A 56,859-nucleotide genomic window follows, 5' to 3' on the forward strand; every position below is an offset into this window, starting at 1 on the left:
TGTCAACACGAACTATTAGTAACTTTGGATAGATTAGGTCTAGCGCACAATTTATAAGCAACTTTGATCGTAATTTTGATCTATCTCTGGCCTCTGTGCGGAGCTGTAGAGGAACAGAAGATGAATTTAATTTACATTCGAGCTTAATACAATGCTAGGCAAATCCGTTAAACAAGTGCCTCTACATGACGCCATCTGTGCAACGACGACGACGACGGTAGTCAATTGTTAATCAGGGAATTATTCAATATCGCAGTTGCGACTTAACTTCCGTCGTTGTCGAACCGTTTTTCTTTTGGTAGTGTGGATCAATCCTCGGTTATATCGGATCGGTTAAGATTTATGGACTTTTTGAAAAGTTGAGTGCGTAGCGTGATGTGGTAGAAATTAGTAGAAAAAACTCAATTATCTCTATAGCAAGGAGTAACGTACTAACGCAAGTTCGGTGAAAGTTGATTACCATAGTTATCAAGCTAAGACGATATTTCCTTGGAAGTGTTACGAAGCAGAGAATCAATCATCATAATTACTATCTGCTACTAATCTTAGCTACCTCCAAACCTGATTTGATTTACTACAATTGCTTATGTAACGGTTTTTGAAACATTTTTCCACTTTATTCTTTTGGCGCCCAATGTGGGTGAAAAAGCTTCTACGTAATTTGAGAGGAAGATGAAGGTGATGCGTTTTTCCAGTTTCAGCAGGGTTCTATAGTATTTCAGGAATAGTGCGTATCTAAAACGCATACATGTTAACAAATAGACGGTCTTCTTTGAGGCGACACAAAATTTGGGCATATGCCGAGCTGACTACTGTCCCTTGATGATTTCAGTTAACCCGTGGGGGAGTTCCATCCCCACGTACTCGAGGAGGGCGATCAGACCCGTGTCTGCAAAGGACTCATCTGAAGTGGCTCCGCCACGAAGCCTCACCGGAGGTAATCTGGTACCATGGGAACCGGGATGGCCTTCTGAGAGCATATGCTCCAGGAGAATTCCTGGAGGATGTGTTCTCGGCCCGGTTATTTGCGGTTGGCTTCCTAGTGGGAGTTTTATGGTGGTTGTGGTTATGCCTAAATCGCGGGCAGAGCTCCTCGGAGCGGAGTTGCGCTGTACAACTCGGGTGCCGTACCCCTTAGTTGCGGCAGAGGTGTTAGATAGGCCTCGCATCCACTGGTATGAATGCTGAGCCTGCACCAAGTATAAACCAGGACCGTTGTGCTTGCATGGCGGGGCTCTGATTGTAGTCCCAAAATCAATCCGGGGGTGGGATTATGCCTACCTGGCAGGTCCTCACGTTAAACTCCCCCAGGATTTTCATGTCCCTTGATGCGTCCTTCTTCCACAAAAATTAAGAAATATCTGGTTTCACTTAAAAAAATCTCCTCAAGTGTTGGCTGCAAGTTGGATCTATTGATATCGTTGGAAAAAAAGTATATTTTCGATGTAGCTCAGCCTCAACCTAGCACCTCTTCGAATCAATCTTCATTATAATTCAGATAAATAGTATTTTAACCATTTCTGACATTCAATTCTTCACTCTTGTTTCCTATCATTTTTGGAGAGAATCCTGTCAGGCGCCATACAAATTGCTATTAACTAGTCTATCCGCTCCAAGAGACCTTGCCTAATTACCATTTACATATATAAAGCCGTTGCGTCTCGCAATTACTTTCAATCAGATTTTAGCGTAGTCCAACCTTCGCACTAATCGAATAGATTCTAAACAAATAAATCGAGCTATTGTTGACGAATTGAAACGCATCTGTAGGGAATGAAATATGTCCAACTCGTCAGATACAATGTGATTCAATGGTGCATGCTTCGTATTTCCGATTCAATTAAAACGCTGTATGTGCGCGCGTACTCATCTCATTCCATTGCGAATAGCGTAACCACAACCTTTTGCATATGTACCATGGATGCGTTCGCGTGTTTCACCAATTCATCTGATACAATGTTTATAGATAGTCCCTGCCTTAGCCGTAGCACCAACTGAGGCGACAAGAAACTGAATAGCCCCAATCAATAAATAAAACTTTTCGAATTGATCATCATCAAATTGCATATATGTATGTAGGCCAACACCCGAATTTGGGGCTAACTGAAAAACAGTGGTGTACAGTGGATCGGTAAAAGTAACTCCAAAATAGAAACATTTGCGACCGGAACATGAGAAACAATTGTTTACCGCCCAAATGGCGGCTAAGTACATTGAATGCTGCCGGGATTCTGGGCACGCTGCGCGTTCAATTGACGCTCATTGTGGTGATTTTAATTAGTTCATCCCGAGTTGAGTGTATGTTCGAAGAGCCACGGCAGCCATCATATTTGGAGGCCAAGGTCGGATCGTATGTCGTGTTCAACTGTCCCGTTGACTTTCCACAGGATATTGTCATACCTTATGTTCTACACTGGAGCAAGGATGTGAGTATTTATTGATAAGGAAGTTCATACAATCAATCAAATTATGGCTATTATACATTTTTTTAAATAAAAGAAAAGGAGAATTACATACACAATTCTGCGTCAATACCTTCCCGATCATCCCCCCAATTATCTTGATCTATTGGTCGTGTCCTCCAGCTAGAAAATCGTGGTAGCTATTCGCAATTTGTATTACCTGAATCCTTCGTCTTGGTTTCATTTTTCGTCCTTTCCTGTTAGTAATCATTTTAGTATGCTTCCCTGGTACCCCAGATAGTAGTGGGTCCTGAATGAGCTGGTACGATTCAATTGCCCTACACTTTACAAAAGAATATAGAAGAAGCTTAAAGGCTCGACTTAGTTACATCGAGTTATTATACATCGTTCTAGGTAGAACTTAAGGTGGGGCCCCCATATATGGAGAAGGGGGGTGTAACATTTTTATTACCGAATATAGTCATGTGGGGTGTCAAATGAAAGGTCTCGATTAGTACTCGCCAAATCTTAGTCAGACTCCAGAGGGAAACGGATTCTGGAAATGGCGGCGAGAACCGGGCTCGTAGTTTTAAACACCTGATCCACGCCAACGTTTCGGCGCCCAGGTTGTGAAGGAAGCATTCCTGACATCACTTTTGCGTCGGAATCTCTGGCATCATCGGTGGACGGGTGGCGAGTCCTAGAAGACTTCTCGGCAAGTGATCATCAGTACATTGCGTTCGAGTTGTTTGAAGCTACTTGCCGGCAAGGACCAACACGACGTTCCCCCTGTGTGTGGAATGTCGTGAGGGTGAACATCGGAAAGTTCGTCGAAGCTCTTGGAGCAGGTAGGGCCGCGCTGGGGGGCACTCCGGGGGGTGGTGGTGTCGCAGTTGATACCGTCGTAAATTGAGTGATGAATCTGATAACGGCGGCGTGTGAGGCTTCCATGCCCCGGAGATGCCTCAGGCGCGACAGGCCTTCTATGTACTGGTGGACGGCAGAAAATGCCGACCTACGGAAGGAGTGTCATAAGCTCCGCCGTTTAGCACAACGTTTGTACGCCAACGAGTAGGCATGTGTCATAAAGGCACAATATAGATCAGCAAAAAGGAGACTCCGCAGCGCTATAAATAAAAGCAAAGCTCGCGGCTGGCAAAATCTTGTTAATGAGGTGAATGATGACCCGTGGGGGCTTGGCTATAAGCTTGCCACTCGGAAAATCGGGGCTCTGCGGAAGCCCTGCATATTGAGCACCGACCAGATGGACTGCATTGTGCGGGTATTGCTTCCCATATACCCTGTACGGGTTGATGTAAATAGCGTGGAAAGCGTCGTGGATTGCCCCCTTTTTACAATGGGAGAACCCGAAGAAGCGGTTCTCACTATGAAAAACAGGAAGGCGCTAGGTCCTGATGGCATGCCGGCGCCAGAATTGCTGCTTGAAGTATTCAACGCGTGCTTGAAGAATGGCATTTTTCCTTGTCGCTGGAAAGTGGCCAGACTCGCGTTGATCAGTAAGGGTAAAGGAGACCCGGAGCTCCCGTCTGCATACCGACCGCTGTGTATGCTTGACACGGCCGGAAAAGTGCTCGAGAAGCTCATCAGGGGTAGACTCGCTGAAGCGATCCGTGCTGCCGGGGACTTATCCGCAAGGCAGTTCGGGTTTAGAACAGGGAAATCTACAGTGGATGCTGTTATGGAGGTCGTAGATGCGTTTAATCGAGCCGGGGCACACAGCCGCCGATCTCGACGGATAGTGCTCCTCATAACGCTTGATGTCAGAAATGCCTTCAATTCCGTAAGATGGACAGATATGCTAGTCACACTAGAGAACTCATTTCACGTGCCAAGCTATCTCTTGCGGATATTGAGGGATTATCTGAAAGACCGCTCCCTGCTCTATGAGACGCTAGAGGGCCAGAGGAGGATGGATGGCAATTTTGGGAAGGTGGATTGCACTACATAGCATAGCCACCGCTCCCCCCTGAAATCACGTCGGGAGTAGCGCAGGGCTCCATCTTAGGGCCGGACCTCTGGAACGCTTCCTACGATAGTCTGCTGAGACTCGATATGCCCGAAGAGTCGCGCCTGGTCGGTTATGCAGACGACGTTGCGGCACTTGTTGTCGGACGCACTGTTGAACAGGCGCAAAGCAGACTTGGCATATTGATGCGACGGGTAAGCGGATTGATGACTGCTCACGGTTTCAACCTTGCGCTGGAAAAAACCGAAGTGGTCATCCTGACCAGAAGGAGAATCCCCACCCTGCGTCCTATATCGATCGGCGAGTTGACTATAGAGTCAAAACCAGCGATTAAATACCTTGGTTTAATGCTCGACTCGAAGATGAGCTTCTTCGAGCAAATCAAAGCAGCTGCGGACAGGGCTGCAGCAGGAGTCGCGGCCTTGAGTCGGCTAATGGCGAATGTCGGGGGCCTATATCAACTAGGAGACGTCTCCTCATGGGAGCAACGCAGTCCGACCTTCTCTATGGTGCGGAGGTATGGGCTGATGCCCTTGACAAGGAGATGTATCGTAAACGCCTCGCCCAAGTGCAGAGGCGGGGAACTTTGCGAGTGGCGTCTGCTTATCGCACCGTCTCCGAACCGGCTGTGATGGTGATTGCGGGAGTGATCCCCGTTGCCCTCCTTGCCAAGGAGCGCAAAGCTATCTATCGCCGTAAGGGCGAAAACTTAAGAGAAGTGGTTGCCCATGAAGAACGTCAACGCACCCTTAGCGAGTGGCAACTTTCTTGGCAAAGTGAGCCAAGGGGCAAGTGGACTGCGCGGCTCATCGACAAATTAGGCCCATGGTTGAACAGAGGTGAGATTGATTACTTCCTTACCTAACTTCTAAGTGGGCATGGAGGTTTTCAGTCTTACCTGCACAGGGTTGGGAAGGCGCGATCTCCTGATTGTGTGTTCTGCAATAGAATGGCAGATGACGCTGAACACACTTTTTTCTCTTGCGAGAGGTGGGACGGCCTCCGCCAGCAGCTTTATGCAGACACGTACACGTACAAACGTCCTTTACTCAAATATAGTTCCTTAAGAAACAAACAAAACCTTTCATACCTGAAGCGCCGAACTTCCGGTTTCCGACTCGTTTATTAATAAATATATGATATATGGTTACCATTGTTAGGGTATATCGCGTCAACCACACGCACCATCGCTCGTGGTTCACTAAAATGCGCTTCAGCTCCCCAGGATTTTTCGAGACGCGTACACTTCTTCTCTACTCTTTTGCGCCAAGTGCTCTTGTGACCACTGGTTGGCAATTTTGGGAAGGTGGATTGCACTACATAGCATAGCCACCGCTCCCCCCTGAATGTGTAACTTATCCACTGCCGCTACGTTTTCAGTTTTTAGACAAGGCAGCGAAAGTGGATCGAGCGCTGACAACGCGTCGGGCAAAATTCACGTCGTTGTCATCAAGAACCATTTAGCCATATTGATAAATATGGACATGACAATTTAAAAGATGTTTAATCTAACAGGGACTTTGGCAGCTAACTTTATCTAAGGTTAAAACTATGGAAATTAACCTACAAAATGTTGACTGTTGTTGTTTAGAGATGAATGGGTACCTGGAGGAAGGCTAACGAAAACCTTCATCTGATATTGTTGGTAGTTCTAAAATAAGGTCGAGGAGAGACGGGAGGGTAAGGATAACGATGGGTAAGGGATTAGAGAGGGAAGGAATTTGATTACATACTCGGCCAGAATGCTCTGGGTTGGACGTGTTTGGGAGGTTTCGTAATAACGTCGTTGATATAGTGATGGAGGATCTGCCTTTCCTTAAGCCACTGCTGTTCCTTGAGGCGTGGCTTCTGCATCTGATAAGGAGAGGAGAGGATGGAGCCGAAAATTATGACAGGTCGGATTAACTGCTTGTAACAGAAAATCTAGACTTTTGTTGGAATGGGCAGCGTGGAGGAGCAGAGTATGGGGTATTTGAAGGTGTCGTTTGCACGATTTAGGATGTTGGGTAGGATTGAGTTCATAGTAACGCCAATGTCTCCCGGTTTCAGGACATGGATTTCAGCTAGGTTGGTGCTCCTATATGTTAAAAAGATAGATTATTGTAGTTGAAAGCAGTAGTTGAAAAAGTCCTGTTCAGTTTTTGCTTTTGCATTATTTAAAGGACATAGCGACAACCTCGAGTTTTATGAAATTAATCGGTAAAATTGAAGCAGTAAATCTATTTAAGAGAAGAGGGTATTGGAACAATCTGCCCTATTGCTTGGGAGTAGGACCATGAGTATCGAAGAGAGTTAATTGAAGCATTGACTTCAGCTTCAATGGCTTTCGGGAAACGGTTAGCAAGGACGTTTGCTTTTTCGTAACGGGATGTCTTGTGAAAGGGTAGTGGATATCATGTGGTACAGAAATAAGAATACAGAAGGTCAGGGAGATTATTGGTACGAATTCTTGATATACTATCTGAATTGCTTTAGTATATTGACGAAACGTAAGGTCGATGATATCGTTAGGAACTTTCTGATTCTGTAGGATTGGAGTTGGGACAGTCTGGCTTTGACAAACTCGTTTATAAGTTGGCAGTTGGCATTCCTGAGATCCGGAGCTGCTAGTGGTGGTGAGCAAATGCCTCAATCGGGGAGTTGGATTTTTTTTTTTTTTTTGGAGTAGGGTAGTTGAATGCGTTTACGCACAGAGTGTTGGACTCCCGGCACAGCACGCTGGCGGACTACCAACTAAACACCTCCCTGTCATCAGAGAACTAGCCTGGAACCGTTTGAAACATTACTTCGGGCTAGCCCTCCCGGCTTTGGGAGCCTTCAAGTCAGGGAATTCCTTTCACCAACGGGAGGGGAGGGGAGGAAGGGACTTGTTAGTTCAGGGAATCCGTTATCGTCCGATCCCTCTGCCGGTCGAGTTCAATCTTCTTCGTAATAAGAAGAGCCCGAATCAATGTCAATGTTGTCTGGAGAGAACTCCCCTGTGTCTGCATAAAGCTGCTGGCGGAGACCGTCCCACCTCTCGCAAGAGAAAAAGGTGTGTTCAGCGTCATCCGCCACTCCATTGCAGAACACACAATCAGGAGATCGCGCCTTCCCAACCCTGTGCAGGTAAGACTGAAAACCTCCATGCCCACTTAGAAGTTGGGTAAGGAAGTAATCAATCTCACCGTGCTTTCTGTTCAACCATGGGTCTAATTTGTCGATGAGCCGCGCAGTCCACTTGCCCCTTGGTTCATTTTGCCAAGAAAGTTGCCACTCGTTAAGGGTGCGTTGACGTTCTTCACGGGCAACCACTTCTCTTAAGTTTTCGCCCTTACGGCGATAGATCGCTTTGCGCTCCTTGGCAAGGAGGGCAACGGGGATCACTCCCGCAATCACCATCACAGCCGGTTCGGAGACGGTGCGATAAGCAGACGCCACTCGGAAAGCTCCCCGCCTCTGCACTTGAGCGAGGCGTTTACGATGCACCTCCTTGTCAAGGGCATCAGTTGGATATTACGGATGGTGGTAACGTAGCCGCTGAAGGGGTGGTGTTTGGAAGCGGAATTACGTTGATGTTATTAATTAGTAGGAAATGAGCGAGCGATGAATGACTGTAACTAACAATGTAGGTAGGTGGTCCCCCAGCAATGCAATTTGCGACCGTTGCTATTGATGTAAGAGTCCAACCAGGAAGTGTGGTTGACGTTTAAACTACAACTCAAAATTATGTATGGGGTATGGTCCACAGAAAAAGATTTGAGAGTGGATAGGCCATTCGGATCAAGGAGTTGGTTGAGACACTAGCGGGTAATGGCGTATACGAAGCCAGAGGCGGTTTCGATTGAGGCGATGGTAACCTGTAGAGATCTTGGCTGAAGGAGGGCGGAGGAATTTGACAAAGGCTAGTTTTGTGGTGCCTCTTGCAAGCAATAAAGGAGTTGAGTAAGGATATTGTCTGCCTATTCTCAAAAAGTTGAAATTTGGAAAAGTTCATTGGTATCGGTAGTGGAGCATAGTTTCACACAGGAGCACTATTTGTGGATTGTGTTTGTTTGGAAGCTCATGCTGGTGAGCCGAACTGATTATAGAGCTGATGAGCGACTCAATGGTTCTAACATCCATGGCTGCATGCCAAAATGTAGATCATCGTATTGAACATTATCATGAACTGCGGGATTGTGTAACGAAATCTGAAGATCCGGGATGGCTTGTTTATATGGTGCTTGTGGAGTCGGGGAGCTTGGGTGGCCGTTGTGTAGTACACCGATGAAGGGTTGAATTCGTTGACATCTCGAGCAGTTTAGTGGATGGGATTCGGTTGGTCCAGGAAGAAGGAGGTGCGCTTTTGGGGGTTCTCCCTCGCGACTAGTTTGGCAAAGTTAAGGCACTTTTGGCGGGGGGGGGGGGGTCGTCGATTGCCCCATATTCTCATTTCTGAATACAGTTCAAGCTTATAACACATTTTCTTCCGGAACGTAATGCAAATTCTCGCCATCATGTATAATAGTGTTCTGTAAGTATCATTCAGTGATGACTCCGACACTCAGAATAAAAGTAGATCCACACTACAAAGTATCTCAGTCTATGAGTTACATATTGTGTTTGCAAAATACAACAAATGTCCACTGATGCATTCAACTTTGTATTGTTAGCAACTATGTGGATACAGGCATAGCTTGCAACCCCCCTGTATTGTCACATAAATAAATCATTACAAAAGGGCAATGCTAGGAGTTTTATTGAATTATCCAAACGAAGTAATCATCAATCATTTCAATTAGTTTAAAAACAGTGTTGGATGCTTTATTTCTGTTATTGCCACGCTACACCGCTTACAGATGTGTAGTTTTTCCATTTGACCGTAGGGTCGGCCGGGTTAACCAAGTTGACTTGATCTAATTAGTTGAATGACTAGGAAATTCGATGAGAAAAATTTTAGTGAATGAAAAGACAAAACACGATAAAAGATACTACTATAACTGCAAGTGTTAATTAGGGAGAAATTACACGATAGTTTGAACTTATTGTAGTCAACAGTACTCGTATATATGTAAGTGAAACTGCGTACATTTGTGTCCTAAAAACACAATTTGTTGGCCGGCTGTGCGGAAAGTATTGAATATCAGATATAACCCTGCTCTAGCATATACAAAACATTTATTCGCGACGTTTAACACATTTGTTTACAATATTCAACGCGAAATCTGATATTACATAAATATAGATGTTAGAATAGTGGTGAACGTGCTGAAATAGGGTAAATGGTACATTTCCATGCGACGTATGATGAAAAAGGAACATTGGAAGGAGATTACATACTTAGAAGTCAACTGATTGTTTATAAACGATTCAGATTATTATTATTATTATTCTGTTAAGGGAAAGTCGCACTGCGTCCTTGAAGAACTATTGTGCCCCTTTTACTGGTTATAGTGTACCTATTGATCATAGTATCTCAAGCAGGCCTGTAACCGTTAGGAACTTTAGTATGTTCCCCACTTCCAGATGTTTCAGCTTTGCGTCTGGTATTAAGTGTTCTCCCAGATGTATCGACTTACTTTGCACAAGTGCCGGACACTGTCCCAGGACGTGCATTGAGGTTTCGTCCTCCTCCTCACAGAACCTGCAGGCAGTGTCCGTAGATATCCCTAGCTTCCCTAGGTGATAGTTCAGCCGACAATGACCAGTGAGAATTCCCACTATGATTCGGAGGTTCTTTTTGGTGAGGTTTAAACAATCCTTTGTACGCATGGGTTCGTATCCCCCAATAAGCACCCTGGACTGCTCCATCCCTGGTAGGCCCGCCCAATATAGTTCCCTCAACCGTTTCTCCTCGTTTTTTAGATTCATAGCCATGCAACCGTTTCCGATTCTACAGAAGGGTTCTGGCCCGTGTAAAGGCATCCCTGCTCCCTTCTTGGCTAGTTCATCCGCTGCCTCATTGCCTTCCAACCCAGCATGGCCTGGAACCCAAAGTATCCAGACCTTGTTGGACGAGCCAAGTGTATTCAGTCTCTCAAGGCATTCACATACCAGTTTCGAGTTCACCTGGTTGGACCTAAGTGCCTTGATCGCTGCTTGGCTATCGGTGAGAATAGCTATGTTCTGCCCCCTGTAGTTCCTTTGCAGATTAAAGGAGGCACATTTGTCTATGGCGTAAATTTCCGTCTGGAATATGCTAGTGTACCTGCCCATTGGCTCAAAGTACATTCTCCTTGGACCAATGACACCGGCACCCGCTCCCTCTGCTGTGAGGGATCCGTCAGTGTACCAAGTAATCAGTTGCTGGTTTAACCCGTATGTCGCAGCCAGGCTCTCCCAGTTTGCCTTGTTACTCCAACGTGTTTCAAACTTCTTATCGAAGTGAAACCTCGTTGGCATGTTGTCCCTCGGTATCAGTAATTCGGGATACCGCCTAGAAAGGATATCAATCTTCTTTCGATTTAGGCAACTCCCCGCCTCACTCATACTACCAGCCATCCTGAATATTGATCTCCTTGCCTGCATCTGTATGTGCAGATGGAGAGGGATTAATCCCAGAAGGACCTCCAGGGATGCCGTTGGGCATGTCCTCATTGCCCCACTGATACACACGCAAACCAGCCTGTGGAGGTTATGTAATTCCCTGGCTTGTGTGCTGAGTTGGGTTCTTTCTGCCCAGATTACCGCTCCATAGGTAATCATTGGCCTTATTATTGCAGTATATATCCAAAGTAGTATCTTCGGGCTGCAACCCCATTTTTTTCCTGCTATGGATCTGGAAGTCATCAGAGCCCTCGTGGCTTTCCGACAAGTGTTTCCGACATATGTCTTCCAGAGTAATTTTTGATCTAGCGTAATTCCTAAATATTTGACCTCTGTTTCTCGTTTCACCTCCATATCATGTAATGTTATGGCTTTCAGGTGATCCAGCTTACGCCTCCTAGTGAATGGTACTATGGCGGTTTTGGTTGGGTTGATCCGCAGTCCCACCTTCCTGCACCAGGCACTAGTAACCCTTAATCCAGTTTGGATTCTATCACATAGGGTATCTTCATATTTGCCCCTACAGATTAGAACAATGTCGTCCGCGTAGCCCTGGACTTGTATTCCAGTATTAGTTAACACGTCCAGGAGTTCATCCACTACCATACTCCACATCAGCGGCAATAGTACTCCACCCTGTGGACAGCCTTGAGTGGTGTTCATGATAATAGAATTTGTACCTGTTTGTACCTCTATTTGTCTGCTTTCAAGCATTTTGCCCATCCAGAGTGCCAGGGTGTTTCCCACTCCTTTGCGGCTCAGGGCATCCTGTATCTCTGTGTACGATGCGTTGTCGAATGCTCCTTCGATATCCAAAAACGCGCACAGCGCAATTTCTTTTGTTTCTATGGCGTCCCGTAGTACCTCTGTCAGCTGATACAGAGCAGTTTCAGTTGACCGTCCTGCCCGGTAAGCGTGTTGACAGTGATGTAGGGGATTACGCTTTAGAACGTTAGTTCTAATATAGTTGTCTATGACTTTCTCCACTGTCGATGTTAGGCAGATTGATCTGAAAGATTTAGGGTGAAAAGGATCCTTTTTATCCGCTTTCGGAATAAAGACCACTTTTGCCCGTCTCCATGCCCTTGGTATGTAACCCAGTGCTATGCTCCCCCTTACCACCCTCAGAAAAGACTCTAAGATAATTTCTAGGCCTCTCTGGATAAGTGCTGGGAAAATGCCATCTACTCCGGGAGATTTCATTGGTTTAAAAGTTCTCACTGCCCATCTTAGCCTAGCTTCTGAGCATACCTCTTTTGCTAGTTTCCAGCTCTCTTTCCTTCCCCTTTTATTCGTTGTTGGGGTGTCAGGCAGATAGTTGTCGCCTGCCGACGAGGGATAGGACCCCGGGAAATGAGTTCTGAGAAGCAGGTGTACCCTGTCCTCCTTATTCTCGGTGAATGTCTCATCTTCCTTTTTCAAGCAGACAGAGGATATTCCCCCGTCTTTGGCTACAGCCTTGTACAGCCTGGTTGCTTCTGTGATCTGTTCAATCCCTTCACAGAATTCCCTAAAGCTGTTCCGTTTCGCTTCCCTGATCGCGTTGCTATACGCAGTCAGTGCATTTTTATACCTCCGTCAGTCCCCGGTTTGTTTTGCCCGGTTAAAGAGTTTTCGTACCTCCGTTCTCATTCTGGGTAGGTTCTTGTTCCACCATGGTACATCCCTTGATGACTTGACTGTCTTGGCCGGGCAGCTGGCCTCATATGCGTCAATGACGATTGTTTTGAGGTTTTCCACCACCGTTTCTAATTTCAGTTCGCTCCTGATGTCACCGGCCCCTTGAAGGTGGGCAATGTTGTTGCTCAGGTGCGTTTTTATTTCGGAGTTACCCTCAATGTCGAATCTGATTATCCTGTGATCAGATATTGAGGGTTCATCCGACACCCTCCAATTCCTGACCATCCCGTTCATTAGGGTATTTCCTAGAGTTATATCTAGTACCTCTTGTCTGGTGCTGGTCACAAATGTTGGAGTGTTCCCTACGTTGTATATTTCTAACTTATTGCTAAGAATAAATTCGAGAAGGTACTCACCTCTACGATTAGTGTCGCTGCTTCCCCAGACTTCGTGGTGGGCGCTGGCATCGCAACCGAGAAGAAGTGGTAACGCCCTCTCCTCGCAATACTTCGTCAGCTTTGCGACTTGTTCCGGTGGAGCCCGGCTCTCGTCTCCTGGGAAGTATCCCGATGCTACAACTGCCTCTCGAGTGCTCCTCCCGGCTTCCAATGAGACTTGGATAGCCACAAGGTCCCCGGTTAAGAACTCTGAAAGACATATGTATTTTAAATTACGTTGGAGAATTATGCAAGCTCTTGGTTTTTCACAAGAGGAGTCCCAAATTACCTGCATGTCTCCTCCTTGCAGACCGCGAATCTGTCCCCGGTACACCCAGGGCTCCTGAGCCAGCACTATTCCAATGTTCTCCTTGGAATTTGCCCTTGCAATCACTGCAGATGCAGCTCTCGCATGGTGGAGGTTTATCTGGGCTATCTTAGTGCTGGCCATTGGCTCCGTTATTGTTTGGAGCTCTTCTTCACTGTCGGAGTGTCACCCTCCTCCTCCGACATGGCGCTTTCCTGTGCGTCGCTGTCCACCCCGAGCCCTAGGAGTCCTAGGTCTAGGTCGTCCAGCTTCTGCTCTTCATTGGGCAGCAGGTCTATTTCGCTGGTTGATCCAGTTCTTTCCGCCTCTATGGCTTCCGCGACTTCTTCAGGGACCTCGGTAAGTTTTTCACCCGATGCCTCCTCCGAGGTCTCTTTCCTTGGCTTTTCCTTATGCACATGCACGGGTATGTTGCTAAATCGGTAGTTGATATGACAACTCCGACGTTTAATTGCCTCCAGGGATCGGTCATCTACCCCGATCGTGAGGAGTTTACCCTCGCTCTCCACCTTGCTTCTGAAGACTCTCCATAGTCGAGTATGGAGATCTTCTTCTGAGCAATTAGGAGTCTCATAAGGTCTTCCATTTCTATTGCCGCGGCCTTTGGCCTTTGGTATATCATCCCCACCACATGTTGACAGTTTCACCCCTTCCCAGCCTGGCAATCTAGGAATTATGGTTCTAACCCATTCTGCGGTGCCTTCCGTCACGCAGTCCACCAGTATAAGGCCTGGTCTTAAGCGTATCCCGGTAAACGCCAATTTCGACGTCCAACCCTTGATCATCTGCTTGACGACAAGTTCCTCAATGATTTCCTGTTCCTCCCGAGTGAGTATTTGCTCGGGAAACCTTTTTGGCAGTATGGCTAGTCGAATGCCCTTGACCGCATTAGCATAGCTAATGCCGGGCTTCCTGGGTCCTGCCTTCACTCCTGACCTGCCGGGTTTTCTCCTGCCTTGGGTTCAGGTCTGGATTTTTTGGGAGCATTCCCTTCATGCGGGCTGATCTCTGCTGCTCCCCGCTTTCTCGGCTCCGGTAGAGATGGCTTAGGTCTGTCCTGAGCCTTCTTAAGGGCCTCATCTGGTTTCAGGTCTTCCTTCAGATAGCGCAGGCACCATTTAACCCTGGCGCCACTTAGACCTGTCTCCTTCCTGACGTCTGTTATATTTATCTCAGACGTGCTTTTGCTGGTCCCCGCTCTTTGAGCAGTGGTGTTCGTTGGCTGTAGTCCACGCAGTATACCAATGCTCACCTTGGATCCACTGCTTGACGTCCCAACTTCTCCCTTCTTGGGTGTAGTCACCTGGCTCTCAGTAATTCGGAGACGTGCCTCCGCCTGATTAACCAGTTTTGGTGCGGTACGGGGCCCCGCTTTTTTGGTTTTTGTTTTCTTTTCTAGTTTTGTACTCATTCGATTCCCACGAGTATGGGGGCTAAGGGGTCCGCTGTGCCATAGCCACCCTTAACACGGTAAGGTCTAACTTACTCACTGAGGCGACCAGGTATCAGTGAGGCTCCGTTCGAATATAGTCAGTTACCCCCGACTGCAAACTATCCAATGGGCACGGTTCGCATGACACCCTGGATTGGGGGAGATGTTTTTCGACTCCCCAGTCTAGATCCGTAGCGTTTTGTTAATAGTAGGGTCACCTCGTACAGGGTGTGGCTATCACCACTCACTAATGGTCTTGGTAGACGAGAGGCTTGGCCCCTGAAAAGGCACACACCGTCCCAGAGGAGAGACAGCTCATCCTTAGGGAGAGATAGGTTGGCCTCAGGGAGCTATGTTCCGCATCAGTCTATCCTGCAGTGCACTGCTTGACCCCCACGTTTCAGATACTTCTCAAATCCCATAGTCAGCCATTGTATCGAACTAGGGGGGTAGGGTAGAACCCTTTCAGTATTTCGGTTGTTTCCAGAATCTGACGAAAAAAAGACTCTAAATTAGCGCTAATTGCATTGAACTAAATAGTGTTAGGAAAGATTCTGTGGATGAAGTAGATGTTTATAGTGAGCGAGAGCGTTTATATCGACGGCACTGGAAGTTCGTTTGCGTTTCTTAGTCCGTGTTGGGAGTACAAATGACTGATTCGACCTATTACATCACCAAACCGGAATAGATCATTCATTCATATTTATCCCATTAATAAGCAGGGTTTTATCCAACGAAAAACTCATCTGATGTCATTCTCGAGTAATATGCGTATCATCACTTTCTCGACTATCAATGTCGCATCCAAGATGCTCAGTGTTCATTGAAATATCACGCAAGGAAGACATCTAATCCGACATGTGCGACCAAGAACGAAAGCTAGAAAAAACGGGGTAGTTTCTTTCTAAACTTTTCCTCATCTCAAATTGCAACCGGAAATGTTGCCAAATTGATAAATGTCGCATAAAACGCTTGCTGCTGAGTGAGTTAGCGTTACGGTCAAGTGGGATGAGTCCGCTGTCCATTTCGGTTCAAAATGCGCAGAACACACTCAGATGTTGAACATGAAAATGGCAAAAGTTAAGTGCATAAATAAATTGATGGTAATAGTCGCTAAGTTGATAGTTGTGATTTTCTTCAATAGAAAAGACTTACGAGCATATGGTTAGCAGAGGGTAGGACAGTTCTATGGCAACAATCCAATTATGCTAGGCACAAGTAAGTTCTTCCAATTAATAACTTAATGTATGCTTTCGGCATATTTAAATGAGGAGTTACATGCTGAGTAAATGGACGAGGTTCAAACTGACTTTGGGGGAGCTCTCTAGCCAGGGGAGGGTAGTGTCTGTGGCTTCCTACAATTCAGATAGTAAAATACGCATTTCATATTACTCACAGGAACGTACCGGTAACCGAGAGAAGATTTAGTGAAACAACTCCCAGGACTGTGATATATTCAGTTGTCCTTGAAGGATTGTAACGACAAATTGAGATTGCAATGGTCAAAAGACCATCCTGAGTAACCGGAGAAGCTCCTCCTCGGACACCACCATGTCGTGGTGGAGGAGTCTGTGGTAGTTTATTAGTTTAGACTAAGGGTGTTCAAAAACATAGGAAGACGAAATCAAAGGATGATAACTCTCTAAGTGGTAAGAAGTCACAAACTTCGAATTCACCCGCGACTTTGAGAAATCGGGTCATGGCCAGGCACGGATTTTTGAGGCCTCAGCAGATTCATGTTCCACCACGGAGAAATCTGTGGAAGACTTCAGTGGAAAACCTACACGCGGTGTCTATGGCTCGGTCAGCCAGAAAGGATAGTACAGCAACTCCCTTAATGAGAGAAACTGGAAACCTGACTACGGCCCGCCTGTCGGTGACACTGTTGCCTAACCCTTCCAAAAAACGGGGAAGCAATACTCGGCAGGAGAAAACTTCAGCGGCAAAGGAGTAGGGACTACAGGCTTACCTGTCAGAATCTTCTCCTCTGCCTCTACCAGGAAAAGCGGAAGAAAGGGAAGCTGGTGATGTAGACGAAACTAATCTAAGCTCGATATGTGGAAACAGATCCATGCAGCCCGGACACCGTGAACCTGGGAGGGACGACACCGAAAGGCACTGCGAAAGAAGGCGAAGTTTCTTGGGAATGAGAACATAGAGAAATTGGATGCAAGAAAGCGGAACTTTCGCCGGAAGGTGAGGACAAGCTGGCAGTCCCGGTGGGATCCACACTGAACGCAGCAGACTTTTCAGTTAGCGGCGATTTTCATATTAGACTGCACTTATGTCTACAAACATAAGAGATAGTCAAATTATGCAGCATGCAAAGTTGCAGGACCATCCCTGTATATTTCTGGTTCAAGAGTCATAGGTTCAATCTGTGCCATTGGATCAGTCAATGAGACTAGGATCTTCTTCAATGAAAGATCCTCGAGACCGAGGGCTTGCGTTCTGATGTCAAAATTGTTAGATGCAACCATGCTGAGACAATTCTGTTCCCAGGACCTTGTTGCAGTCAACTTACAATACCAGGTTAATGGTAAGAGAAGAAATGTTATAGTTGCCTCTGCTTACTTATCCTACGGTTCTTTGTGTCCTCCGCCGACGCAAAAACTAAGGAATCTGGTAGTGTATGCAGAATCAAGTCGCTTTGAACTCTCAATAAGTTGTGATGCGACCGCTTGGCATATTTGTTGGGGCAGTAGCAAATGCAATCCTAGAGGAGAGAATGTGTTTGACTTTATAACTTTAGCTGGTCTAACTACCGCGAACATAGTGTGTCCCTTACATTCTTGGGACCAAGAAAAAGTGAAGTAATTGACCTAACAATCAGCACTTCAAATTTGTTAGAGTTGATTAGAGACAGGCGGGTATTAGATGATGTCTCACTCTCAGATCACCGTTACTTAGAATTGAGTCTGAATATTGCCGGCGAACAGTCTATCATACAAAGACGAGATCCTAGGAAAGCGGACTGGACAAAGTTCAGTGAACTCCTTGGCGATAAAGTGGAGTTTCCTAGGAGAATAAGGACCTCTCTGGCGATAGAAGATCAATCACACTTTTGGAGTGCTTTGAAGAGGCTTGTCCTCAGTCCTTGCAATAAAACGGTTCCATGGTGGAGTCGAGAACTACAAAGACTTAGGAAATCCACCAGACGACTTCTAAATCGTGTTTGCAAAAGCAACAAGGAAGAAGATTGGTTAAACTTCCGGAATTCACAACAAGAGGCTCATAAAACGTTCGAAACGAGACTCTTTTAGAGCATCCTGTGAGGAACTGGAAAGTGGTCGGGAAACTTCCAGGCTGTGTAGAGTCCTTAGTAAGGATGATTCGGCCAGGTTGCACTCTCTTAGAAAACCGGATGGTACTTTCACGATCTCCAGAGTTGAGTCTATATAATAATAATAATCGTTGGCGCAACAATCCATATTGGATCTAGGCCTTGAAGTGTGTTAGAGCACTTCATTCAAGACCGTAACGGTACACTACAGTAGACTGTAGGAGGCAATGTGGTCAGCATTGCGCTCGCCCGAGATTATTACCCTGATTTGACTCAGGTACTCATTCACAGCTGTGTCGACTGGTATCCGACGTCAAATCACGATTCAAATTCCACTGTCACCAGTGAGATTTGAACCGTGACCTTCCGTACGGTAGCCTAGTGCTCTAACCACTCAGCTACCCGGACTATATAGACTCTCTTGAAAGTACACCACCCGGGAGAACAGGTCTCAGAAGTGGGAGAAAGAGAATTGGTGGTTTCTGCAAACCTTTTAACACAAAGGTGTTGCAAGTGGAATTGGGGTACTGCGAAAGCGGTTGTTATCAATGAGAAGGCGAGAGCTGCTATACTATCATTTAAACACTTCAAAGCGCCTGTCATGGATGGCACCTACCCAGCAATGCTAAAGGAGGATGAAGGATGTCTCGCTCTGGGCAACGTGCCTTCCTTTTGACAAAAGGTACCTAAGCCTGGGAAAGATGACTATTCAAACCTAAAGAACTTTAGGCTAATTTGCCTAAAGTTCGTCATTTTCATTGAACTCTCTGGTGAGACTGGTTAGGTGTCACATTCGCGAGAAGGCGCTAAGGTCGCACCCACTAGATGAAAACCTGATGAGTCTGCTCTTCCCTCTTTGGTTTGAAAGATAGAGGAGGCAGCTCTGAAAGGCCAGTACCCAATGGGGGTGTTTGTGGCCATTGAAGGGGCGTTTAACTGTGCACCCTTCCAAAAGCCCTGTGATGCCGGCAGAGGGCATGGTGTTGATGAAACTTTAATTAGGTAGATCTATGCTATACTAAACCAGAGATTGGTGTGTGCTGAGGTGGGTATTGATCGCTACTTATCAACGCTATCGCCACTTCTATGTAGTATGTTGATCGGATCACTACTATGCGAACTGCAGAAAAAACAATGAAAGCTAGCTAGCTAGATCAGCCCCTTCTTCAATCTGATTTCAAAGCAGAGGTGAGGCAACGTCTGAGGAGTTGCCTCTGCCTTGGATGAAGCCCCAAATCGTCTAATGCTTGCAAAATTATGAGCTGACCCAAAAAGGAGGGGTGCGTGCACCAATCCATTTTCTCAATTGGTACGGTCCGCTATCTAATTAATTGCCTTCTGAGCTCATAATTTTGTGGGAGGTTCGGAATTAAGACTCTGGTGGAATAAAGAAATAATAAGCAGGCACACATAATTTTGTCCGGGTTTGCATTTTCTCGTCATCTCGTCTGCTAAGATATCAATCGACATCATTCCCGAGATGTCGAGTGCCGTATCATCTGAGACGGTCCTGGAGGCAAAGCACACCCTCTAACTATTCTTCTGCAGACTGCACTCACCACTGATTGTTTCGATTGAGTTCAACTTCGAGATGTGTTACGTTATCCTGCTAACTCGCGGTAGAGAATCTTCCAGTAAAAAACATCATTGTACAAGATGTTCCACAGTAATGCGTTCAGTATGGAGCCCGTGGAGACAGCGTACTTTTTGGTCCATCATCTGTGTCATACCAGAGCTTTCGTCCTTGTAAATATGCATTTTCGGTAAAACCAGTGACCAATTTGATGGCATCAATAGTTGATCTAGCTTACCGGAAGCTACACTGCCAACCTAAATGGCCTCCTTGGTTCCCAAAAACCGGGAATATTATATTGTAAGTTACCGCTCCAACATTTCCCTACTGTGTCTGGAAGACAGATGGGTTTATAGGAGAATGCTTCACCTGGAGGTTAACCAGCCTTAGACAGCAGTACCAACTTCTGCAACTTTTATGATGCAGGAAAGATCGCCTAGGACATGCACGCTTTGAATAACTCAATGAATATGCCCGGTCTAAATTTCACGGCAAAATTTCAGGCCTTATTTGGCATGTCATTCGGACGAGGAGGGACGGGGAGGGGGGGGGGCTTATTGCGACCTTTTCTACCGCAGATCTCCAACAACTAGCCTCTAGTGACTGCCGGAAGTGCCGCACATTCAGAGATCGCTGGAAGGTGTCAGCCTCCGGAATAGTGCACATGATCTACGGAAGTGAACGGCCTGTCAATTATCCCAACATGATTCTATAAGTGCTCTCCCAGGTCTTTATGTGCCCGCCGTCGAGCGGATCTCTTTGGAAAATTCTCTCTTGCGCCGCTTGATGGTTAGGTTGAGGTTCTTGCGACCATGCTGGTGTTCTATAATTTAAGCAGAGCACCCTTCACGATAGGTGTTCTTTGGCCAGCGATATATCTACCTGGGTAGACGCATCTAATAATAAGTTCTAACATTCACCACTTCTTGTTATAGTTTGGTTATCCTACGCGTGAAAAGATAGTATCTGACATGAACATATATTTACACATTAGTAAGTATGCCCCTGTTTGCCAACTAGGGTCACGCCTGGTAGAAAATCTAAAAACTCCTCACAGATCTGTCTGATTGTTTGTGTTCTGCACATCTGTCCGTCTGTAACGTGCATTTTCCCAGAAACGGTTACTTCTAGTGATGTGAAATTTTGTGGAAAGGTAGAAACATCATTGTATATTGAGTTTGAAGGGGTATGGGGAGGGGTCAACACACATGCCAAAGGGGGGGGGGGGGGGGGGGTGTAGTTTTTTTCTTGCTGAATATAGGCATTCGGGGTATCTAATGAAAGGTCTTGATTAGTATTTTACGATGCTGGCCTTATTTTTGACGTTTGATGCACGAGAGGGGCAGGGACAGTGTGATAATAAGTGATAGTTTCTTTCACGGATCCCTTCTCAGACATTACCCAACCGAAGCAGACTTTCTTCGCCTTGGGCTCAGGCCTTGGTTTGTCACCCATTAGCCTGATTGAGTCGAGAACGGAATGTTGGATTTTTTTCTATATTTAATTCTTAGTTTTATTTATTATAGGAATGATTTAGACAGGGTAGTTAAATATAAACTAAAAACAATAATTTATTCCATTTCAGGGTCAAAAAGTTTTCTCGTGGTATGATGGTGAAATCTCTGCATCAGAGCTCTTTGTAGGTCGACTGAACTTTCTCGACAAACATGAAGGATATGGAAAAGCATCGGTGAATCTAACATCGATACGAGAATCTGATCAAGGATGGTATGAGTGTAAGATAACATTTCCGAATCGAACCCCTAGTTCAAGAAATAATGGAACGTGGTTCTATTTAACTGTTTTAGGTAAGTATGCTCAATTGGCAGTACCCCCGTACACCTTTATGACTTATACACATGAAAAAGATTCATAATCATAACCTTCTTAGGAGGATCACTCATCAAAATACCGCCCGTCAATCAAACAATCATGGAAGGAAAAACTGCATTTTTCCATTGTGTCATGAAAAGTCCGGAGAGCTCACAGATACGTTGGTTCAAAGATGGCAAAGCACTTTCAGAACTTGTTGATTTAACTCATAGGTCGATGCAATCACCGGATGGAAGTCTAAGTATCGACCCCACTATGATGAGTGATTTGGGAGAGTATGAATGCGTTGTACGGAACAATGACGGTGAAACACAATCAGCACGAGCCTTTTTAAATATTCAGTGTAAGTATTATGAGCAGATAATGCAATGTTCTGTTAAGTTAAGTTGTTTGCAAAACAAAAATTTATTAAAATCAGTTCAATGTTTGCCTGTCTGTTGGTTACTCGCACTTTTCTCAGAAACGGTTATACCGATTGACCAGAAATTAGGTGATAAGATGGGAACTGTGAACGCCCAGACATGCAGTGAGTTACATCTTTCTAGGTTGAAATTAAGGGTGAGAAGGTCCTCATACATACAAAAGGGGGTGTACAATTTTTTTCTCACTGAATATAGCTATGTTGGGTATCAAATGAAAGGTCTCGATTTGTACTTTTAGAGTCCAGTCTTAGTTTTGATATTTTTTGGAAAGGTAGGGCGTGCGAGAGGTCGAAATTGGTGATTTTTTTTAACGGACCCATTCCCAGAAACTACCCAACTGAAGAAATAATTTTCCAAGAAGCTTGAAATGCTCTTCTACTGTTCTACGCCATGTAGTTCTAGATCGATATGTTGACCGGCCATCGTGGGATAGTGGGTTCCATTGCATGGCATATCCTGCCTGGAAAAGGCTAGGAAGAGCTGAGGAAAAGGGTGACTAGTTGCTATTAAAAAAGGTGATGCACTCGTAGCTCATTTAAAACAAAAATTTTCACCGAATTCAGTCAAAAAAAGTTCAATTACCGAAATGATAAAAGTCAAAAATGATCCAGCAATTCCCTTTCTGCGATGATGCCTTTTGGTTACTTTCCGAACATGTCAGTTATAATTATTATCGTAAAATCAGGAGAAGATCGGACACAAGTATCATGATACCGTCCGATAAGCCTGCTTCCTATTGTTCCGCCATCTTTCTGAAGTTGCATAGGCTTTCGGCAGAATATAACGCAAAAGGCTATTGTGCAAGATTAGGAAACTCCTCCCTACCTAAAAAGACTTGAGCATGTCAGGTCTTGTAACGTCCTTTTGGGACGGAGTGCCAGAGATAAAAGCATTTCAATGACAACCTATTGTTCACTAATATTCTCGAATGGGTTGTTTAGACTTGGTATCTTTTATGCATCAAGAAAATTTTTCCACTGACAGACGACAACCGAACGAACGAACAATCTGGTTAGATGTTCATTGGCGGTCAGTTAAATTCGACATGCCGATAATAAGGCGATGAATGCTACAGAATTTTACACAGTTTGGACTGTTGTCGCTCTAACACACTTCGAGGCCAAGATTCAGTTGGATTGTCGCGGCGAAGATTATTAGTATTATTATTTGGCTGTTCTTGTTGCGGTCATTAAGACCTTACCTTCGCATCACAGGTCCAAGCAGGATATTGCCAGAGTTCACCTTGTCAAACTACAATGGGAGGTGGTAAGTCCCGTCCGAGACTATGCGTCCTCAACAATCTTTATACTCAAATAGCTTGAGAATAAGATGGAACCCCTCATGGCGCGTCTCTGAGGCGATATTTTGACCTTGCCAGACCCACCCCAACTCATGCTGTCTTTGCTCTAGCTAACGACCTCCTCCCTCCTTCAGACAAACCCTGCTGGTGGCGAGAGCAATTTTGAATGCTAAAGTCTTCAACCTTCCACGCTATTCTTTCATCAGAGGCAAATATTTCGCCTCCAGCGTATTAACCGCAGTTTGCAATAAATTCCATACAATCATAGAAAACGTGGTCGTTGAAAGAAAACCCAACATATTCAAAAACCACCTTTTTAAATCCATACGAGGAGGAAGTTTTATACCGCAGGACCGACCATGCCTCCTGTTGGGAGGAGGAAACCCACAAATGGGAAGCTTTAGGTTTCACAATCTTGTCAACCGATGCTTCGGATGACCTCGCGAATTCTGGATGCTCTGCTTATTTAAATATTAGTTCGCTGCTCACGACTTCCTCAATTTCGGTCTTTCTGGGGGGATTCCTTTTTTTTGGCAAACCATAAAGCTATCAGGTGATGAGAAGGTCGACAGAAGTATCATTATCAAGGATTCTCTCTTAGCCATTAAAGCCCTCGTCAACACTTTGCCGCACGGGCGCATGATGAAATGAGGAAGGCTCGGCTTAAAGTGGTCCTCTGGTATTCTTTAGTATCCTGGGCATAGCGGCAATCTTTATAACGAAAAGGCGAATACAAAAGGCGGCTGGCCTCTTTCCTTCTCCTCCTTCTGCATCTTGAAATACATGATGTACGGCGCGTAAAACCATTCGGGCTGAATGGAACGAAGAATACAAACTAACTTCCCTGGCTAAAGGCACGTTCCATACAGGAACCTTTCATGACATTTCTGGGAAGCCTTAGTTCCGAAAAATATCCCTTAGTACGGAGGATGTAAAGATTCTGACAAGATTGTCCACCAACTTTTCCTATAACAAAGCTTTTTTCGCCAAGAATGGGGCGGTTCCTTCGCGGGGTAGAAGTCTAATTGTGTGACAAGCTTTCAACGAACAGGACTGCTGTCAATTGGAATAACATTTTTAAATTTTTGTTAGGTCTCCTCGTGGCGGGCTGCTGGTCTGTATGGATGGACTTGGCAAGGTTGATAAGAAAAGTTGTAATCAGACTCTAGTTTCAACTTCCAGTTTCCACTTTCCTTTTGCTTTCATTTTTATAGTTTTTTTTTATCTCGGCCTGCACCAACATGTCTTTTCTGTTTCTTTTCTTCCTTTTCGCTTGTTTTGTCTTTTTCGCTTGTTTTTATATATACCAATCACACACCAGATTCAAACATAAATGTACATTGGTCCACCTTCGTTTTCACCCCCGAACAGCAAGGAGAATTTTAGTCTTCCGATCGCTTCTCCCCGGGATGCGGAACTTCTCTAAGGAAACATTGGTGTGATAAACTTTTGAATCGTTAACTTGAAGGGGCCTTGCGGGACAAAACAAACTCACACACATCTTGTCATCCTTACCACCCATTACTAATCCACCAGGCCCGGAATCTTGCAGTCAAAATTTTGTCAGAAACCGATGCCCATGTCAGCAATAGCCCGACTTTAAGCGTTTTTGAGTACAAAAGCACAATACGCAAAAGATGGAGGAGTACTTTCCATAGTCCCACCCACAATATTCAGTTTACATCATAGGAATTCGAGATCAAGTTGACGAAGGGAGGAAAGGATCTGGCTGGAGATGTATTTGGAGCGGTTTTCGTTTTTGTAGGCGTTGGAACAGGGGCGACGGATTCTGCGTTCTTTGATTCGGAGTCTTCGATTTTGGTAGGGGAACTGTCGGACCAGAAGATGAAGCCGAAAGTGGGGAGGGGACGCATAAGCTTTTTGCAGCAAAACAGCTTGACTTTCGGAGGTGTTGGGCTGCTGTATTTCAGGATTGGGTAAAGGGATTTGAAAGCACCAGTTGCACGGTTTAGTGGCTTCGTGATATGTGGGTGGTGGGATAAACGGGAATGCATAGTCATCCCAAGGTAGGGCTGCATTTACGGTTGGGATTGTGGCGTTGTGGATTTCCAGGGATAGGATTGATATGTCATCCTTATTTTCGGCGTCATCCTTGCGTTACCGTAGAATACGATAGTCTCGCATTTCTGTGGGTTTAGGGAGAATTTCCAGCGGGTACCGGTAAAGTTTGTCCAAATAGGAATTCAGGCGGGTTTCACCGGCCAGGATGTTGCTGATGGAGGCGTATAGGATGAGTTCATCCGCGTATTGGAGGATTCGGATTGGGTTTGGGTGTGAGGTTGGTTTTGGTAGGTCTGCGGTGAACAGGGAGAAGAGGGTAGCGGATAGAAATTGAGGATTTCGGAAAGCTTATAAACGAGTAGGTATTGCCATATGGAGCCGAAAGCTTCCTTTATGTCGAGGAGGCAGGCTGTAGTCGTCGCGTTCCGGTTGAGACCCAGGAGAACGTCCGATTTGAGCACGAGGAGTGCATGCTCATCCGAGTGTTTGGTTCGGTTGGCGAATTGAAAATCGGGAAGGGAATGATTGGAGTCACAATGCTCGCCTATGACGGCTTTATGGTCCGCTCGAAGATCTTGGCAGAGGATGATAGGATCGAGATGGGCCTGTATCTATCGGGAAGGGAAACGAGTTGGGAGATTTTTCCGCTTACCTCGTTGACGAAACGTTGTTCACGGAAGTGGAAGGTGTGGTGGCGTGCTTCGAGGAAGTGGTCTGCGAGGACGTTCATCTTTTCTGTGGGGGGATGTTTTGGGGTGGGATCGCGTTTTGTTTGACAGATTTGCCTAAACGTAGGCAGGGTTTTCTGAGTTTCCTTAATGCGGAGGAAGTCGTGTGTGTTGAGGGATTGGTTAGGGATGTGTTAATTGGGATGGCTTCAATTGATTTGAAAATGTTGGGAGGTGGGTGGATTTGCGGGGCTAGGAATTTTTCGGAGATGAGAACGGTCGTTCCATCGCTGGTGCTGCGGCCCTGAACCTATAGTTCAACCTAGTTTCACATAGAAGAACTATCTGGATGATGGAGTTGATGTTCAACGCGATTATTTTAAAGTCCATTAATGGATGCCAATATACCCACCATTGAGTTGCAGCAGCACTTGCTTGTTCTCAATTTGCTCGAAGCGGATGATTATGTGCTGCATTGATCCTCGCTGAATGTCTCGTCAAAGGTGACCAGCAACAAGTCGAGGTTAATTTTCTTGTTTTTTTCCCAGGTCGTGGCAAAGGATTTAGCGCTCAGGGTCCTGGAGACTCCCTGAGCCCCTAATTCATCGACGATCTCTTGAGGGGAGAACGCCGCATCTAAACCTAGAAGAATGAGTCTGGTATTTTTCTGGAAAGGGAGAGTGTCCGTGAAGGATTTGTTATGGTTCTCCACAAAGATCTGCTTGGCGGTAGAGTGATCTTCCGGCGTTTTCGTTAAAATTTGGTGGGACCTCCCTCATTTCTTTATCAGGTGCTTGTAAGGCAGGGCGGAGAAATAGATTGTTTAATTAACTTAAAAATCTTTGGGTTCTCTAAGACCACGAGTGGAAGGATCTTTCGACTTACCTTCTATTTATTTGTTGGCGCCGCGTTGTTGTTTTGCTTGCCTCGGTTGATGAAGGCTGCTTGGCCGCTCTGGTGGAACCCAGCTTCTTCGGGGTTGGTTGCCTCGAAAGTATGCGTGCTCGTGGCTTCTAGCGACACCATCACGTCAGTTTGTTCCTTGATCCGGTCTTCTTGCCGGCGGTTGTTCTCAAGGACTTCCTCGAGTTTTTTCATCAACTTTTTATTTTCCTTTCGGAAGCCTATCACCTCGCGGATCGCGTCTACCGAAATGGAGCTTCTGATCGTGTGGTCAGATCCGGACTGCGAATCGGACTGCCAGTCGCTTGAAAGCGTCGTCTCGGACGTCGTATCTACGCCGTCGTCTAGGCTTTTCGGCTGAAGTTCAGCAGTCGGGCTGTCAGTCGCCTTGCGATGCTTTTTCCGGGTCTTTTTCGTGAACCCGTCGGGTTGTAGCGCGATTATTCTGCTCCAACTTATACAGATCATTTCTTTATAAAAGTATCTTCTTTTAGAAGAAAACTGTTAAAAGGAAAGGTTTCCGATTAAACTATAGAATTTTATTTATGTTGACGAACACGTGTTTCGAACACAACATATGTCCTTCTTCGGTGCTTTCTTTATGATCTCTTCTTTTGTTCTATCATTTTGAAAATAGTCTTGCTTCAAAAATAAATGTTCGCACTAGAAATTGTTTGCACTCACATTAAACTGTCACTGACTTGAAAAAATCTTCCACTGAGTTGACGAAGGGGGTCATTTTTGGGGTTCCAGATATCGTTGACATTCATTGCAGGAACAAATTATAAACCGTTTTCAATAGGCAAATTTGGTAGCCGTGAGGTGACTCCTTTTCCGAGAAATAGTTCATACCTCTGTAACAAGAAATTCCAACAATTGGAGGTTCCTAGCCCAAAAGTCGTCTTTTACGACAAGTAGGAATACCTTAAGTGTATTCTAAAAAGTTAATCAATAAAGCTAAACGACTACACAAGGAACGGCAATGTTTGCAAGACATGGATGTTTGAAAACAATTTTAACAACATTTTGTATGGAGCTTAGAGCGTAGATCTTTGGAGCAACTTTTTGAACAGTCCGTAATGAACTGACAAGTTCCATTTTATCTCCTGGCCCCTAATAGTTATTTTTGAAATTTTTGGTTTCACAAAGCCTAACTTTTTCTTAATTTGAAAAAATTTAACGCGGTAATCATTTTTATTAGATAAAGCAAAAGTAATTTACGCGCCGCCTGAAGTCTACCTGCCGTTTGGACAACCAGCAATTTTAGACTGCCACTTTCGTGCCAATCCTCCGCTAAGAAGTCTTCGGTGGGAGAAGGATGGGTTCCTTTTTGATCCATACAATGTTCCGGTAAGTTATTTAAAAATTTATCTTAAATTTCTAGAAATAAATCGAAATTTTTCGTTATCTTCAGGGGGTCTTCTATAAGCAGAACGGTAGTCTGTTCTTCAGTAAGGTAGATGAGAGTCACTCAGGTCGCTACACCTGCACACCATACAACGAACTAGGGACTGATGGACCGTCACCGTTGATAACCGTCATTGTTCAGCAACCACCCGTTTTTACCATTAAACCCAAACCTGTGTATTTGCACAAATTAGGGGACAATGTGACTATGATCTGTGACGCGGCTGATAGAGATGGAAATCACAGACCCACGCTTGTATGGAGTAGGGTAAGGAATAATTGCTTTTGCCTTGAACCCACATTGGGCGCCATATGAAATTTGTTAGTTTTGAGGAAGAACTGCTAGCTTAGGTTGATATCATTTAGTTTGAATGAGGGAAGACTCCAATATCTTTAAAAATTTACCTAATTTTACAGCGCGATGGTGTCGCTCTGCCACTAGGACGATACTCAATCGACGGTGGTAACATTACCATCGAAAACATTGTCGAGGAAGATAGAGGAATATACCAATGTGCCGCTACCAATGAAGCTGCTACAATTATTGCTGATACGGAGTTGATGATTGCAAACGTTCCACCACGACCGCCATACAACCTGACAGCAAATAGCTCGCAAAATGCCATAACAATCAGATGGCAACCAGGTAACTTGGGTAATTCTTGCAAGCTAAGCCTTTATCTATTCTCAGCAAACATATTAATACAAATAACTAAAATATGTTTGAAGACGCTGTACATATAGATGGCTCCACTCCGTGAATGTTGGCAAGTGTATGTATGATACAAAGACAAACTAAGACGTTCAGAAGTGGTGCTGCTTCATGTAAATATATATATGTAATAAAGATTGCAATCCAGAACGCATTTTACGAATTATTTTTTGGCACCATAGTCTAGTTACTTGCACAGAAGGCACAAAAAATTTAAATATTCACCCCCGATTGGCAGAGATTTGTAGATACATTTTAAACACTTCATCCTTTCAACAGTGGACGTCGTTCAAATTCCATCAAAAGTCGTTATTATAGTCCTGGTGTTGTTCCGGAACAATAACGTGAATCCTTGGAATAGTCAAGATGTTTGACGCGGGAAGAACACATCCATCCTTCGAAACCTTCCGAGTTTTGCGTCTCAATTCTCCATGAATCGATGGGACATAAGGATCAGATTAGATTTTCTGGGGAAACCCTCATACGTCCTCAAGGTCTGCAAGTTTCTAGAACAGATACATTTAACGGAGATCGTTATTTTGAAATACGAACGTACTCCACCAAAAGCATACAAAATGGATAGGATACATTTGTTCAAAAAATCAAAAAATGACTGACGGTTTCGTCCAGGGCAGAGTCAACTCATCAGACGCTGCCTCACCTCTGCCCTGGCACACAACTGGCGTTTTAGTCCAATATAATTCGCAACGTTGTCGAGTTTTTTCCACCTGTTGGCACTTTCGGTCACGCTGCTCCCAGGCCAGAGGTGAGGCAGCGCCTGATGAGTTGCCCCTGCCCTGGACGAAACCGTCAGTAATTTTTTGATTTTTAATGCTTGGGGTGCTATGCTCCAAACTAGGGATCCATGGACTAGAAAACGTGGGAGTAAGTTGCTCCTCATCTAGTCCGGTCCACCATCATGTGGATGTGGACTTAGGATCCCGCATATCCTAAATAGCTACCTAGATACATTTGTTGTTTTGCATCCTAGAGCTAGAAATAGATCAAGTAGCTCAGTTTTCATAAATACAGGCTCGATTCCATTATTCCGCTGAGTAAAACAAACATTCTGGCACACCTAATCACTCTCTTCATTCGATAGCATAGATTCACATAACTGCCACCGTGATCACAATTACTCATGCCCCATCAACCCCACATGAACTACATAATCAAATTAAAATTCCCAATCAAAACTAATAAGTTTCCATACCAATAGCTAACTCTCATATTCAATATGAAATCCACTCCATTTTCTGTTATTAATTTTTGCTTTCGCATTGAAAGGATATATACGTCCACATTTAGAGTATGTCGTCTGGTATCGTATGACGAACGCAACAGAATGGCGCACTATGCGACCCCACATGAAAAACATGATGGAAGCAACAATTACAAACTTGCAGCCAGGCTGTGAATATGAATTCATGGTGCTCAGCCAGGATCAATATGGGGATGGGATGTTCAGCAAATCATTTCGATATTACACGAAGCGTATGTATTTTGATTGATAGCTCGTAAGATAGTAGCGCTTGTGAGTATGTTATCCATAGGCTCCAGGTTATCACGGTTAGCGCGTTGCATGAAGTAACAAATCCCTTTATTAAAATTCCAGCAAAGCAATTCCGCGATCCAGAACTTTTCCAGCATCCTCTTCTGCCGTTCGGCCAGATAGGGCCGCCTCGCAATTTGATAGTTCACCGGAAATCAAATGGATACATTGCTGCATGGGATCCACCCGATTACGGAGCAGATTCGTTGCGGGTCTATATTCTACGATGGTGGTTGCAACCCCTACACCTCCTGCATGGTTCCGTGGAGACTCGGGAGAACTATTACGTGGTGGGACATCTGAAGGAAAACGAACGATACACATTTCAAGTATTCGCCCTGGGAACGAACAATTATGAAGCAGGAAGCAACGAGTATGAGTTCCTGGTGCCGTCGCAACGATTGGTCCGGGCTATTATCACTGGAAGTGTCGTTGTTATCATTTTCATGATCACTGCCGTGAGCGTTTATATTTATGTGAAGAAGAGTTGCTTCCAGAGTGACAAGGAGAACTCAGTCAGTGAAAAAGTCCGTTCTACGTAGTATTAAGTGACTTAAATCAGTAAAAGATGTTTGGACCTTTTTTGAATAAAATTTAAATGTTTAAATTAATATATGTGATTTCATATTGTTTATAGGAACTGTAATGGGCATCCTTTACTCAGGCGACTCTAGCGCGGCTTTATGGTTTATGGTTTTTAGGAATGGAATTCAGACAAAATTCCTGCAAACTTATACGCATGGAAGCGCTACTTAAAAGTTTGACAAAAAATGAGTTTTTGTTCTGTTCAGTGGTTAGGCGACTACTTTGGATGAAATACGTTCTTTTTCTCGGTCATAAGCCTCAGGATCTCAGATCTCAGTCCGTCTTTTGCTCGCTTCCCATAGACTTTAGTATTTAGATCAATCTTAGCTAGTGAGTTCTCTTCAGTGACCACCACACCATACCATCGAAGACGTCTTTCTCACAATTTTTCCCTGATGATATATCGATTTTCGCATTTCGGATGTCATCATACCTTGTTAGGCCACTGATACAGCATACAACAACCGACATACAACATTTTTGCTTCCATTACTGCGGCGCGCCATTCATTGTCGTTGGTAGTCGGTCAACACTCAGACCCGTAGCCGGCGATAGAGCTAACGACACTCCGCTAAATGTAGAATTAGGTGCGTTCGTTCATGCGTTGATTACCAAAACACCAGTTGAGGAAACACCACTTCGTCCAATTGGCGGCGCAAAAATCGGTATTCGGTCTAGGCCTGCCTTAATAAGGAACGTCAGACAGCTCGGTTTTGCGCCAAAGTGCACCAATTCGATATCTCTAAAAGATGTCTGGTATCCTGATCTATTTCATCGTTCCATCTCAGTCAGAGCCTACCTCGTTTTCTTTTTCTACCGTAGATATTGCCCTTATAGACTTTCCGGGTGGGATCATCCTCGATACAGATTGTTGAGCCGGATTTTATCCACAACAAGATAGCGCAACTGATGTCCATATTCCAGTATTTTCATCGCTTGACGCAGAGGAAAATCTGATCTGCTGATTTGTGTAAAGTGAAGCCTCTTTGGAATGGGCCAATGATCTTCAGGGCGTATGGGGTTATCCCACCTAGCAAGATAGCGCAGAAAATCTTAGAGATGGTACTCAACAATGTGATACCTCTATAACTGCTGCACTGTCTGATATCCCCTTTTATGTATGGCATTAATTGGTTGCCCCATGAGAATAAGTTGATAAATTCGTTGGTGTAGTTGCCTCCATATTTAACCAATTCGGCTGTAATTCCATCGGCTCCTGGCGGCTTATGATTTTTAAGCCAGTGGATTTCACGGACTGATTCCTCTATACTTGGTGGTGGCAACATTTGTCCGTCCGTCTTCAGTTGGCGGGGCCTCCAGCTCGCCGATATTTTGGATGTTGAGCAGTTCACCAAAACACTCAACCCATCGCCCCAATGTGTCCATTCTGTCGAAAATCAAATTTCCCTCTTTGTCTTGGCAGGATGAACATCGAGGTGTGTAAGACTTCATCCTGCTGACTTGTTGGTGAAACTTGCATGCTTGGTGCGATTGCTCCCTGTACTTTTATAGTTCACAGACCTCTTGGTTTTCCTAGGCTTCCTTTTTCCATCTGTAAAGTCGCTTCTCCGCACGCCGGAGTTCGTGATAAGTCTCTGCGCGTGCCCGCGTCGTTTGAGAATGCAACATTACCTGGTATGCAATATCCTTCCATTCCGTTCCTAACTTACATTCGTCGTTGAACCAGCCATTCCGACTTCTTTTGCGACTGGGGCCAAACATGTTTGTGGCCGTGTTCATGATAACGTTCTTCAGGTGGTTGTGTGTCTCCAGGATCTCTGTCGACTGCGGCTATTGCGGCACCCATTTCCCTCTTAAAGGTGTTGTGGAGGGCTGTGCTGTGGATGGTTCCAGTGTTCTCTGATTGTCAGAGGGGATTCTTGGTGATGTTGTTAGTCGAGCTTGGAGCACCATGCGAACGAGAAAGTGATCCGAGCCTATATTGGCCCCCCTATACGTTCTGTTATTCATTAAGGCTGTGAGGTGGCGGCGTTCGATTAGCACGTGGATGAAAGTGGTCCCGTCTGGAGAGACCCACGAATGTTTCTGGACCGCTTTCCGCGTAGAGCAGGTACTTCCAACAACCATTTCTTGTGACACTGCTAATTGAATAATCCGCAGTCCGTTATCATTTGTATTTTGATGTAAACTACCGTCCCTACTTGGCTGTTAAAATCCCCAAGTATGATTTTGATATCATACCTGGGGCACATGGTTTACTGGATGGCCACATATTTTATGGTCTAGTGATTCTTCTCCAGGTCCTTGTCCAACGCATCTCCTCCAACACGCTTACATCAGCCTTATATTGGGACAGGATATCGGTTAGCTGCTCCATTTCTGTATAGGGAGTGTACGGTCCATGAGAAAATGCGGAAATCGTGATTCTGTTGTCGTTGCCGGGTTCGTCGTCCCTCTTCCGGAATAAAGACCACTTTTGCCCGCTTCTATGTCCTTCTTCCATTTTCTTTCTTCAGACATAGAGAAGATATTGCCCTATCTTTGATTATAGCTTGCAAGCTTCTTTGGTTTGTTCGATCCTTTCGCAGAATTCCCTGAGGCTGCTTCGTTTTGCTTCATTGCATTTCTGTACCTCTCCCAGTCTCCGGTTTGTTTAGTCTGGTTGAAGAGTTTTCGACCCTTCGTTTTCATTCGGCCTAGGTTCCTGATCCACAAGTTTACATCTCTTGATGACTTAACTGTCTTAGGGTTATATGCGCCAATCACGACTTTGTTAAATTCTTTCATCACTGTTTTCAGCTCTATTTTAGCTCTTGATGTTACCGCCCATTTGTAGATGGGCCAAGTTGTTGCTCAGCTGCTGTGCATAGGAACCCCAATTCATTCTCACGGGACTCCTTATTATTGTTTTTATTTTGAAGTTGCCCTTAATGTCGAATCTGATTATTATGTGATCCAACATTGAGGGCTCATCGGATACCCTCCAATTTCTAACCAGATCGCTCATCAGAGTATTCCCTAGAGTTATGCCTGGCACCTCTTGTCTAGTCATGAATGTTGTATATTTCTAACTTATTGCTAAGAACAAACGCAAAAAAAGCACTTATCACTTCGATTAGTATTGCTGCTTCCCCAGATATCATGATGGGCGTTGGCAACGCAACCGAGGGAAAGTCGTAGCAAATCTCTCACACAGAACTTCACCAGTCTAACGACTAATTTCGGTAGGAACAGGGTGTCGTCTTCTGATAAGTAGTACAATGCCGCGATTGTCTTGCTTGTTTTCCCCTTGGCTTTCAATGAGACTTAGATAGCCACGAGGTGGCCAGGCAGGAGCTCTGAAAGACAAATATATTTTCAATTGTATTTAAGACTGATGAAAGTCTTTAGTTTTACGAAAGATGGATTCTAAACTACTACTGTGCTTCCTCATTGTAGGCCATGAATTTGTCGCGGTACATCCAGTGTTCTTGACCCAGCCCTTGAAATTCTTCCAAGTGCAGCTTTTGCATGATGAGGGTTTACCTAGGCTATCTCGATTTCTGACCATTTGTATTAGTGCTTCGAGTTCTCTTCCAATGTCTGTGTATCTTCGTGCTCTCAGATTGCGCTCCATTGTGTATCTAGAAGGCCTTAGCCTAGATCCTCCAGCTTTTCCTCTTCAGTGGTAGTAGGCCTGTACATCTGTTCAGTTTTACCCTTTCAGCCCCTATGACCTCCGTGATTTCTTTGGTGATCTCGAGAGGTTTTCCAACCGATGTGTCCTTCAAAGTATCCTTCCTGGGTCCCCAATTGTGCATATGTACTACGAAATCTGTTATTAGTAAGGCAGTTAGGGCGCCTAATTGCTCTAGGAATCGGTCTTCCACCTCGCCTGTGAAGAGTTTGCCTTTTCCTTGCTCTTTGCTTCTATCGCTTACGGAGATCTGCGAATTTGGGAAAGTAAATTAACCTGAACTCAGCAGTCTGCCCTTGACAAATGTTTTCGACAGGTTTTCGACAATTTCTTGTTCCTCATGAGGAAGTATTTGCTCCGGAAATAATTTCGACAGTGCAACCAGTCGAATATACTTCACCTTACTAGCATAACTAACGGTGGGCCTCCTGGCTTCAACCTCCACCCCAGACTTACCTGGACTTCCCTTTCTTTTGTCTTTGGATTTAAGTTTTTCGGGAGCATTTCTCCCTTGTGGACTGATTTCCGCTGCTCATCTATTTCTTGGTTGTGTTGTAGGAGTCTTAGGCCCATCTTGAGCCTTCTTGAGAGTCTTTTTTGATTCCATACCTTCCATCTTACTGTTTAGATTCTTTACTATTTACATTTTGTCTCTTTCCTGTCATCTGATATATTAACCTCGTAGGTACTTTTGCTGGCCCCTGCTTTCTGGGTAAGCACTTTTGTAGTTTGCGGTCTTCGCAGTAGGCCAATGTTAAACTTAGCTCTACTGTTTGACTTTCCAAAATCTCCGTTCTTTAGTCTAACTACTTGGATCTCAATACTAAGGAAATGTGCATCCACCTGGTGGATCAGTTTCCGTGTGGTATGGTACCCCGCTTGTTTATTGTTCGTCTTTTCTTTGTTTTTAATTTGCGTACTCATTTAACTCCCACGTTTATGGCGTTAAGAGGTCCTCCGTGAAATAACCTTTCGTAGCACGATAAACTCAAGGTTATTGATTGAGGCTATCAGGTATCAACGAAGCTCACTTCGAATGCAGTCAGTTAAACCCGACTGTGAACTATCCTATGTTTTTTTTGACTACCCAGTTTAGATTCATGGGGTTAAGTCAGAAGTACGGTCACCTTATACTGGTTGTGGCTATTATCATCCAGCAATAGTCTTAGAACACGAGAAGTTTCACTTTTGGGAAACCACATTTCACCCCCAGAGAAAGATAGATTGCCTCCCAGGGAGCTATATTCCACATCAGTCTATCTAGGGGTCCATAAACTGGAGGACTCCTTTTGTTTTTAATTTCTGATCATTCCTCCTGCGGAGCTCACAGATGGCAAAACCTAAAACTTGTTGACAAACTCTACAAAAAAACACCCTGTATGGGAAGGGTTCATTAGTGCAGGAAAAACATATGGTGGTTTGTTCCCCGTCATCGAGTATTAGCTAAAAAAACAACCAACAGGCAATCGTGAAAATTCAGTCTTCTTCGTCTGGAATCCAAGTAGAGAGTGAGGATAAAACATTGAGCACAGCACATAGTTTAGGCCAACGTCCTCCTTATTTCAGCAAAGTTTCATCTCACCCGTCGCTTCATTTCGATCAAGAAGGAACAATATTAATTTTTCTTTTCAAATAATTGAACCAAGAGATTGTCATTTTTGAATAGAGTTAGGGTGTACGTGGAGCCTAACCTAGAATAAAATTGAGAAACTAATGCATTTATATCTGACATTCCAAACGAAGTTGGAAGTCAGCATAGGCTATGTTCCACAGGTTTATCGTAATGAAACCTAACTGGGGTTAACTGGGGGTAGCCGCAGCTTCGAGCGCTCAGGCCATTATTAGGCCCATTGTACTATCCCCGTAAGTTGCCTATTCAATGGCTTCCCGCCTACGGTGTTCGCAGGCTTTAGCGAATCTGAGAACATTCTCAAGAGGCAGACTTAGATTCTTCATTGAAGAAAACCTTGCCAAGGTGTCTTCGTCTGAGATCTGAGGATGCCGGGCAGCTGCATAAAAAGTGCAGAGCCGTCTCCTCCTCCTCCTCACATTGGCTGCACACAGCCGAAACCACTACCCCAATCTTTTCCATGCCGTTAGGGTGAAAGTCCCCAGGTCTTACCTATCGCATTCCTACAGCACCAGAGCAATCTGCAGGATTTCTGATATTGTTCCTGGATATGATACTTCCACGTTAACTTGGAGTCGAAATGTACTCCTAAGTACTTGACTGTTTGTGCCAGCTGGATTTCCGCCCCTGCTAAGGTGGGTAGCGTATAGCTGCCTCACCTGACGTTCCTAGTGAACATAACTAGTCCAGTCTTCCTAGCGTTCACCGTGAGTCCATTGCGGAGGCACCAGCTGTGGATTACATGCAGAGTTGCATTCAAGCGATCACATACTGTGTCCGCAAACTTGCCGGTAATTATTATGGTTAGGTCGTCCGCAAATGCTTGCGCGAAAACTTGTTTGTCCTCCAGGAGCCACAGCAGGGTATCCATCACCAAGAGCCATAACAGTGGAGAGAGAACCCCTTTCTGTGGGCAGCTCCTGAGACATCCCGCTTCAATAGACTTCTGGCCGACCGACATGTGGATTTTTCTCCACTCTAGCATGTGAAGGATCCAACTGATTAACAACGGTTCGATTCCATGCTGTCTTGCCGCATCACAAATTGCCGCGAATGAGGCATAATTGAAGGCACCTTCGATGTCCATGAATGCGCCTAAGGCGTATTTTTTTTCGGACATCGCCTTTTCAATTTTTGCCGTAAGTTCATGCAGTGCTGTCTCCGTGGATTTGCCTTTCTGGTAGGCGTGTCGCCTATGGTGAAGTGGCCACTTAGGAATGTGTGTATCCCTTATGAACCGATCTACTAGTCTTTCTAGTCCTTTTAGCAGAAAGGACGTTTTTTGCGTCTGTGTAGGTGGGTTTTCCTGGTTTGGGAATGAACAACACCTTCACATCCCGCCATTTAATTGGAATATAAGCGTGTGCTAGGCATGCGCGACATATATTCCGAATATGTAGACCCACGGCATAATGAAACCTAACGAACAATGCGCCCCACGTTGGGCGCCATTTATAGAAACCACAGTTTCTCGTCCCAGGAGTTGTTCTTTTACTGTTTATCGTGGCTTGTGCCCGGAAAACTGGAGAAAACTTTATGAGTTGAGTACCTAATATAGTGTAATCATTGGCAGTAGTTGTCTGGACGTAAAAAAATGAATGTTTCTAGGGTGGTCCACTTGTCAGTCACTTTGAGATAGCGGATTCCATTGCATGGTACAGCCAATAATGAAGTTATCAACTTTTTTTTTTAACCAATCCACTGCCATGTCCGCCATCTGTGCAGAGTAAACAGATGACATGGCGGAGGCAGGTTTTAACAAAGATCTCGAGCTATCTAATAACAGTGGCCGTCACTCTCTGGATGCTCCCAAACAGCAACACAGATTTGCTTAACATTGGCGCGGAACAATCTGATGCTGTTAATGAATCGAATAATTACTTAAGTTGCCACTTCGACATTTTAATCAACACGTCATTTTTGTAGTTGGATCATTTGAGTTACTGTGGTAGCAGTCTAAGCCATCGGAAGGATGACCACCTGCGCTTATTATGTTTTCTTTGTTTGGCGATATTGTAGTGTTTGATAGCGGTGTTTGTTCTTCTGGATCAGGTTCTCTTCTGGTGGACCTAAAATTAATACACCTCTGGAGAAAGATGTGAGGTAAAAGCAGATATTGAAGTTCTTCCTTCTCTTTTCATGAAACAAAAAGATATAGAGCATTCTGAATGCTGTACCCAATTAGGTATGCTCATTCGGCACCACTGTTCAAATTCGCCTGAAATATCTCTCCACAGTTTTCGCTTTCTAATCACCATTTCGTACAATTACACTCACTCCCATCGAATAAGAGAATGTTCTTGGCTCTTCTTCGATTTGGACTCTTAGTTGCCCCTCTCTTCTTCGCCACTTTCAAGCACGTGTGAGAAATGTTTATGTTCTCACGACTCATATCTCTCTCTCAACCGAGTCATTGCCATCACTCTTCGGGGACATATTTGAGCATGTGCCAAACAAAGAAATCAGCTGAGACGGAAAATTCTTACCCCGGCCAGCACCATGGGAAACTGGCCAGGTTTTAGTGCTCATGCACTGGGAATGTACCCAACACCTGGCCGGGTACAAGTGCACCGAGTTGCTCCAGTGAACGGCCGATAGTCGACGAGTTGTTGCTATAATGAAGCTTGGCGACCCCGAGCTCGGGTCCGCGGCTCAGCCGTAATTGCACAGCCGTTCTCGCCTGTCTTTTGTTTAGAGCATGGCGGCAGCGAACGTACCGCATTGCTCAATGATTCAGTCCATGTCTGTATGCACGGGGGTAAGTGTGACTCTCGGTACCTAAGTGCAGTTTGGGTGAATTGAGCCACTCATCGCATTGTTCCCGAGACGGAAGCTACTTGTCGCTGGGTATCGGTCAGTCAACTGAATCACTGTAGCTCCGCGCTGAGTTCGGGTGACCCACTCGCGGTTGCACTTCACCGGGCGTAGTACATATAGCGGAAATCTTATGAATTCAAGGTTGAGGCGTGAGGCAGTATCTGACAAATTAGATTATAAGCGTCGTAACGCTGACGATTATTGGATATTTTGAACTTTTGTTTTCAATCGCTTGCAGGTGCACGTAACGTACCCAGTTGGGGGTGGGAAGAGAGACCCACGCTAAAGTTATTCAAATGTTGCACTGTGGGATGTAAGTGCATAGGGTACGGAGTTACGCAATTAGATGGGATGTTTGACGGTTGGTAACGACTTGTACCATTTTCCACGGAAAATACGTGGGAAATGGGGTAGTTATGCTTTCGATTCGGGGGAGTTCTATTAACATTTTCCCACGCCATCTCCTTGTGTAAATTAAAAGTGAATTTACTTCATGCCAGAGCTACCTTTGGAAGTTGATGCACTGCGTCTATAATTATCTATATATGTATATAGCTACCTCTTTGGGATATCCTTCGTGAACAATTCCAATTAAAATACTCAAAGGCTAGATCTCATTATTTAATTCCTTTGGATGGACGTCTGACTTCACATGCCCCTACCGTTCGAAAAGTTGAATATGTTGGTTGAAGTCAGAAAGGGCATGCCAATTGCAACCATTGAATTTAGCAATTTCTTATTATGGAAACATCATCTTGGAGCCGTATAAGAATTTGAAATAACCTTTATTATGTATGCATTCCCGCCAAAAATGCTGTATTGTCCGAAATACCACCAGTTTAAGGAAATACCACTAGCATAAATGTCAAGTATAAGTGGTTTTTGGGTTTCCCAGCACATCTTAGAGTTTTTTACAAATGGCGCCCAATGTGGGATCAGAATTTCAACTCGACCTTATTTAGCATTATATACTAAATATGGTTTTTAATCTCTTAAAATTTTATTGAAGGCCTTTCTCGTTGAACCCCGGTCTTGTTTTAAATATATTTTAAATATAATATGAAGTATATCAAGTATTAATTTCCTATACTATTTTCACCTTTAAATTAGTGTTTTTTTATGTGAATTCCCAGAGACGTTCTTCCTTATTTTTATGTATTTTCAAATCAACCCAGGCAGTCCTCACTTGCGTCTCCGGTTCTTTGGAGGCGCTGGCAGCTGCGTTCGATAAGGTGTATGAGATGCACGGGCGTCCAACTATAGCGGCTGGCGCTGGACGCTCAGCGTTCGGGCGCCAGATCGCAGTCTACTGCTCGAAATGGCCGATCGGGTAGCAGGTCGTCGGGACAACCTACGGACCGAAGCATTCGTTGGTACCATCGTAGATTCAGCGATAAAGCTACCATATGTACGATCCCGTGTAAATTCGTGCCTACCACAAAAAACTAGGTCCGCGGGTGGTCCTGACAACGGCCACCTAGAACGCAGCGCCACGTCGCCTAACAATTTATGACCCTCTCAGCAGGCCCAGTTATTTCGTAGATACTGTTGCAGAGGTTTCGGTTCTTCCCGTTCCCCCTCACCGCCGGCTATTCCCTCAACCCTTGAAACTTGACAAATTTCTCTCGAATCAACAACTGTGAGTCTTGGCTTGCGTAGGACGTTTCCGTGGCGATTCATCCTGGCGGATGTCAGCTTCCCCATTTTAGGCGCAAAACTTCGTGTGTCACTATGGGTTGCTGGTGGACTTGCAGAACAAGTCCCTTATAGATTCCACCACCAGTCTTAATTCGCCGGGTCAAATCGCGTTTAAATAACAATTTTTCCGTACTTTTAGAAGCATTCTTGACTCTCGTGTTCGGGCACTCCTCCAAAAATTCAGCCAGATTACTACCGAATGTAGTCTCTCTCTAAACCAGTGAAGCACAATGTGCAGCACCACATTAACCCCCCTGATTCCCCGATCTTCTCGAAGGTGCGTCCTCTACCACTCCAGAAGCTGGCTATTGCGCGGAAAGATTTTGAGCAATTCGTTCAACAGGATATCTGCAGATCTTCAAACAGTTGGTCTTCCCCATGGCGCCCCTGTGGGGGTGGTTTTTTGTGGTAGACGTGAATTTACACGGGGCTAAACGCACAGACTGTTCCAGACCGATATTCAATTCCGCTCATCCACGACTTTGCGCATCATCTCGCAAACTGCCGCATCTTTTCGACTTTAGATTTAGCCAAGGCATATCACCAAATCCCTGTAGCTCCAAAAGACATTCCAAAGACGACAATATGTACACCCTTTGGACTCTTCGAATTCACACGGATCACTTTCGGGTTGTGCAATGCGGCGCAAACCTTTTGAAGGTTCATTCACTCGGTCCTACGAAACTTCGACTTCTGTTTCGTGTATTTGGATGAGGTTTTGGTCGCTTCTTCCACTGAGTCTGAGCACTTAGCCCACATCGAGTGCATCTTTCAATGTCTCCTTGATGCCGGTTTAGTCGTAAACGTTGAGAAATGCAATTTCCTTCAAATACGGTGAGATTTCTCGGCCACTCCATTTCCCCTGACGGAATACGGTGTAAGCGATTGCAAGCTTCCCGCGTTCGAAAACCGTGAAGGAGTTGAGGAGGTTCTTGGGCATGCTAAACTTCTACACCAGTCCGTTTTGAACGCGCACTTGTCTGGCCTCAAAACAAAAGATACACACAAAAGACAGATTGTGTGGTCTGAAAAGGCTGTCCGTGCGTTCGATAAATCCCGTCAACAACTGGATGATGCTACACTCTTGGCATTTCCTCGACAAGATGCACCCTTAGCCGTTTTTGTTGATGCCTCTGACATCGCAGTAGGTGCTGCTCTTCACCAAAAGATGAATCAAGTCTGCCGTTGAACATCTTCTTCAGACAGTTAAATCCCGTTCAACGGAACTACACCACTTATGATCGAGAACTGCTCGCCGCATACTTGAGCATTAAATACTTCCGTTTCTCCCTAGAAAGCAGGCCGTTCACAGTGTTCAAGTACCATAACCCTCTCACGGACGCTTTGAACCAAAAGCCCGACAAAGCGTCCCCTCGTCATCTTCGACACCTGAGCTTTATAAGCCAGCTTACATCCGACATACAGCACGTGCCCGGCAAGGACAGCATAGTTGCTGACGCTTTGTCACATGTCTACAAGGTAAACATCCCCGCGTCACTCGACTTCTCGGCTATCGCCAAGGCACAGGAGGATGACGCAGTACTTCAGAGCCTCAAATCCAACCCCAAGTCCAAATTTCGGGAGTTGCCTATCTTCGGCTCGAACCTTTCTCTCTGCTACGAAGACTCGGAAAAGGGACCCCGGTCACCTTTCGCAAGGAAGTGTTTCACGCGGTTCACGACTTAGTGCATCCAGACATCAGGACAACAAAGTGGCTAGCCACCGAAAAATACTTTACCGAAATTGACTGTCGCGGTTCAAATTGCACTGGAGGCAGCGTAACTCGTAACTCGACTTCAGATACCAGTCGACTCAGCTGTGAATAAGTACCTAAGTCAAATCGGGGTAATAATCACGGGCGAGCGCAATTCTGATCATATTGGCTCCTACAGAATATTGTAATCCTATAGTGTAGCCTTATGCTCTTGAATGGAATCCTCTAAGAAGCACTTTGAAAAACAAGAAGGCGCCAGGTCCTGATGGCATCCCGGCGGAAGTCTACAATCTGATATTCCACCAACGGCCAGACTTGCCGGACTTCTGGAACGCTTTTTGCGATAGTTTGCTGAGACTCGACATGCCCGCAGAATCGCGCTTGGTCGGTTATGCAGACGACGTTGCATTACTTGTTGCCGGACGCACTGTTTAACAGGCGCAAAGCAGACTTGACATATTGATGCCATGAGTAACCGGGTGTGCGACTGCTCATGGTTTCAGCCTGAAGTATTCATCTTGACCAGAAAGAGAATCCCGACCCTGCGTCCCATATCGATTAAATCGAGTTAAATACCTCCGTTTAATGCTCGACTCGAAGATGAGCTTCTTCGAGCAAATCAAAGCAGCAGCAGATAGGACTGCAGCTGGAGTCTCGGCCTTGAGTCGGCTAACGGCAAATGTTGGGAGCTCTGTATCTATTAGGAGACGTCTTTTCATGGAGGCAACGCAGTCGGTTCTGCTCTATTGCGCGGAGGTTTGGGCTGATGGCCTTGACAAGGAAGTGCATCAAAAGCGCCTTGCTCAAGTGCAGAGGCGGGGAGTTTTGCGAGCGGCGTCTGGTTATCAGCGGTGACGGTGATCACGTGAGTGATGCCTCTTGCCCTCCTTGTCAATGAGCGTAAAGCTATCTTCCGCCATAAAGACGAAAACTTGAGAGGGGTGCGTTGATGTTCTCGACGGGCAACCACGGCCCGTTTTTCGTGGGCACTTCACGAGTGGCAAATCTCTTGACAAAATGAACCAAAGAGCACATGGACTGCACAGCTCCTTGACAACCTTGACGCCAGTAGCTTTATGCAGACACCGGGAAGCTCTCTTCAGACAACATTGTCAAATTATTGCTGAAGAGGACTGTCAGCTGGAGTCGTATTGCGCATTATGGTCGGACTCTTCTTGTTGCGAAGAAGATTGAACTCGACCGGTGGAGGGACCGGATGGCAAGGGGTTCCCTAAACTAACAACTACCTTTCTCCCCTCCCTTCCTATTGGTGAAAGGAATTTTCTGACTTGAAGGCTCCCAAAACCGGGAGAGCAGAAGGGCTAGTCCGAAGTAATGTGTCAAACGATTTCAGGCTAGGTCTATAATGACAGGGAGGCCAAAGCCAAAGCAATGAATGCTTTCCAGTGAAAAGGAGAATCTTGATTTAGATATCAAACGAGTGCGATATTAGAAGAGGAAAAAAAACTGCAGCATCAGAGAATGGCTCAAAAACATAATGAATGGTCAGTACCCAAGCTCGATTGTTACTACACCTTCACCACGTAAAATCTTTGGCTGAGGTATCGCGAGGGAAATTGCCAACCATCACATTGGCTGGCTCAAGATTTCTGCATATACAACGAGGCAATCTACCAGGATCAAAGGGAACGAGTTTGTACAATCCTGAAGTATATATGGCTTTCAGAGCTCTTGCCTATATTCATCAGGGAGAAGGTGAAAGTAGTTGACATATGCAGCTGTCATGTTCTTCCCGCCGCTATCATTGTCGAGCATGACCAAATGTTGACCACTCTGCTTTTGGGCAAGATAGAACATGGGCCGGTAATAATAGCAGGAGATTCTAACGCATGGACAACAAATGTAATAGCGCGTATTCCCATCGAAGCATTCATGAAGCTTAACACAGTACCCGCGAAATTTGGGACCTCAAATATTTTAAGATAAAGGGGCCTGGATTCAATAGTGAACTTGACATACGTGAGTGTCTCTTTAGCCAGAAAAATGGCCTGTTAAGTTGATTAGCACTATATTCACAGTGACCACCAGGTAATTTGCATGAACACCAAGGGTGAAGCAAGCTCCAAAACGAGTCCTCGCAAAGCGCCAGGTGGGTTGACTCTACTAGTAGGACTACGAAGCTTACGGGCCCCATGTTCCACTTCAAGGCCCTGATTCAATTGGATTGGTGCATCAACGATTACTATTATTACTACAAAGTTGCATGTAATTTTCATCGTAGTAATTTCCTTATTATTGAGAATTTTGTTGAAGTAAGTAGCGTTCGTGGGTTCATGTGCAAAATTTCATTCACCTTGTCCAGTGACAATCTGGTCAGAGAATGCATTTCCTAATATGCACCATTTCGTCTTTTTCTCATGTTTCAGCGCCTCTTAGCCTCTCCAATAAACTGTTTCCAATTTCTTAATTTATATTCCGACATCAACGTAAAAATCGTTTTATCAATGGGAAAAATTCGGGGCCGTTTTTACTATGGCCCCAACCCCGTTGAATTTGAAGTTTAAGGTCGAAGTGAACCAAAGTAAAATTAGTGGAGCCTGGATCGGCTGAAGAAGGTGAATTGGTGAACGGCTGGACTCGGGAAGTTCATGAAGAACTGCTGTCAGGGGAAGATGCGCCGAAACTTGCAACAATATTCGGTAAATTTTCATTTTCGACTGCAAAAAGGTATCTGAATTAATTTGCCTAAACGTTTGTGCTGCCATTAAATACCGATGCTAGTGTGCTGTTAGTTTTTTATTAGCATTTATCGATTATTCAAATTTTTTTCCGAGTTATCCTAATCTCGACGGATGCCACATTTTACCTAATCCAAGCACTAAGTTCCAAGCATTTAGGCTCGGACGATGCTACCTACTTAAAAGAAAAAGGGGCGCTGGTGGTGGTGGCCGGTGCTAGGTTAGTGGGAGAGTCCGTCGAAAGCTCCCCGCTACATCGAACACGTACGCAGAATGATATATTCCTGTATGATTTGAACCAGACTGAGAGTCCCAAGAGGGAAGCCGTGATGGATTTAGGTTCAATACCTGTAGCTGACAATATTATGGGACGCCAAATTTCTTTGATCTCCGGTGCCAGTGGCTCATAGTTCACCTTCTTCTTTACGTATTTCTGTTCAACGTTGCTATTACGGGGGTAGCAACTTCAATAATATACGCGGAGTGATCCGTCTTGTCAACTACCAGCACACCAGGCTTGTTGTGTGGTGTTTGGCGATCAGTTAAAACTTGGCGGCCCCAATATATACTGTAAGCAGAACTATCAAGTATTGCCTGCGGCTCATATTGGTAAACCGGACATGTTCCCGTGATCAGACCATGCTTGTATCCAAAGTTTTAATGAATCATGTTACATACAGCATTATTCCTGTTCATGCATTACACCGTTGTCATGACAGTGCAGCCAGATATGAGATGGTCCAACATTATCCACCCGCTCTTTCATTATGATCCAGACCTGGGCCCCTCCCATTCTTCGAACTGTTTATGGCTGGTTGAACCTTTTCTTCGGTAACATCCGTAAAACTCATGCTCGGCATAATGGCATGGCGGGCGCCTCCGGCGGTGATCCACTTAGCATGCTGGGCGGGTAACCCCCAAATTCCACTCCAATATTCTTTCACTTCTGTTAGCGAAAACTGGACTGTTTGGACGCTCTGTTGGGATTCGTTGAGTGATCTGAGAAAGTTCCCCTAGTTCCTGGACACGTCTGGAGTGACTTTCGCCATATATTCTTTCTTTGAAAAGTTACTTTTATTTGGTGAGGGCTTCCTCTTCTGATCCTCCTCTCTAACCCGCAGAGATCATCTTAACAAAGAGGCATTCTCCAATTTAATGGGCTGGAAACGTCAAAGCAGGGTGGGAACTCCAAGGGCTACGCTTTATTGCACATCTGAGGCAGAAGGTTGTCATTCGTCCTGATTTTCCCTCTCGATCGCGTAGGTTAAGAATACGTGAAGTTTCTGTAAAATGACACCTAAGGGACTGAAGTGCTCAAAGGATAATGCCCACATTTGCGAGCTGGCAAACAAGCGCGTGTCAACAGAACATTGTGGTGCAGCTTCACCGTCAATTTCACTAACTTTTTTAAGGTTTTGGGGTAGCTCTTCCTCTAGGTAGTCTTCGGCTGCTAAAGATGATCCTTGATCTAAATTGAGATTTTTTTTTAAACTTCATTTTCCTCTTTCGGCAATCCTATTATCAATGGTCAATTATCGTTGGTTTCTAGATTTTTACAAACAATTAAGGGAACGGATCACACGTTGCAGTAGGATTTCAAATATAATAACTTTTAAAGAGTTCTTCGTATACACGAGAATAATGGAGGGAAGGGGAGTATGCACGGGAAATAATAGAAAGAACTATTTGGACAAAGAAACGCGCATAATAGTACAATACCAGAGACAAGTGGAGGGAACAACATGTGTTAAGCTTTGAATGGGGATTGAACTGCTATTAGACGACCTTGGCTAGTAAACGTACCTAATGAAGCCCATTTTTCCCAACAGGGAAAAAACAAAGTATTATCCAAGAAGTTGTTGGAAAGTTAAAGTATTCCTGGTGGTTCAAAGAGATACTTGTACAAGGGAGAAACAGATACTTCGTAACCAATGTGTGTGAATTGTTTTTTCGAGAAGGTCGAGAAAGGGGGTCGTCCCAGAACGATACAACTTGAAACCACAAAGGAAAAGAGGATACTTTGGGGAAAAAGAAACAGTTTAGGGAGAATTTTATGGATTTCGCTAATGAAGGGAAAGTTGGTTCCCGAAATATAGTATTTGTGATGTTTAACAAATAATTTAACCGATAAAGAAAACTCCGCTCGGTTTGCTTTTTTTTAACCGCTGGATGACAAATAACATCCAAATTTCAAATTTTTAGAAAGTTGGGGAAATTGACTGAAACCCGCTGTCAAAAATGGACAACCATGGACAACGAACATTCTTAGCAATATCATATTTCTTAGTCCAGCCATACACGCTCTGGTCGCTATGCCTGAGCAGTCCATCCGGCCGCCTCTTGAAGTGAAAACTCCAAAGACGTACCAGCATGCAGACGGCATCATCAGTTGAACCCTGACGGTGAAAGGCATCGGTCAGAAAATTCATTTGTTGAACAGAACGCTCACTACCCAGACGCCTGTCCGCGAACCTCAGGGGACTGAATCGTGTTTCAATCGATTATTCAACGGCCGTCTGTACATGAGGGTTCAGGGGCTTTAATGTGAGCACCTCCCTTTTCGGAAACGGATTGATTTGGAGACCATAATCAGAGCCCTACCATGGTACTGGTTTCTACTGAGTGCAGGGGTAAAATTTATACTAGCGGACACGTCTACCGCAACTAAGGGGTAGGCTGCCCAAGTTGTACCGTGCAACTCCACGCGTGAACCGACAAGTAGTTCTGCCTGGGCTGAGGATATAACTACAACCCCCATGAAACTCCCACAAGGGGACCAATCGCAAATAACCGGGCTGAGACGACCGGGGCGACATATGCGGTGGGAAGGCCATCTCGGCCCCCATGGTGCCAGATAACCTCCGGGGAGGCTTCGTAGCAACAGCTATTTAGATGAGTCCCTTGCAGACTCTGGTCTGATCGCCTTCCTCGAGTACATGGAGACGGAGCTCCCCAACGGATTGGCCGCCTGTACAGTCGGAACTGATAGGCTAGTCGAATCCAACACAGGTCGGGGCCACAGGTTGTCCATGGGCTGTTTAGGCGTAACTGACAGGTTTACTAGAACGGCTGCCTTTACGGTTCAGAGACTTTAAATATAAGATTGAAGCAGTTACTTTCGCTCTCCTGAAAAGTGAAATTTCCGCAATCAATATTTTTAGGTTGTATTGTGTTTGTGATAATTGCGTCTGCCATTACTTTATCCGTAAGAGAAACCTCAGGAATATATCTCGGGAACTCTCAATTTTCTGGACGATTTATCTCATTATCAACAGTCAGTATCGAACTTGGCAGAATTTCCTGTTTACCATGCAATAACACTGAGCCAATCCGCCGGGCAAGAACGATTTCGACCATAAGAATTTCTGGGGTTATTTTAACAAATGAATCATCCCGGAATGCTGGCACTACACCATAAACTATAAAACTTTAAACCATAAGTGCTGGGCGCAAACAAAAGATTCATAAATATCAATGTTCACTGAAATGACGACAACAACCCTAAACGATAACTGAGTGCTAACAATGCATAATCAAGCGCCTTTGTTAATTACATATTACATCTGTACTTTGTTCAACTGAACATTGTTTTTGTCACTACTTTCGCGGTTCTTTGTTCAATTAAGATAACTCTAAACGGCTGTGCTCTAAAAGAGTACTAAAAGCGTTAAGATCTAGCGCATGTCGGGGCTGTTAGCGAGCTTGATTCACCACCAGGGTCTTTGGAACTTGGTCAGTTTGTTAGCCTTGGAGTCAATGTTACTTTATCGCTTCACCCAGTGATTGACTCTTCCGAACGATGATCGAGTAGGGAAGCTGTAATATAGATTGCTTTAAGTAATTATAATTGGATGCAGTTTGTGATTGGGAGAAGTTCAAATTGTCGGGAAGCAAATGGAAAGAAGTGATTTTTTCCATTTGGATAACTACATTTGGGAAAATGTTAAGCACACTTGAGTTACTGGAGTGGTTGCAGGACAGTAACGTTCTATCTTACCTAAGGAGCTATCAGTGAATAGAAGGCAACCTGTTCTCAACCATCATACTCCTAGTACCCTGGGTATCTCCCCCTCGGACACCACCTTGTCGTGATGGGGGAGCCTGTAGTAGTTTACTACTACACTAAGGGTGTCCAAAATATGAATATGGAAACGATGGATATAAACTCTCCAAGTGGTAAGAAGTCACAGACTTCGAATCCACCCGCGACCATGAGCAATCAGGTGGCGGCCGAGGCGCGGATTTTGGAGGCCTTACCACATTCATACTCGCCTATTGATCAATCTGTAGAAGACATGCTTTCCGACTCAGTGGAAAGTTTGCATTTAGTGCCTACGGCGAAGTTAGCCAGAAAGGAAAGTACGGAAACTCTCAAATTGGGAGAAACTGGAAATCCGACTATGGCCGGCCCGTCCGCGGTACTACAGCCCAAATTTACCCGCAAGTGGAAGAGGAAGGCCCGGCAGAAGGGAACTTCTGCCACTAAGGAGGGGGGACTACAGGCTGAATCCTGCCTGTCAGAACCTTCTCCTTCATCCTTACTGGGAAGAGCGGAAGAACGGGAAGCTGGTGACGTGGACGCTACTGGTTTAACGCCAGTCTGTGGAAATGGATCCAAGCGGTCCGGATACCGTGAACCTGGAAAGGCCCTAAGCCGACGGCAGATGAGAGCACTGCGAAGGAAGATGAAGCACCTTGGGAATGAGGACATGGACGTGGCTGTACCACTAGGCGCGGTAACGTCCAGAGAAATCGGACGCAAGGAAGCGGAATCTCCGGCGGAAGGTGGGGATGAACTGGAAACCCCGGTAAGATCCACACTGGACGCTCCAGACTCTTCTGTCAGCGGTAATGCGCGCAAGAAGCGTAAGACCAACACATCTGCGGTGGCCAACGCTTTATTGTGCTCCGCACCAGAGCTTATATCCACTCGTCTAGCGGGGATTAGGAGCGTTGTGCCGGGAGGTGATCAAATCAGCGAGAGAGATCTCAATGAAGCTGGTCCCTCCCACAGGAATGCGAACCGAAGGCGGGAAGGAAGAGGACGTATGCGCAAGCTTCAGCCTCTGTTCTGACTGCTGCCGTGGGAGTTTCCTCCAAGGATGGCAAAATGTTAGAGAGACAATTTACCATCCTCCGGGAATGCGTGTGGAAAAAAATGCTGGAGCCTGGAACGAAGCCACGATTTAACAATCAAGGTTTTCGTGATGGGCTTCTCCATTGGGAGTGCACTGACGAGGCTGCCTTAAAGTGGCTCCAGCAGGTTATCCCAACTTTGAGTTCCGGATTGTGAACACTGAGCTACGCAGGACAGAACATGTCGGATGTTGGCTACCGGGCCCTCGAAAGAAGGCAGAGGACATCATCCGCATGCTGGGTGAACAGAACCCGGGCATGGACTTTGCACACTGGAGGGTAAAGTTCATGAATGCCAGGAAGGACCAATCTACAAACGTGGAGGGCTTCAACTTGGTATTCGAATTGGACCAACAGAGTCTGAATGTGCTCAGGGGAAGTCACCATATGGTGCTCCAGTTTTTCCTATATAGACTGAAATTCAGTCATATCAGGAAACTGTAGGGCATCATCTCCATTTTGAGAGCGAAGAACAATGATGATCTTCGACTCACACACATAGAGCAAATTGCAGCATCTTCGGTGCGCTCTCCCACAATGGAGACGTGCGCGGAAGATAGTGCATACAAGGGAGGAACCCCCGTATGGGGGCTCGCACTGGGGAAGGGACTACAGAGTGAATCCTACCTGCTAGTAACTTCTCTTACACCTTCCAAGGAACAGGCGGAAGGAAGGGAAGCCAGAGACGTGAACGGAACTGACTTGATGCCAGTTCGAGTGATCGAATCTATGCAACCTGGACACCGCAAACCAATTAAGGTGCTAAGTGGAAAACAGACGAATGCTCTGCGGGATGAGATGAGATCTTTCGTGGATGAGAACATGGGAATTGCGGTACTTCCAAGTACGGCTTTTCTCAGAGAAATCAATCACGAGGGGATCGAGTCTCTGCCAGTACGGTGTGGGGGAAACCCCGTCATACGCGGACTGCCGCATACGCTTCTAACTGTTTTCCATAAGACAATAGACTAAGTTTATGTCGAAAAACATAAAGATTGGTCAAATCAACCTGCAGCATGCCAAAGCTCCCTCCTACCTGTTCGCAGCGAGAATGACAAAGCTACAGGATTTCCCCTATATCTTTCTGGTGCAAGGACCGTGGGTTCGATTTAACAGAATCTGTGGCATTGGATCAGTAAAGGGGGCTATCTTCTACAACAAAATATCCATAAGACCGAGAGCTTGCGTCCTGATGTCAACACGGTTAGAGGCAACTATGCTGAGACAATATTGTTCCCAGGACTTAGCTACGGTCATACAGTATACAGAATCAAGTGGTCTCGAACTCTTAATAGGTTGCGATGCGAATGCTCAACATATCTGTTGGGGCAGTAGCAAATGCAATCCAAGAGAAGAGAAGCGATTTGCTTTCATCACTTCAGCTGGTCTTATGACTGCAAACGTAGGGTGCGCCCCTACGTTCGTGGGACCGAGAAGATGCGAAGTAATTGACCTAACAATCTGTACCCCAAAATTGTTAGAGTTGATTACACACTGGCGATTGTTAGACGAGGTCTCACTGTCAGATCACCGATCTGCAATCTACAATTCAATCTGACTATTGCGGGCGAACAGTCTGCAATACAAAGACGGAACCCTAGGAAAACGGATTGGGCAAAGTTCAATGAACTTCTTGGCAATAAAGTACAGTTCCCTAGGCGACTAAGGACTCTTTTGGTGCTGGAAGATGAATTGAAAACTCTGAACTGCACACTTTTAGAGTGCTATGAAGAGGCTTGTCCTATTTTCCGAGGCCAAAGCGGTAAAACGGTTCCTTGGTGGAACCGAGAACTGCAAAAACTCAGGAATTCAACCAGGCGACTTCTAAATCGTGCTTGCAAAAGTAACAAGGACGAAGACTGGTTAAATTTCAGGAACTCACAACGTGAATATAAGAGGCTCGTTAGGTGTTCGAAACGAGACTCTTTTAGAGCGTACTGTGAGGAACTGGAAGGCGAAAGAGAGACTTCAAGGCTGTGCAGAGTCCTCAAAAAGGATGAGTCGGCCAAGTTGGATTCTCTTAGAAAACCCGACGGTACTTTCACGAGCTCCAGACTGGACTCAGTACAGACCCTCCTGGAAGTACACCTGCCGGGAGAACGGGTGAGAGAAGTGGTAGGGGGAGAGTTGACGGTTCTTGCAACCTCTTCAATACGCAAGTGTTGCAAGGAGAACTGGAACACTGCGAAAACGGTTGTTACCAATGAAAAGGTGAGAGCTGGCATAGTGCGCTTTGAACATTTCAAAGCACCTGGCATGGATTGCATCTATCCGGCAATGCTAAAGGAGGGTATGGACCATTCAGAGCGACCCCTAAGAAATATTTTTCGAGGATGTCTTGCTCTGGGCTACGTGTCTTTTTCTTGGCAACAGGTTAAGGTAGTTTTCATACCGAAACCTGGGAAAGATGACTATTCTAATCCAAAGAACTTCAGACAGATCAGCTTGACTTCATTCTTGCTGAAAGGTTTGGAGAGACTGGTGGAGCGTCACATTCGTGGAAACGCACTTAGGTCACACCCACTTAGTGAAAACCAACATGCTTACCAACGTGGAAAGTCCTGTGAGTCATTCATTCTTCATTCTTTGGTCACAAAGATAGAGGATGCAACTTTGAATGGTGAGTACACGATGGGGGTGTTCGTGGACATTGAAGGGGCTTTTGACTGTGCGCCTTTTCAAAAACTTTGTGATGCCGCCAGAGCGCATGGTGTTGATGATGCTTTAATTAAGTGGATCCATGCTATGCTAATGCAGAGATTGTTGTGCGCTGAGGTAGGGGTCGATCGCTACCCGACTACGGAAGCAACGAAGGGCTGCCCCCAAGGAGGTGTGCTTTCGTCGCTTCTGTGGAGTATGCTGATCGACTCACTGCTATGCGAACTGCAAAATTTGCCAATACACGCTCAAGCTTATGCTGATGACGTGGCTGTACTTGCTGTTGATCGGGATCCAGGAACGGTGTGTAGGAATATACAACGTGCCGTTGATTTGATAGACAGCTGGTGCCTTAGACATGGCCTGTCAGTTAATCCAAATAAAACTACAATGGTTTTATTCACAAAAAGGAGAAAATTGGATGGACTTTGTCTCCCTGAGATGAGGGATACTACCCTTCAACTCTCCGGAGAAGTGAAATATCTGGGAGTCACTCTAGATAAAAAACTTCTTTGGAACAAACATGTAGAGGTAAAGATGAAACGAGCTCTCACAGCTTATGGGCTGTGCAGACGGACCTTTGCCTCGACATGGGGACTCAGGCTCATGTGGTAATGTGGATATACGTTGCCATCATTAGGCCGATGTTCGTATATGCATCCGTAGTGTGGTGGGTGAAGGTGAGACAAAAAGGTTTTCACCGTAAACTAGCCGCACTGCAAAGAACTGTTTGTCTGGGTATCACTGGTGCCATGAGCACGACATCCGGCGCAGCTCTGAATGCGCTACCCAATTTGCAGCCGCTGGATATATTTATTCAAAGCGCTGCAATGAGAGCAGTTCATAGGCTAATTCTATTAGATCTATGGGAAAACAACGGATGTGGGGGGCATAGAGCATTGGAAGAGTTACTGGGAGGGCTGAATGCAGTTCTTACAATGCCTTCCGATTCTCGTGTCCCCATACATCTGTTTGGTAGAAGATATGTAGTTACCCTGAAGCGTAGAGAGGACTGGGAAGACCCAGAGGAATGCGTGGCGGGATATACGGAAGTCTTCTACACCGATGGCTCAAAAACAGAAGAGTGTTCTGGAGCCGGAGTCTACCTTTCGAATAAAAACGAGAAGTGGGCTTTTCCTCTGGGACAATATGCAACGGTTTTTCAAGCCGAAGTTTATGCGATCCTAAGGGTGGCAAACTGGGTGATTGACGACCGGTTGAAGGGCAGGCGCATCGCAATCTGCAGTGACAGTCAAGCTGCGCTGAGGACATTGAGCAGTCCTTTGATCACCTCGAAAATCGTTCAGGAATGCAGAAACCGTTTGTACTCTATGTCTAGATTGAATACGGTGGAATTACTCTGGGTACCTGGTCACTGTGGCATAGAGGGAAATGAAATCTCGGACGAAAGAGGGGTCAATCTCCCCTATGCCGGGATCGGAGCCAATAATTGGAGTATCAGTAGCATTGGCTAAATCTGTTTTCAAAAACTGGGAAGAAGTTTCCCATAATGACAGGTGGCAGAGCCTAAATGCTGCTCGACACACCAAACTTTTCCTGCCAGCACCGAACATACGTATCGCAAAGTTTATCCTGTCGAAAAGCAGGAGGACCTGCAGGTGTATTGTGGGCATTCTGACAGGCCATAATTCACTAGCTGGGCATATGTTCAGAATAGGAATTACCGAAGATGATACGTGTCCCTCCTGTAATGAGGAAGCGGAATCTACGGAGCATTTCCTATGTGAATGTCCCGCCTATGGACGCATCAGGGATCAGATCTTTGGTGCCGATGCATCACATCCACTAACGGAAATCCTGCGACACGTTAACGAATCCGTAATTTTCCGTTAGACGGGGGAGGCGAGTACAATGGGCCAACACGGCCTGAGTGCTCAGAAGCTGTAGCTTCTCCCCCACCATACGCACACACACACACCCTGGGTATTTCCTATTGAGGAAGCGTTATGTGACTAGTTCAGAAAATGTTTGGCCAGGAGGAGTATACGTTGACCTGGAATGCGTATCTCAGTTGTTGGTACACCTCCTTATTAGCCTCTAACATACTTTTGCTAATGGGGCAGAAACTGCCAATATTGCTCCTCCAGGTTCAGTTGCCTCCCCAGTTGTTACGGGGCTACAATGTTCGGTTTCCAAAAGTTACCCCTTGAGAGGAGCGGCTCCTTATTCCTGCAGTATCCAGGAGCAACTTATCATTTGCGAATATCAGGTATTACTTTGACTACGAATAAAACTCGTACACTCAAATATCTACGTCAACCTCCCCCCCCCCCCTCCAACCAATCTAGCCATTCGAAAACCCTAAGTAACTCACCCTTCTGACGTCCTGGGATGCCTTGACGTACCTTGAGAAGGTATCCAGCTCTTATTCGAGTTAATTGCTCTTTTGCGTTGGATTGGTTCAACAGGCAAATTGGATGCATCTTTTATGAGCGGAATAGGATATTGTTCACTAATTTAGTTCGTGATCTGGATAGTGTACTCAAGAGGTACCCGGTCCTCCAATACCAACCACATCAATTTTAGGTACCTTTCCGCAAGCAATAATGGATGAACCTATTTATGGATTTACTTGCACAACATTGATAACTCAATCGGTTCTTATAATAAAGTGCATTTTTGTCATTTAAAAAAAGATAATGCAGTCGCGTGCAGTCAGTGCAACTGTACCTGAAATATTACACAAAGAAATGGGACTTTACGAGTAGGTTATCGCGTCGTTTACACCAGATTAGCGTTTATTTATCAATTAACTCTGTACTGGGAAAGTTAAACGAACTTGACTTTTTTGTTTGTTAATCCGTGAAATCAATACCATAATAAATTTGCAATCAAAGATTTGGTTCGACAAAAAGATAATGAATGCGAAATAATGCGTTTTACACTGGAAATTGATCTCAAAACCACTGCATTTTAAATTAAAATATAATGAATGGCAAATTATTTTTAGGATCCGCTGAGGTTAATAATAAAACAGTAAATTCTGCTGATTTCGGTTAAAAGTTATTCCCTTACCTACCTCTAGTATTACCTTATACGTATTTGTACGTAAGATTGGTGCTCTGAGGTGGCGGGGGGGAAGACGGGGCGGCAACCCTGTCGGCTGAACCAAAACCAAGTGGCCGAGGAGAACCTCCACGTGGTGGCACCGGGAAACGCTGTATCTCACTGGCTTGCCGGCCGTGATGCAGTAGGCGAATGCTCCGAGGCCTAGCAAGGGCGATCAGACCCGAGTCTGCACGGGGACTCATCTGAAGTGGCTTCGGTCACGAAACCTTACCAGGGGTATACTGGTTCCATGGGAACCGAGGTAGCCCCTGGACTCTTATACTTCAGGAGAATTCCTGTCGTATCTGAGTACAGCTCGGTTGGTTGCGGTTGGCCCCCTTGTGGGAGTTTCATGGTGGCTATGGTTGTGCTCAAGCGAGAAGAGACCTTCGGGCCTCGACGTGGTGTTGCGTATCAACACGGGTGCCGTACTCCATAGTTCGGTAGAGATTTAGGTAATTCTTGCATCCACCAGTATAAATGCTAAGCCATGCACTTGGTATAGACTGGTACCATTGTTGCTTGTCGCAGCGGGGCTCTGATTGTGGTCACAAAATCAATCCGTGCCTGAAGAGGGCCGTAGGATTAAGTCTCAAGACAGGTACCTACGTTAAACACCGAGGACTTCACTGTACGTAAGATAAAAATGCGTTCGCAGATACTATTGATTTCAAGGAGGCTCTCGACAGTGTGAACAGGGAGTGAATCAGGAATTCTTTACGCAGGAGGGACATTCCGGAGAGTAAGAGATGATGGAATAAATTGTCACCTGTTGCATCGAGATAAAATTCAGAAGAAATTAGAGTGAGGCCCTACAAAGTTATACTA

General features: G+C 45.2%; 1 protein-coding gene across 17 annotated transcripts; it reads left to right on the forward strand.

Annotated features, from left to right (window-relative positions):
- The first annotated feature begins 226 nt into the window (after positions 1–226).
- Positions 227–30,999, forward strand: LOC119661605 (protein borderless). Of its 17 annotated transcripts, none has more exons than XM_038071011.1 (9): positions 227–363; positions 1,967–2,426; positions 21,155–21,377; positions 21,461–21,745; positions 27,919–28,067; positions 28,132–28,392; positions 28,542–28,779; positions 30,124–30,330; positions 30,452–30,999. In XM_038071011.1, the coding sequence occupies exons 2-9, from the start codon at positions 2,172–2,174 to the stop codon at positions 30,928–30,930; spliced, it is 2,097 nt and encodes a 698-aa protein (XP_037926939.1). In that variant the 5' UTR covers positions 227–363; positions 1,967–2,171; the 3' UTR covers positions 30,931–30,999. The 17 variants fall into 17 exon arrangements, with proteins under 17 accessions (XP_037926939.1, XP_037926947.1, XP_037926935.1 ...); XM_038071019.1 differs by having other exon boundaries at positions 2,080–2,426; XM_038071007.1 differs by having other exon boundaries at positions 254–678.
- The last annotated feature ends 25,860 nt before the right edge of the window (positions 31,000–56,859 follow it).

Source organism: Hermetia illucens, chromosome 1 (genome assembly GCF_905115235.1).
Source record: "Hermetia illucens chromosome 1, iHerIll2.2.curated.20191125, whole genome shotgun sequence".
Classification (NCBI taxonomy): Eukaryota; Metazoa; Arthropoda; class Insecta; order Diptera; family Stratiomyidae; genus Hermetia; species Hermetia illucens.

Bases quoted from the DNA above. Each gene is read 5' to 3' on its own strand.
- LOC119661605 (XM_038071011.1), top strand. From the start codon at position 2,172: ATGAGAAACAATTGTTTACCGCCCAAATGGCGGCTAAGTACATTGAAT. The intron at 21,746-27,918 runs GTAAGTATTATG...CATTTTTATTAG, and splicing joins AGCCTTTTTAAATATTCAGT to ATAAAGCAAAAGTAATTTAC. The intron at 30,331-30,451 runs GTATGTATTTTG...TTAAAATTCCAG, and splicing joins ATTTCGATATTACACGAAGC to CAAAGCAATTCCGCGATCCA.